A 72,089-nucleotide genomic window follows, 5' to 3' on the forward strand; every position below is an offset into this window, starting at 1 on the left:
CGCTTTTATACCGCATCAGTACCGACTCCGTGTACACCCCAGCTTGGTTATTCAAGACTGGGCTTCGCGCTTCCCCATTCTGTGGTGAAATTGAACATTTCATTTGGAAATGCCCGCAGTTTGACGCAGAAAGAAAAGCGATGGTCGATAGCCTACAAAAGCGCGGTCTTACGCACCGGACCTTTGAAGACGTCATTTTCCCCGGAGGGCCCGGGGCAATCAGGAAGAGAGCGCAACGATTGCTGATAGCCTTCCTGCGAGACACGGGGCTCATCGACACCTGGTGACCCACCCCTGATCTCAACTCGAAGGAGGATCAGGCAGAACAATTGCCGGCTTTGTATGCCAGGCTAACCCCGCCTGCTTCAACATCACCACCACCACCACAACCACCACCACTAAACATTACGGACATGTTAATAGCTCAATAAACAACAAAAGCAGGGAAAACAGAAGAACGAAGCAAGAATTTCCAAAGAACGTAAGCAGTGGTCATGTTCTTACAACAGGAACATTATCACATAGATTGCACATGGATAGTCATGAAATACACTTTATTCACGATCTTCCACCACTTGCTAATGATGCTGAGGAATAGCGCAATGTTTTGGACAGTGAGAAAGCTTGATCTGCACAAATCGGTGGCTGCATTGATGTTGAATATTTGAGCTATTCATAATTTATGACAGCAAGAAGACTACAACCATTTGGCTTCAATTATTCTGCTTGTTTACATTCTTTAAAATAATAACTTCAAAAGAATGACATCAATACACATATCTTCATCAACAATTTTTTCAGCATTTATAACAGGAAACCAACCATCATTGTATACCATGAAAATCCCCTTAACTGTGTAATCTCAGTGGAACACAGGCCTGAGATGTACTTTATTTTTAGATTGGCGGGATAGCGACTTGCTAACACACTTTGTTTATTCTACAGAGGCATGCTTATTACCCTAGAGCATGAGCACAAACAAATTTCAACAGTAAAAGGAATTGTGACACAAATTTAAACAGAAGCGTAACAAATTACATACAAGGCACCTTTGCAACAGGTGTGACAGAGTCTACAGATGAGAAATCTGAAGTCATAACCTACCTTACTTTGTAGTTTTGTGTGATTAATAAAATGAAAAGTATTATGGTTCCCATAAAGGCAAAACAACAATATGAAGTTCATTAAAACAAAAGTGATGAAGTTTCTTGAAGAACAGGCAACATTACTATGGCTGTCAAGAACATTATAGAGTCTACAAAATTGCCTTTGTGAACCCATGTAACAATACATAGAGCACAAAATTGTTATCCTTGTTCATCAAGTATGCAGATATCCTACTGCTGTGATGTCAACAAGTGCGAACATGATGAGGACCGAGCTTAAGAACTGCAATGTTACTGTGTGCCACTCAGTCTTGTGTTCATAGTATTACCTACAACGGCTGCTTACAGTAGCACCAACAGCTGTTGGTAAAACATTAATAAAACACTAGTTTTGTCTCTGGTACAATAATATAAATCATAATCACTGCACAGTCTGTCTACAGAGATTCAGCTCAAAGCTACATGGGACAGTGACAGTCACCTTGGGTCACAAGCAGTCAGATCCTTCTAGCACTCTCTTTTAAATAACAACACTAGCATAGTTGGACAACGGAGTAACGTCCACAAAGCATCATATGGGATTGTAACCCCTCCTCCGAAAGCATGAAAAGCAGTCAGTTATAATGTGTGTCCTGCTTCTCTTTGGGGACTGGTCATCCTCGAGGTATGCAGTGCTCGTGGCCGTATCACTGCATTCGAGGATGAACTTTTGCAGCTCTCCCGGCTGTGCTCCATGCTCATGTATTTCACGAATTGTTTCGTACGAGTCCATGATCACTGATAAGAACAAGCTGAGCACACAGTAGATGAAGAGGATCAAGAACAGGTAAAGGTAGAACCTGCAGAACCACCAGATGATGCCGTCACTCTCCGACAAGATGGCGAATGTGGCAAACATGTCATCTCCATTCATGAGGGCAAAGAGACACTCGGAGGTCATGCTGAGCGAGCGGAACTTGATGTGATGTGGTCCCAGGACAACCCAGCCGCAGAAACAGAAACCACAGTACAGCAGCAGTGCACAAAGCAGAAAGCGCAAGATGTTTGGGAAAGCCCGACGCATTGTTAAGATGAGGATGTTGTACTTCTTGAAGAAGCCCAGGTAGCGCAGCACCCCAGCCCAGACAAGAAGGTTTCCAGTTCCGAGTAACGCTGAGCACAAGTTGTACTGCTGACCATCTAAGACACGCTGCTCCAGTTGTATCTTAAAGCAGGAGCCCAGGATAATGAGAATGTCATTGATGGCTATCATGACATACCAAAAGTCCACAAACTCCATCTTATCGGATAGCATAAGCTTCTTTTTGTAGTACTTCGCAAAGAACCTCACTGTTTTTTTCCGCAGTGTTTGGCCACGGATAAGAGACCTGACACACAGCACTAGTGAGGAAGCACAGATAACAATCACAATTACATTGACAGCCTGAAGGCATGCATAAGCTATCTTGTTAGAGTCTGTGTACAACACATTAGTGGTGCAGTCCAGTTTCTTTGAATGTACACCAAGCGATATCAACAGCTGGCCGTCGTGGGCTTCGTTGTCGTAGTAAATAGTGATATTGTACCGGTAACAGTCTGGCAAATCAAACTTGCTGAGACTCTTAAGGTACACCGTCTTGAGGGTAAACTCTAAATTGACGTTTATGAGGCGCTCGAAGATAATGGAGAAATTATGCTCCCGGAGGTAACTCTCGGTGCTGAAGTTGAGCCAGGCGGGATTTCCTGCTTCAGGCCCTTCCACGGCCAGGCAACGCCGCACCGGGTAGTTGTCAAAAATTAGCGTATCATTAAAAGGCCATACGTAGCCCTTGCGGTAGTAGGTCTTGCAGAAAACAAGGGGAATCAGAGCACCTGTAGGGGAGTCGTAGCCGAACGAGCCGATTGCCTGACGTCGTGACGTTTGAGTATTTTCGCACAACATGGTCCACGTGCCTGTAGAACTCTGCCTTCGTGTATACCGCATAGGGCCCAGCGGCAGGCGGATAGTTCGCGATTTCACGCACACTGTCCCAATCGAAGAGAAATATGTGATGTAAGGCAACAGTCGTGTCCCTGTGCTGCTGCTGGTACGAGTAGCTGTTCGTGCCGAACAACACCAGCTGTAGGGTGACTAGGGCAATCTTCACAACTTGTAAGACTAACTTCCAAGGAATGCGCTTTTTGGCCTGGTACTTCTCTATAGGGTTCATGAAAAAGAAGCGCAACTTCCTGCGCATACGGTCGCGGACGTTCGGATGGAGATCCGAACCCGGATCGTCATTACCCTCCCAGGAACTGGTGTCGCCTTGCGTAGCATCGTCTGCTGAATCATATGTAGCAGCTTCTACGCCACTAGAAACAAGTTGCTGGATGGTTGTATTCCCAGGCTTACGCACGTACACGTCGCTGTCGTAGGGATCGCACGAGCCGCATGCTGCAGATGGATCTTGACGCACTCCCTTATCCATGTTTCCACGTAACAATGGCAACGGTCACTTAAGACACATACACTACATACACCATTACTTTCACTTACGATTATGTATGACGAATAGAGATAACGCCCGATTGAATGAGCGGGAACTAATCATCGCGCCGACGAATCGGCACAGCCCGCCTACAGAGCCCACACGCCCGCCACAGCATGCTTTGTCGCGTTTTGTGGGAACCAGCGATTCCAGGCCCACGATCTCCCGATCTCCATCAGTTCAACCTGCTGACTGCGTACAGGATATCACGTGTTTCATTTGTTTTCGTTCTGGCTGCACTTCCGGTCACATTGCAGTTGTTTCTGGTTGTCTCCGTTGTTTCCAAGCGGCGCTAGGGAAGCTAGCGCAAGCGGCGCGCAGCCAAGCGCAGCGTCGGCAGGTGTCGCCGTCTACAGAAAGATGGGAACATGGCGGCTACGCTCTCCGACGATGAGTTCCAACGCTTGCAAGTAATACTACGTTTTATTGTTGTCACGCAGTTCGTTTCATGTTTAACGCTCCGTGTTTGTATTCTTTAGATCAAACGCTGTGAGGCAGCGATTGTGTGAACTGCTGGTGTCAGCTGTGCCGCACCAGACGCGTTTTACTCGCGCACTGCTCTCGTAGTGCTCGCATTTGCATCCCTTTGCTGCAACTTCCGAAAGCAGTGCCGTTTCGATCATACCGTTGCAACAGGGCTTTTCAAAAGTGTATTGCACTATTTGTATTCATGTGTTACTCTATAACTTGCTGCGGTGTATTGTTTGTCGATATTTAATCCTTCCAAACTGTGCATGAAACCAGACGCAGTTGCTCGATCTGCGGAGTAGGAACTACAACTTGGACGAACACTGCAAGCGCCAGAGCCAAGGCAAGTGTTTCATTGTCACTTGATGGTTGCAGAAGAGACCGCTGAAACGTTTTCCTTTTGCAAGAGCTTTTTTTCTCTTTTTTTTTCTTCTCTCCTGCGTTTCCATGTGCGGAAGGCTTCTGATGGTGTCCTTGGAGGGTATAGTAAACACCTCCAGCGTGCGTAGTTTCGCCAGAACTCAATTTCATGATGCAACTCGATAATTCGTCGGTTCTAGTATTGCGCTGTCGTGGTGTTTGATGGGAAGTTTTTCGCTTCCTGGAACGTTGTACCGCTATTTCAGTTGGCTTCCGCCAGCGTGATCAAGTTGCGTTGCTTTTTGCTGTCAAAGCAGGCGGATGGCTCGCCACTTGCCAATGCGAGCGCGGTTGCGAACGTGCGAAACGCTGAATCATGCGCTGTCTAGGTTGCTTTGCTTTATTGTAGGTATTTCGTTCCGGCATATGAAGCCGTGTCAATGGCAATGAACATTATATAAGGAAAGAAATTGTGTCTCCTGCCGCACACGCCTTAGGACTGTCCTGTGACATCAGAGGATTCATTAATATTCAATGTATTATAGGGCCTCCCTCTCAAGGGCTGATCGAGCACAGTGCTTCTTACCTGTGGTTTGGAGAATGTGTGTAATCAGTATGGTCGGATTGCAAAGTGTGCCCACATTAGCAAAACACAAGCATGTAGCAGCCTATGGGCAATCATTGGAAATGTAAATGTTCGAAAACTCTTCACATCTACATGCAGCACGCGTGAAAGAAAGCTGTGGAACACCAAATGAATATTTAACCACCAGTAACCATGTGCCTATGGACGAGATTGAGTCTGACCTGTCGGTGCCTACTGTGTTGCTTTTTAATACAGTCAGTCAGTCTTGTGGCACTACTATAAGTTTGACAGAAATGAATTGACGACATTCCGCTTAAAAGACAATCTAGACATCCTTTGTTACAGTCAACCATACTGTATAACCAGCTAGTACACAGCTGTTTTATATTTCGCAAGTTCATGCTCTATTATTTTTTTATTTTCTGCAGAAATTCTAGCTCTCCGACATAGTCTCGATGAGCACAAGAAGGAGCTGTCAAAGGCTAACTCGGTAAGTACATGATTGTGGTACCAGCACATTTGTTCTCTTTAGGGGGAACAACAAAAAAAGTGCCTCGTCATTGTCCACAAACACAATAGGTGTACCATAACAGTGATCTCCCTGGAATGTGTTACCTCATAACAAAAACGACAAGCACTATTAATGGTATGCCTGTGACCTTTAAATGGAACCAAAATATACTGTGCAGATGCGGAGTAAAACGTGTAAACAGGGCCTTAGCCAAAACCATCATGCTGTTGATTTCTGGGCAGGTGTTTTTCCTGCACATTAGCTGTTTCTTGTTTTCACAGGTATTAACAAAGTATTTTGGGAGGTGTTCTGAAAAGAAACACTGTTCTCCACTTTGCCACAGACTGTGAATGTCACTGCCTTGCTATCATAGTACAATTTCTGCAGGTTTGTGCATGTGATTTAGCTATGCAATATTTGAAAATTTGCCACACATGTTCTGTTCAGGGATACGGATAATGTTCACATTGCAGTAACTATGTATTTACTATGGCCAAGCATTTGCTAGAATAAAAATTTGAATGTCACAATATAGCAGGAATTCATGTGATGTGAGGTAGTCACAATATAGCAGAAATTCATGTGATATGGGGTAGTCCAATCATGTGCTGGATATTGGTGGCTGGGGTAGCTATCCCCTCGCACTTTTACGTCGGAGCTGGCACACCGTAGCAATTCGTTCACTTTGTTCTATTCTGTTATGATTCACCACTAGCTATCCAGGTGATAATGTAGGTGAAGAATCTCAGCCAAATGGTGAAGTGTGAAAAAATAAAATTGTCACATTGTCCCTGCCTACAAACGTCATAGCATTGGGGGGATGGCTCGTTCATGATGCTGTTCTGATACAAATTTTACCTAACATGCACTAATGGCACAAGTGATAAAGCAGGGATGGAAGTGCTGCGTCAATCGAGCTGTACCCACCTGCCCCAAAACACTAATTTCAAATGAAGTTACCAAATTTAGCAGAATGTGCGGGCTCAGCGACAACCACACAGCCATAGACATGCGTTGGCTAGCGCTTAGCCCTGCAATCCAAGCCTAAGTATTCCGTAAGCCTAAGTAGCGTCGGCGTCATTGGAGTGTGGGTGTGTTTGGTGGCATAATTGTAACTAGGTCACAAGAAAATTAAAACAGTTGTATGTTATTCAATGCATTATGAGTGTTTTATGAAAGTGTTGCGCGTTTGCGCATACGCGGACCAGCTAAGGATGATTCGAACTAGCGTGCATTTTATGGTGCTGTCGGGAAGGATAGCTGCGCTGAATGAATAAGGTCGTACAGTCTGCTCATCGTGTAGCTCATCAGTTCCGTTATGCATACAGTTTTGTTGCGCCCTATTGGTACATCTCCATCAATTAATGCGCGAACGCTGTGTGTGTATGACGTTATTAATCTATTTCGCATGTGCACCACGTCCAGTTACTGGGATGATAGCGCGACACGCCGACAAACGACTTGCTTGCTTTCCTGAAACTTGTTCGTCACAAATATCCTATGGCAGCCAGAAATGCCACTCAAATTTTCACTTAGTGTGCATTATTTTCTGCCCAGCCACACCACACAACATTAGGCTTTTGCCACCGCAGAATGCTAGCCAAGGATGTAAAGTTTCATATTTAGTAAATCTTTGCGGCCAAATTGTGGTTGTAATTAAAAGTTCGGCAAAACCGCAAACCTCCGAAATTGCGTTCGTGGCAGTGATGTTCAGAACGTGACTTGTGCAGATCGAGTCAAAAAAGTTTTATAAACCATCGCTCGCCGCAGGAAATATCGGATGCTGTTTTACACTGGCTTAATGGCGCCAGTCGCGGAACCGCGAATAAGCCCGAATAATCGAGCTTATTCAAGATATTGGTCGACGAAACTGGGAAGGAAGTGAACATTTTTATCCTTTATTGTTTTAAAAAAATATCTTAAAACTATTTCTCGGCAACCGATGTGAAATACTGGCAAGTGTGCAATGACCAGTACGTCACTTGGCATTTATTCTGTGGTATTCTGCAATCTTAACTGAAGGTTGCTAAGAATTAAAAATTACCTCAGGTCACTACGCAAACGGCGTTCTCTGTAGCTTAATGGGTGTTGTTCACAGGCTTCCTCTTGTGTGTGTGGCCACTGTGACTATTTCTCGTTCATTGTGAACGAATACGTCTAATTGGCTAAATTTAGCTAATCAATGAAAACATTGTGGATGATGTTGACAAATGACTGATAATAGCATTTAGAACAGCCTAGCATTCGTCAAGACTTTTTTTAACGTGAAAGAAAGCCTATGAAATAAATTAAGTGACCGCAACAGTGCTTCTGCGCTCCAAAGATTGCATCTATCGTTATGCAGATGTCGTCAAATAGGGGCACTGGGAACGAGCGGCCGCACGTTTTTCTCGCTGCGTCACCAGTTCATGGCGCTCATCTTCGGTCCCTATCAAACGCGAAGTAGCGCAATCTCGTTACGATTTGCAAAGTTTGCGAACCGTTACAAGACCGTGACCCAGGTTTGCGTGTTCGTAATATACACAATGCACTGATGACGTTTACGTCTGAGACCCCTTATATAACTGGTGCGGGGATGCGTTGTCACATGGATTTTTAAAAAATGTTCACAGGCTTCCTCTTGTGTGTGTTTGTGTTTATTGCTAAACAAATTAATGGTGGTGCGAGGAAAAGAAGAAGGAAAACCAAGAGGAGACAGGATAGGGCGTCAAACTTTCAACTAGTTTTATTTCCAGCACATAACCCAATTTGGGTGATGTGCTTGGATCAGTGTGCTTCTTCCTACTGTTACAGTGTATATTTATTGACGCAGTTTAATACACATGCTAGCGTAAGCAGAAATCTGCTTTCGAATTTCTATAATAATTACGTACTTCCGGAAGAAGCAGACTATCGTCTCCTCACGCTCGTCCACAGCCGCCCGTGTGGGAGTAAAACTTTGGCCTGACTGCTTATTGGTGTCTTAGCCATCAGGTCTCGCTAATTTCGATTAGTTTTGAACATTCAGCTAGCCTTGAACCACACGAAACTTAAGGTCAGACCACACGCATGCTTGCCAGTGTGCGCTCACTTATGGCCAATCCTAGCTAGACGCCTTGGCAGACTTCGCTTCGTATTGAGCTATTGACAGTGCTTAAAAATGTGCAAGTTGGATGGGGCTACTATCTGTCGGTCAAACTGATGCAGGACAAAGCCAGTCCACACCATGTAGCACATCCAGACAGGAGCATATGTGGGCTAGCACGCACTGTTGTGCACAAAGCAAATGCTGAACATTCACACTACAGCTGCATGTAGCTGTGGTCTGCTATGTAGCATAGATACCGTGGGTGCCGCAACGAGTCTGTTAACTGAATGCACTGCGTCTCACTGAGGACAACTGCATTTCGCACGTTGTAGGTGCCAAAATTAGAAATAGTGGCATCTACATGAATGATGCTAACATATGGGGCAGAAACTTGGAGGTTAACAAAGAAGCTCGAGAACAAGTTAAGGACCGCACAAAAGAGTGATGGAACGAAAAATCTTAGCACTAACGTTAAGAGACGCGAAGAGAGCGGTGTGGATCAGAGAACAAACGGGGATAGCCGATATTCTAGTTGACATTAAGCGGAAGAAATGGAACTGGGCAGGCCATGTAATGTGTAGGATGGATAACCGGTGGACCATTAGGGTTACAGAATGGATACCAAGAGAAGGGAAGCGCAGTCGAGGTCAGCAGAAAACCAGATGGGGTGATGAAGTTGGAAAATTTGCAGGCGCAAGTTGGAACAAGACAGGGGTAATTGGAGATCACAGGGAGAGCCCTTCGTCCTGCAGTGGACATAAAAAAAATATAGGCTGATGATGATGATGACATGATTGTCCGAAATAAAATTTGAACTCCACGCCACGGTGACGTTCAATAGATGGAGTGTTGTGTGTGCACTCCTCTCTACCGTAGCCTTCGCAGTGCAAGGCATTGAAGAAGGAGCGGGAGCACCACGACATGGATCATAGGTGACCTACGATTGCCTATAACTCCGCTTCTGCCGAATGCATTTTAAGTACTTTTTGTGGCAAGGTATTTCTGAAATACTCTGTTTTAACTTCAAATGCGTTTCTTGACTTCATAAAAAAAAAAAAAGGTTCAGGGCCTCTTTAATGACATTCTTATTCTGCACGTAGGCTCTCAGCCGAAGCAAGAAAGCCAAGGAGGTGGAAAAGCTGATGGTGGACAATGAAGTGCTTCAGCGCAAACTACAGAGCCAGGAGGATGAGTTCAGGCTGCAGAACCAGACACTTATGCAGGAGTTGTCTGTTGTGAGTGTCGCTATTTTCAGTGTATGGGCATTACGTGCTGAAAATATATAAAAAAAAAAGATAAATTCTGTGGTCTGCTGTGCCAGAATCATGATATGGCTGCACTTCGATAAAGGTGAAATGCAAATGCACTTGTGTACTTAGATTTAGACGCGCATTAAAGAACTCCAAGTGGACAAAATTAACCCGGAGCCTCCCATTACGGCATGCCTCATAATCGAGTCATGTTTTTGGTATGTAAGTCCCGATAATTTAATTAAGATTGACTTTAAAAAATGAATGTTTGAATCTGCTAAACCCCAGAAAAAGAAAAAAGTACTGGCAAGTGTCAAAGTGCTCTAAATAATTTACGGTAACTCTTGTGTGTCTATAACCCAGTTTCGGTTTCAGTACGCAGCAAGTGCATGAGTCATGGCGTTAGGGTACACTGACCATGTACACTCTCTCGCTTTGTTCCTGCACTCACTGCAGGAACGAAGCACAGCCATAATAAACATGTTTATTTTTTATTAGCAATATCATCATACCTGGCATTATGGTCACCAGAAGTGAAATTAAGAAGGGTGTTAGTCAAACTTTAAAGCATGGTTGCCAGGTTTGTCCTTTCAAAACCAACTTTAGTATCATGCTAACATATCTCACAAGCACGTACTTCTTGACCTTGATACTTCCTAAGTGTCGTACTTTTACAAGTGAGAAGCATGTGGTAGAGCTCTTACAACTTCAAAAAGTATGGGTTAGTGCTCCTTTAACAGCCAAAGTGCAACACAACACCATCGATACTATCGCGTTCAATACGAGCTGCAACGTGTGAGCCATAGCTGAAGCAATGCTCTCGAGAAATAAGTGGAGAGGGTTTCGCCATTCCTGCAATGCGTATACCCCCATGCTTTCTGTTGTCTGCTTTCTTCATGGAGAGATAATACGGTGGCCTACCAAGCAGTGCCATCATCTTTAGCCCTTAGTGCCGCATGCTTCATCATGGTGCACCGCTGCTTCAGCTTCGTAACTATTCTTTTTTTCTTCTTTCGTTATGGAGTGATATCTGCTCGGCGGGCCAGTGTATTATCATTTTGTGATGAAAGGAGACTACAGAAAGCAGTGGGTATGCGCATTGCTGGAATGGTGAAACCCTCTCCACTTTTTTTCTCAAGAGCGCCGCTGTGGCTACGGCTCCCGGATTAGAACTTACTTGAGTGCAATAGAACATCCATAATTGTTGCAACTTTGTTGGCACTGTGTTGCACTTGCACTGTCTGGCTCACGGACTACCATTTTCCTATCTCTTATGCTTTCCTGGCACTTTCCATTATTTTTGGAAAAAACTTATTGAAAGGGTTCTACTTTGCAGACACTTCTACCATGTGTTGATAAATATCCCTGCTTTCAGGAGTGAACACTGACAGAGCAGCTGGTCGGACAGCATTTCTTCAGCCCTTAACTATTACACAGTTTCGTTTTCAGAAACATTTTAGTTTTATGAATTTGTATTGTTATCACATGCATATCAATTGCTCAAGTGTTCTTGTGTAGCCTCTTTCAAATTAAGGCATCTTTTTTTTTTTTTTTGAACCATGTGATAAGTGTTGGGGTAATACAAATTGTCAGCAGTTGCTGATGATGTCCACTTAAGTGTGTTCTTCGTTGCAAAATTCGAACGCATTGCAGTGCAGTGAATGTTTCTACATATTTTCAGTGCCGTATGGTTTGTGAGATAGGAAGCTTCAGAGTTGCTTTTAGCACCTGATCATGTAAAATTTCTCGCCGCCTATTCTCTCACTCTGTGACCCTTGCAAATTCGTTAGTTTTCCTTGCATCTGCTGCAGTGGCTCAGTGGCTACCGATCCGTGCTTTTGAGCATGGGTTTGATTGCCGGCCGCTGCGGCTGCATTTCGATGGGGGCAAAATGAAAAAATGCTCGTGTACCTAAATTTAGGTACATGTTAAAGAACCCGAGGTGGACAAAAGTAATTCGGAGCCCACTATTGTAGCGTCTCATAGCCTCTGTGTTGCTTTGGGACGTCTAACCCAATCGATCATTCAATCAATCGATCAGTCAGTCAATCAGGTTTTTTTTGCATAAGAAACACAACTGCTCATGCATCTGTGCAGACGGTCACCAATCAACCATTTAAATCGTGTACCTACCCCCTTGTGTAAAATCCCTTAATGGGGTCTTTTAGTTATTGAGAATAATTATCAATCAATCGATCGATCGGTCGAGTTTCCTTGCTCAAAGAAATAGCATTGCTCATGAATTTGCACAGACGGTCACTGCAAATGAGGCTCTGGAAAGGAAACTGGAGGAGCTGCAGGGTGTGCGGCCGCCCAAGAGAAGTCCCGAGCCATGTGACCAAAAGTCCCTCGACGAGATACGCCGCCTTCAGGCAGAAAATCTGGCCCTACAGAAGTCGCTCGCAGGTGAGAGGGCCTCCAAGGTTTCACTTTCGCTTTTCTTTCATTTTAAAGCGTTACTCTAAAAGCAGTGCCTCTCATAGAGGTATGAATTTTCATATTTTATAGGTAACCTGTGCTCTGTACCTTAAAGGGACAATAAAGAGAAAAATAATTTGAGCTATATTAGCTAATTACCCTTCTATGATACCAAAAAAAAGCCACTCTTACCGTGAGATCAGGCTTGGTAAGTCAGAAAACATGTACGAACAAAAAAATGGTGGCAACGTCACCTTGAAGCACCCGCACCATCACACCCTGACGTCACAGATTTTGACGGCGTCTGCTGTGGCATAGTTAATTGTTTACCAGTAAAAATAGACTACAGTGGGTTCTAAAGAATTCAAGGATTTTTAACATAGAAAGTTTGAGGGTATTTTACTAAGCCAATGCTGCATATATACAAAACGGGAAAACAAAAATGTTTTGAAATTTGTGACATCACATTGGTGGGCTGGTGCTAAAGTTTCGGCTTTGACCTTCATTCTCTCTTCTAATAATGAACCTGTTATGGTGAAAATAGTGACAATAGAATTTTCAAACAATACACTATCAATCTGAACTGATTTAGTGTTTCTCTAACTCTAACTTTAAGGGGTACTGACAAGACATTTCTGGCTTGTCTTTTTCTTTTTGGAGTATAATTAAGGTATAAAACCTCTACGCCCCCTGCGAGCGCTTAGCCTTATGAAATGCGTGCAGTGCTCTTGTTTACTGTTTTATAAGCAACAGCAGCATCATACCTAGCCTTATAGCTACAAAACATTGGCAAATTTTGCTCTTTGCCATGACATCACAACATTTTCAATGACAACAGGTCCGGCATTTTGAGACCAATTTTATTTTCAAATTAATATATCTTATAAGTGTTTCACACCCTTCATGCTCGATGTCACCCTTTTTTTAGAAGTGAGAACTGTGTTGAGTTTTCTACAACTTCAAGAATATAGTTGTTTAGTTATCGATAAGCATCCGTGATTGAAGTTTCTGAATATTCAATTTTCGTCAAGCCGAATGTTGACATTTGCTGCAGTAAAATTTACCAGAGCAAGTCTTGGGTAACTGCTTTGCCAGGCATTGTGTTACAGCATGTGATGTGTATGATCATATGTCGGGCACTGATGTTGAGTGGGTATTGCCCCCTTATAAATTTAATTAACATTAATGCTAACGTCCTGACTTGAAGGTAACCAAGACATCTAAGCCTGAATGTCTGTTGTCATCTGAGATAAAGAGTGTTGTTTAGTGCAGGAGCTGTAGGAGGGGGTTACAGTGCACTTTCGCAGTCCTTTCAATTTGGTCAGTTACTGTGACTTATTGGATTAATCTGGAAATTAAATACTGTCCAAGGCACGTTATGACAGTGCCTAAGAACTTCTTCAGATCGTTCTTGTGTTGTTTTTTCAGTTGCTTGACTGCCTCTGAAACCCACTTATTTTTGTATCTTTGCTCTATTGCAGAACTTCGAGGAAGCACGTGAGTGTTGTGCACTTGCCTTCTGCCAGCCTCCACAAGCTACCGGGTGACTGTGTGCTGATCCTTGTGCGTTTCAGAAATGGGCTTCTACCTGCGCCCGATCACCCGCTTATGGTTGACGGTGAAGACGGCCTGTCCGAAGAAGTCGACCAGAGGGCGCTGGGTAGGCTCCCATATGTTTATCTTTCGGTCGCCTTTTCTTTTTGTTATGAAAGGTAACTGAACATAATTGTAATAATGTCCACCCAAAAGATATAATGTGTGCAAGCACTCCTTTGTGGACACTTAGCAGCAGTTGATGTCCTGTTTCCTTAATTGATGTGTGGCGTTGAACATAATTTGTATCAGCTGCTGGCTGAAAATAAAAATAAGTCTCATTATGGGTCAGGATTGGACTCTGGGTTACCGAGCGCTAGTAAAGCATGCTGCAATAGAGCTACAACAGCTACTTCGAATGCATTGTGTATAAATGCATAGCACAACTGTATAAGTGCATAGCGCAACTGTATAAATGCATAGTGCAACTGTGTTTCCAAGCCTTGATGCATGCCTGATAAAAAAAAAAAAAAAACATTGTTGGTACCCTTAGTCAGCAAAATGCCAATGTAAAATGCATTATCTGAGAAAGACAAGACGTGGGCACACTTGCCTTGCTCTTTACACAATGCATCACTTGAGTGACTGCCACCCCTGTCTTGCCTTGGCATGCTATGTATTTCCAGCCCCTCTCAATGACCACACACAAACCGTATATGAAGGGCAGGTAATGTGGTCAAGTCGGAGCTACGAGACAAATGCTTTGTATGATAAAGCTGCGGCTATTCCTGTGAATGAGCGGTTGAATGTGTAGTACTGGTGTCTTAGCTCCTTTCCTCAGCTCGGTTACCTTTTATGACCAGCAAACCAGCCCCAACACCAAATTCATCTGAGTATTTTCTCATTTCTCTGTCCTCTTTCAGATGCTAAACTTCGACTTAACATTGAGATAGAAGAGAAGAACATGCTTAGGAAACAATTGTCCGAGATAGAGGTGGGATCACTTACCCTTCCTTTCTTTTTAATTTACATGTTTTGACTGAAAGATTTGAAAGTTGATGTTGTGGCATTACAACATTTCCTTCTTTTCATTCTTGTTTCTGGTTCTATCACAGGAAAAATTAAAGGAAGTGACCGAGAATATGGAAGACGAGAATGAAAAATTGATGGAGAAATTAAAACGGAAGCATGAAAGGTAAAAGTTGGACATCAGTAGCAATGTTTGCCGCTACTTTTGCATTGCATGTATTTGTAAATCTTGAATGAATGCCGATGCAAATTCTGGGGCACAGAAACTTCATTGTAGCTCAAGTTGTTTACAGTCAGTCAAATATGTATTCCCTGCTTTCACTGCCTGTGAGCACTCTTTTGTGACTCAGTCTAGTGGGTTAAGCTTAGTTTGTTAAACTTAAGGAAGCTCAATAGTTTGACAGTTTGACAAAGTAGCCTGCTGCACATTGATGTGTGAAATTCTAGGGAACATCTGGCAGTATATTTAGAGCACATTTTAAATATAAAAAGAGGTGCTTTCTTAGATTGTTTGAGAAAATTACAGGAAAGAGAGGCCTTGTCGTACACAGGTGCACATACAGTAAGCATGTTTTTATGAGTGCCATTGCATAATATGTACAATCGTGGTAGATGTTGTTTCTGGTACTTCCAAGAGTTAAAATTTTGTGATCTGTGCCTAAGACTCACACTTTGTTTGTCTCTCTCCTTAGCTTCCTTCAGATCCAGCAAGAAAAGGACAAGGTGTTTGCAGACAGCAAGTGAGTGTTTTTGTCCATTCTTTTATTCGTTGGTGCAGCTTGTTTTTTAGCCACTGACAGAATTGCTTCACGGTTCAACAGGAAGGCTTTGGAGACAATGCAGGTGACCAAGGACCGAGAGATCCAGCAGCTGAAGGAGATGACTCAGCGCCTCCAGAGCCAGCTGAACAGTGCCTTAGTCTCCCAGCAGGATCACCAGACTGTTAGCACCACGACCATTCAGCAGCTCGAGGAGACCATCACTGAACTTGAGACTAAGGTGAGTGGTACACGTCTTATGTCTACAAGGAGCTATGCTGGCATATCCAGAACCCAGCTAAGAGCACTTACTTGAAGTGTGACACTGTCACACACTGGTTTGTCATGAAGAATGCTTCAGGAGGGCCATGTCACATAATCTAGCGTGATGTGGGACTAGGCTAGTACCTAATGGGGCTGATGCTTACTCAGTAAATCTAAAAACAGCAGGCTTCTCCTGCCATACCCATTCTGTGCACATAGTAGAGGGGACACAATACTACCGTATTTATTTAAATATAGGTTGACCTCTTTTTTTTTTTTTAGGAAATGAGCTATTGACCTATATTCGTGACCAAAGAATCTCAACCTATATTCGTGAACAAAGCTAGCAAAAGTACCAAGCTAACGGAGTTCTTTCATTGTGCCCTCTGTAAAGCCAGTCTGGAGATCATCCAGACTAGTTTTATTAAATGCTGAATATCCAACACACTTGACGGCACTGAGGACGTCGTCATCTGGGGTGCCTAGGAGGACGCTTGTGTAGCATCCGACGAGGACATCTTGTATGGCAGTTCCGACAACGTTGCAGCTTCTGGAATCGACTAGTGAGATTTAGTAGCCGAGGTTACGGTAAATAAGGTTGTGTCATGTTGTAACTTTTTTCTCTTTTCAAGAAATATATGGATCGACCTATATTTGAATGATTAGTTCTTATTTCTCGGCAAGTTCTATGTATAGGGGTTGTTCTATATTCGTGTTTGATCCATTTTCATGTAAGTACGGTAATCCATCAGGCACAGGTGCTTACACTCCCCAACAATGCCATACCGCACCATATCGAGGATAGACCAAAGAAACTGGCATGTCAGGTATGTAGGAAGTATTCCTATGAGCATCACACTTTCTAAAAATGCCCCGGACTGTTCTCTTCCTTCTTCATTCTTATCGAATCTAACATTCCACTTTCCTTGCTGTGGGTGAACTGAAGAGCTCCGCTGTGAGAGCTATGCCTGACACTGTGGACTTTGCTGGTGAAAACATGGAGTGCTTTAAGTCATTCAGATAACTAGACCCAGCATCACAGCTGGGAACTATATGGAATTTTGGCAATGATTACACGGTCCGGGAGTTGTATAGGAATACAGTCAAACCTTGTGGACAACCAAGATAGGTTCTTCACAAGAAAAGTAAAAAGTTACCCATCAAAAAAGGGGTCAGGCAAGGAGACGCAATCTCTCCTATGCTATTCACTGCATGCTTAGAAGTATTCGAGCTATTAGACTGGGAAGGCTTAGGAGTGAGGATCAATGGTGAATATCTCAGCAACCTTTTGTTTGCAGATGACATTGTCCTCTTCAGCAACACTGGGGACGAATTACAACAAATGATTGAGGACCTTAACCGAGAAAGTGTAAAAGTGGGTTGAAGATTAATATGCAGAAGACAAAGATAATGTTCAATAGCCTGGCAAGGGAACGAGAATTCGGGATTGCCAATCAGCCTCTTGAGTCTGTACAGAAGTACATTTATCTAGGTCAATTTCTCATAGGGGACCCTGATCACGAGAAGGAAATTTACAGAATTAAAATGTGCTGGAGTGCATATGGCAGACATTACCAAATCATAACTGGGAGCTTACCACTGTCATTGAAAAGAAAAGTGTACATTCATTGCATTCTACCGTTGCCAATATATATGGGCCAGAAACTTGGAGGTTAACAAAGAAGCTCGAGAACAAGTTATAGGGCAACTGAAGCACTTTAAAAAAGAAGTGAGCTTTCATTGAATTATTATAGTTTTCCACCTCCTGAATACGAAAATCATAGTTTACCAGGCCAGAAGTCACCACTTGTCGCTTTAATGTAGCAAAAACCAGCTGCAGCATCTGTGGGAGTTGCTGCGGGTTGGTTAACGGGCTCTGATGTCAAAGACGAGCGTGACGTCATCATAGGTTTTGGCGATGTGCGTGATTCGAATAGAGCCCTCAGGTGACCCCTCTATTGAAATCATCCACGCGCACCGACTTTCGCCACTACGCTTGGCACGCGAGGGGGGCGGAGCTTCAACGAAAATTTTAAGAGCGATTGCCGCACTGCTACGTGCATAATCAAGAAAATAACTGCAGGAGTTGAATTGTACTGTGTCAGCTTTCCAAATCCCCATAAATCTTCCAATTCTAAAACCTCTTCAGCTTTCCTTAAGGACCGTGCAAAGAGCGATGGAACGTAAATGTTGGGTGTAACATTAAGAGACAGGAAGAGAGCGATGTGGATCAGAGAGCAAATGGGGATAGTCGATATTCTAATTGACATTAAGAGAAAAAAATGGAGCTGGGAAGGAAGGGAAGGCAAGGGAAGCGCAGGCAAGGAGGGCAGAAAACTAGGTGAGGTGATGAAATTAGGAAATTTGCAGGCGCAAGTTAAAATCAGCTAGCACAAGGCAGCAGGGTAATTGGAGATTGCAGGCAGAGGCTTTCGTCCTGCAGTGGACATAAGAATAGACATGATGATGACGACACTCAACCCTTATTATCATGAAATCAGATCCAACAGAAAAATTACCTTTGTTGTTACATCCTGTATTTATTGTAAACATACACACTGATAATAGTGAAATGAGAGTTGTTGGTTCTGTGCATGACCTGTGTCCGTTATAATGAACATCAACCAACCCGCCCAATTGTGCACCCTAGACTAAAAATAAACTTGTCATCGGGTCAATGTAAAAGAAGCGAAAGCGGGATGCCATATGTCGGCTTTGCAAGCCACTGATGATCGTGCAAAAGTGTCTTCTGTTTGCCCACTGATTAGCCAATGGCGGCAAGCTAGCTGCATGGTTTCTCAATTGCTTTTGTTTTTTCACAGTTGAACAATGCATCCCCGGAACGCCTGCAACAAGCCCTTGCTGAGAAGGCGTCCTTGGAGATGCTCCTTCGAGAAACCACCGAGAAGTGCGAACAGGCCGAAGCACAGGTTCAGAGCCTTCTTAAAATGAATGAGGTAATCTATTTCACGCATTGCTTTTGTTGTTGGAGACCTTTGAATCTATATCATAGTCATTAGAAGAATAGGAACACTCATAGTAAATTTGGTATTCAACTTTCCACTTAGGTTAGCAGAGAAGCGAGTTAGGGGAGGACTGTTATGCTTCCTGGTCTAGTGACAGTGCACTTTCTGAGCCGTAAAGGTGCTCTTGCTAAATATGGCTGTCACGATTCGACATCTTTTCCGTTCTTTCTTTTTTTTAAAATACCAGCAGCCTTTTTGGGTGCCGTGCATGCTGACGGCACTTATTAAAGTACACATGACACTTGCAACTGCTGTACAAATCTAGCCCTACTTGTAAAAACTGCAGCTAAGATGGTAGCTGGGATCTACAATAACTTGACATTTCCATTTCAGAAGATCTTGTGCATAAGTGTCTTTTGTGCAGCCAAGTTACATTATTCCTTAGGTGTCAATGCCTGTGCTAGTGCTACGATTCCCTTATGTAATGCTTATGGCTGCTTGAATCGAGCATTTGATAAATTTAATACTGTTTCCAGGAGATGGGGTCCAAGATAACTGCCATGCAAAATACTATTGATGGTTTGGAGGATGCGTCGCGGAGCAGTGCCATGGCAGCCTCAGAGGCCAACAAGGTAAATCAGTGGCTAAGAGGGTTTCTTTTGTGCATGTTATGCATCCTCTTTTTAATACTTTTTCCTGTTTTGTCTTTTGTACAAGGCAGTGACAAACACCTTTTCCTCTAGATTTAAGGAACGGTTCTGCTGACATGACCAAGCAGCAGACCAAGCAGCTACTCTGAATTGTTAGTACAGTCAGACCTCGATATAATGAACTTGATTTAATGAAATTCGTGATGTAACAAACAATTTTTATTTCCCCATCTTAGTTCTATTGAATTAACAAAACCTCGATATAACGTAATTCTCGATATAACGAAGCTTTTGCTGCAAGTACAACTTCGTTATATTGAGGTTTGACTGTATTAATAATTATTAGGTAACGCCAGACTCGAAACAGCGTAAAAGTGCGAGACAGAGCAAGGAAACTAACTACAGACGAACCCGTTTATAACAAATTCGGTAGTTTCGCAAAAAGTGGTCATTATATCAGAAGTTCGTCATATATCGACTCGACTTTAAAAAAAGCTGAAAAAATAACTGCACTGTAGCTGCCAAGCTGGCACCGGGAGTTGCAATTCGGGAGCACTTCGGTCTGAAAACCAGATTTTCAGTGTCATTTTTGTTCCTGCTGCAAACTTCCACTAGAAACGCCCACCTAAAGAACGACATGCGGCGTCATGTAGCTCTTGCAAAATGCGTGCAGTTCTGATCACCTGTCGTTTCAAAACTGCTAGCGCTGCCGCCATTTTTAATCGGGAGCTTGTGATATATTTTGGTACCATCGGGACATGACTGTAGTCTGCACACGAGAGCGAAGCATTCTAGTTAGACGGAAGCGTAAACTTCGCAAGATACTGCGGCATGCCACCATCCAGCGAACGTCTTGGACATCATGGTCTCGGCATTATGACTGCGCGTCAGCCACGCAAGAGGCGTAAAATTAAAATATCTATGTTGCTTAGGAAGAAAAAAAAGAAATTTGCAATATTTGAAAAGTAAAACGTCACTGCGAACCTCTATCGGCAATCGGCAATGCGTAAACGAAACGCCGCCGAACAACGATCTCCTGCTAATGGCATAGTAACTGCCGACCCTTTGCAACATTGCGTCTTGGCAACGCGTGGTGCAGCGTTCTCACCGACTCTGGCCACGTTGACAGGAACGCTTCAGCTGCTGCTGTTCCCATGGTGAAAAGACAGATGGTTGTTCCAAATCGTTGAAATAGGCGTAATGCACATGGTGCCGCACGGACAATTGCGCAAATACTTTAGTGACGCCGTCATGGCATCCGATGTCGCACATGCCAGTGCACTACACGCGCCATGCTGTTTATGCTGTACGTGGCATGCCTCCGCCCTAGAGGCGTGCCTTGAAAATGCGTGACCACGCGTGACCTACTTCGCGGCTTCCAAAATTCACGCAAGGCGGTCGCTCACTCATCTCGAAGGCCGTATCATTGTCGCAGTTCGACTGGAGCAGGGCACGTGCTGCCGTGCACCCAGTTTGGTGACACTTCCGTACTTTGGCACTTCACTTGTGCCCTCTTTTTTCTGTGACTGGGTTCGAAGTGTTCGTTGTAGCAGTAAAGCGATTTAAAAAACGTTCGTTAATCTGGAGTCATTTTCCATAGGGAGGGTCGAAAAATCGTAAATCTGCTGAAATGTGGTCGTTATAACCGATAGATTGTTATATCTGGGATCGTTATAAGTGGGGTTCGACTGTACTTACCTTGTCCTGTGCTTTAGCACTGTTTATACTCTGCCACGAACCAGCTAGCCCCTGTCAGTGCCCTTGCCTTTTTAAAAACAGATGCATTATGTGTGTTTAAACAAAAGACATCTCTTCATGAATCTTTACTAACAACCTCCACATTTTCATGAGGACGAGCCTGAAGACTCTGTTTCCCACTTTGTACTTAATTCCCAAGTTCTTGGTGCACGCTGTGCGTGCAAATGTATAGTAGTATATTTTCTTAGTGCACAGTAATTATTTTGGGACAGTGTTCAGGTTCTGAGTATCTGCTGCAGGGTGTGCTCACAGGACGTCCTGACAAAAAGGGGAAAAATAGGACAGGGAATGGGCAGTGTAGCTTCAGCTCAGATGGCAGGCATCTGGCTGAGGTGCTGCCGCTGTTGCATCCGGATCACATGGTGTGTGACTGGAAGTGGGGCTGCACGTGCATGCAGGTTGCTGAGAAACGCAAGGCCCTGGTGGAGGAGATGGGCGCCCACCTGCTTGAAGAGGAGGCCAAGCACCGACAGGCCGTGCAGGAACTGGAGCTCCACTTCCAGGAGAAGCTCAACCAGCTCAACGAGGCCTTGCTAGTTGAACAGGTAGGAGAACGGGAACCACGTTGTTGTTAGCGCTGTGTACCTCAATCCAGCATGAAATGTACAATTGACCTTAACAGTGTAGAGAAAAAAAAATTGATGAAAAATAAAAACATCCTCAAATATGTAGATGTGTTAATGCTGTCGGAGTTATACACAGCAAATAGCTGTTTTACTTCTCAACTTGGTGCAACCGTGAGCAATCTTGTGCAAAGCCCTAGCCAGTCCTGTGCAATTATGTGGCGAGCCAAAGGCGTAGTACTTGGGCTTGTCATAATGTAAAACCAGCATTGCCAATGAGTCTTGCTGTGAACCTTTGTCAAAATATTTTTGAGTATTTACAACCAGCTCAGAGGAGAAAAGGTTCGGCATTGAATTCTGCTTGAAGCACACACAAGCCTCCCACAGGCTTGTAGCATTTCCACTGGACCAGTGCCAAAGTTGGAGATATTCATTATGCAAGTACGTATACCTGAAAAGTGCACAATGAATTCTGTGCTCACGAGGGTTTTGACGGGAATTCAAAGCGCAAGCTCCTTTCCCAAGCGTATCACCTCTGAAGGAAGCCGAACGCCAGGCCGGGGTGTGCTTGTGCCCATTTGGCCCAGTAGGTGCCCGGTGGCGGTGGGAATCGAACACACAACCTCCCGCAGCCGAGGCAGGCGCTCTACCACTAGGCCACGGCATTAAAGTAATTCACTGTAGAAATCCTGCAAAACTCTTTAATTATGAAAGCAAAGAACATTGCAGAAACTGCAATGCCTTTGTCCTAAAGCAGGGCAGGAGCCTCTTCTGCTTCTGGAAGTGCTGTGGCTTTTCTTGACGGGAACTCTTGTCCCAAAAGCTGTGCCTGCATCTTGCAGGCCCCATGTACTTCCAAAGTACCGATGCTGGACTACATTCTTGTGAATGCCTAGTACGTTTTTTTAGGACTGTACCATTGTACCTGTGTGCATTACTTGCAGGAACGCTCAGCAAAGGCAGCTGAGAATGAGGCAGCCCTGGCAATGTACAAACGGTTGCTGCCTTCGCTCAAGGAAGAGGTTGTACAGCTGCGGGCTGAGGCACAGGCACGCGTGGATGAGCTGCAGGCGGCCATTGAGACGTCTCGGCAAGAGCTAGACGAGTGCCGAGCACGCCTGTCCCAGGACTACAGCAAGCTCAAGGAGCAGTTGGACGATGCGATCAGGGTGGGAATTTGCCTCACTATGCCCGCATGCTGCTGTCTTTTTTTTTTTTGCTACATGTAGTCAAACTTCATTATAACGAAGTTGTATCTGACATGAAAATACCTTTGCATTATATATCTGATATTTGTTATATAAGCATAAACAGGGATATCAGCAGAAAAAAATTTTGTGATCATGTCTATGCAGAAGAAACACGAGCATGATTTTCCAACTGGCCAGCAAAGGGTCTCCTTTGAATTTTGATAACTGATCAGCAACCTACCATAATAATACATGAAATGAGAACAATAATAAACTGCATATACCGTATTTATTCGAATATAAGGCGGTCACGATTATAAGGCGAGGGGGGAGTTGAAGGACCGCAAAAAAGGAAAAAAGTTTGCACACTAATATAAGGCGAGAAATCCCGCCAGAAACTTGATTTAAATTCCCACCTTTGAAGTTCGCGAAATTCAGCCGTGATACCACATAATCACGAGCTGTCATCATCTGAAGCATCACTGCTTTCCTTGTTGCTGGTGCACTCCCAAACTTCGCTGTCGTCAGTGCCGTCCAGCGAGTTGGAAATGCAGCACTTCTTGAAAGAAGCTGCCACCATAGCGTCGGGTATAGCTGCCCAAGCGTCGGCTATCCAGCGAGCCACTACCGATGGAGATGCCCGCTTCAAACGGCCCGACGGTGTCAAGGCCGTTTCGTCGGAAGCCATCCATTCGTTGTAGAGGCGTCTTACATGGTCCTTAAAAGGCTTGTTAAGACACACGTCCAGTGGCTGCAGCTGGCTCGTCATGCCACCGGAGATGACAACCAGATCGGTGGCTTCTTCCTGTAGCTTTTTCTTGACCCCCTCGCTCAGATGTCCCCGAAAAGCGTCAAGGACGAGCATCGATTGGCGAGCCAACAGTGCCCCGGGGCGCCGGCACCACACAGTTTTAATCCAGTCCATGATGAGTGCCTCAGTCATCCAGCCTTTTTCTTGGCAGCGGATGTGCACACCCTTAGGAAAATTTTCATTTTTAGGCATCGTTTTCCTCTTCAGCACCACGTAAGGCGGCAGCTTGTGCCCGTCGGCGGTGCACGCTAGCATAACGGTGATCCGCGCTTTTTCGCACCCTGCGGTACGTATGTGCACTTGGCGATCACCTTTCGTGTGTACCGTTTGCGCCGATGGCATGTAAAAAAAAATCGGGGTCTCGTCCGCGTTCCCGATCTGGCTGAGGAGGAAGTTGCGCTCTCTTCGCAGTCCTATGACATAACGTTGAAAAGACAGCAGCTTTTCTTCGTAGTCACGGGGAAGCTTTTGCGTAATGGAAGTCCGTCTTCTAAGTGAGAACCCGGCTCTCTTTATGTATTTCTGCACCCAGCCTCGGCTGGCCTTGAACTGCGACCCGGAGATGCCGCGATCTTTTGCGAACTCTCGGGCCTTCAGCTGTAGCATTTCCGTTGTCACAGTCAAGGCGCGGCTCCTGGTTTGTCTGACGAATTCAGTCAGACTTGCCTCCACTTCGGGAAACACACCCTTGCGTGGTCCCCGGAAAGCTTTCCGCGTCGCAGCACAGGCAAAGAGGGCCTCCTTCTCTTTTCTCCAACGACGCACGTTGTTTTCTGGGACGCCGTGCTTTCAACCTGCAGCGCAGTTGCCCAAAGCTTCGGCATCGGTTATCACGTTTCTCTTGAATGCCGCATCGTAATGACAACGACGACTTGCCATGATCACTAGTCGCAACGGAAAGGTTCCCGTAGGTAATCCAGTCAAATGCCACGCCGAACGAAGCTGCACCAGCGAGGGAACACAAAAGACAAGCGCGTGCAAACGCACATGGAAAAGTGGCCGAATAGCTGGCTGCGGTTTTGAACTCGGCTTGTGGATTAAAACATACTGGATTTTCGCTGGCTGTTTCTGACTTTTTATGACTTCCCGCGACGCGCCGTTGCTGATCTCGGAGCCCGCGACATTCTCGGCCGTTGCCTTTGCGAAGGCAACTGCCGTCAGATCGTTTTCTTTTTTTCCCCCGTTCTCACTGACGATGACCCATTTGATTGCAGCACAAACATGTAATAGGGTTATAATGTTAAATATTCAGAATTATTTACATTTTCATGCAAAGAAAATATTAGTGTGCCTTTCCCGACTGTGAAGCAATGATTGATGTTTACCTCGAATATAAGGCGGGGGTAGACTTTGAGGCCGCGGTTTTCGGAAAAAAACCTCGCCTTATATTCGAATAAATACGGTATGTGTATTGCACCGTCGCTAATTGCCACCGTGTGGTCTTACAGACCACATGGTGTTGACATGTTGGCTTGCCGGCTGTGGTCTAAGCTTTAGTCAAGCCAAAGCTGCTGGCCAATATGCAGATGAGTGTCCAGAATGCTTCAAGTTGCTTTTGCTGAGTTATTTGGCATTTTTTTATATTAAAATACATATTTTGAGCCGCTTGCAAACAAAAAGTTTTTTTGCTCTATCCGTGTCAGATCCCCAAAAATAGGGCACGTGCATCATCGCCGGGCACAGATGTCCTTTTTTTTTCTTTTTCCCTTCTTTTAGTGCGTCAAGAAATACGTGTATGGGTTATGGGTGATGTGTGTATACATGTACACAGCGAGCGCATCGCGACGGTCGCATCAGGGAGCGGGCGCTCCGAGCATTTTTGGTTTCTGTATAACAGAGGAGTACTTATTGAAATGAAGCATGTCCAACCAAATTTTATATTTGCTTCGGCCTATCTGATGTTGCACCCAAATGTTGCACCCAAAGGCGAAGTGGCTTTTTTACGTATCTGGAAGCCACTGAGGGTGCATTGTTGTGGTTTGTTAACAGTGCAGTATGGCTTCTGCAGTTGTACAAAAGCATTAAGCTTCTGCTATGTTTAATTTTGTGAAGGTGTTGACATAGTTTACTTAAACCATTACTTACAAAACATTACTTACAGCTGCCTCCAGAGGGATAAAGTTTTACAACAATTCTGCATCACTAACTGTGTAGCCTTTGTGAAATTGAAAAATAAATAAATAAATAAACAAAAGTAGTGATTTGTGTAAAAGCAACAGTGATGGGCAAATTTGGTGCTATCCTAACTTTGCAGAAGTTTGCAGAACACAGAAAGCATGCAAAACACACAAACTTTCCATTCATTTTGCATGTAGTGTCCTGTTGCACTGTTAAAATAAATATAATAATAATTTGAAATTGTGATATTAAATATTTCTTATATCGTCCCAGGCTTTCATACAAGCTGCGGTGCATTGTGGTATTTCAGGACTTGACCATCCAGCTGGAGATCTCAAACAGCCAAAAGTGTGAGTTTGAGGAAGAAGTGAAAAGGCTGAAGCAAGAAATAAGGGATAGCGTGGAGGAGCGCAAAATTCAAGACAAGAAGGGCCTGTCAATGGTGAGCATGTTGTAGCTGCAATTCTGTAATTCTTACTAAGCTCATTGCTGTTTCATCAATCTCAGGTGAAGGAGCTGAAGAGGCAGCTTCAAACAGAGCGGAAGCGAGCTGACAAACTGCAAGAGAGGCTACAGGAAATTCTCAACGATTCCAGCCTGGGACGATCTGGTTAGTTCTGTGCTGGCTCCTGTTGGGACGACAAGCGTCCATACATCTTAAGGGACACTAAAGGGAAATGTTAAGCCAAGTTAGATTGATAGATTATTCCTCTAATAATCGATCACTGTTTTCTGTGTGCCAGTATATGACCTTGTTTTGTATAAAATAACCACTGAAAGCATGGCTGCTGCTCCTCAATTTGAATCGCCTGTGCCAAGATGGACGAGTTGGTGTAACCATCCATGTGACTGACATCCCTCTCTGCTGCTCTCTGTGAATCAGCCAGTGCTGACATCACATGAAATGTATCGTAGTTCCGAAATAGGTGGTGTCACTTTGATTTTTAATTTTCGTCATTTTCTCACATGAATGGCAAATCCGCCATTACTGAAGCGTAATCTTTCAATCTAGCTGGACTTAATATTTGTCTTTAGTGATCCCTTAAGTTGTTCTTGAGGAATTATCTTTTTCATATGGTTAGGGATTGGTGTTAGCCCCCATTGCTTGTTGTGTCATTGATGTTGGTAGCTGTTCGTTGATTGATTGATTGATTGATTCATTCATTCATTCATATATGAGGTTTAATGCCCTGTAGCAACAACTGGGCTATAAGAGATACCATAGTGGAGGGTTCCGTAATAATCTTTACTGCCTGGGATTCTTAACCTGCACCTATATCTTGGTATGAGAGCTCTTTTGCATTTTGCTCCGATCAGAATGTGGCTGCTGTAGCCAGGAACCAAACACGCTCAGCAGCAGAATGCCACAGCCACTTAGCCACTGTGGCAAGCTATGGTAACTGCGGGGGTCAACAAATTGTACTGTCGTAAATGAAAAGCAGCTATCACCAAGACATCGTAGATGTTGCGGTGCCTGAAACCTCAGGAGAAATGACGTCATCCTAGCTGGCTGAGAGCCTTTACGAAGGGCTCTCTTGTGTGCTCCTGTGTGTCCAGATGACCTGTTCCAGCCAATCAGCTGTGAGGAGCGACAGCGAGGGGACTCGAGCAGCATTGGCTCCTGGAGCTACGTGTCTGCCAACAATGAGAACTCCAAGGACAGCACCAACAACAATAGCAACGGAGCATTGTCTTTGAATGGAGAGCAGGTGGGTCACACTGCGAAATCAGAATTTTATACCATAGCCTTTGCTAGGATAAATGAATTCAATAGTTAAATGAGTGTACCTTAGTCGTGGCTGCATTGTGTGGTGCCCACGTAACTTCTGGCACAATTAAACTCTTGAAGGTGAGGACAAGAATTCACTTTTGAGTAGCGTGGATGCAATGGCAGGCCAACTTGGCATATTGTAGTCATGTATGGACGTGTACAGTTGCTTCGTTTCTTTCGACACGGCCTGTAATTAGCTGGAGTGCCAAGTTCTTGTTCATGTGAGTAGTGGAATAATTTGGCATGTGAAACGAAACCAGCTTTCTGTGTGGACACTCCTTTAGAAATGTCTTGTGGGAAGTTCTTGAATAGTATTGTCTCTGAACACACTCTGAAGGTGTTTGTTGGCCTCGAAAACACTAAGGATGGCAATGTTCAATGCTCCTCCACTCATGTTGATTACGGTAGCACAGGTGCAACTAATGTGTAAGATGGATAGGCCTGTCTTTAAGGCACTGCTGTGCTTAGTGTAGTTAAGAGGCACCAACAATAGAGAGAGCTAGAAACAGGAAAGACAGGGAGGTTAACGAGAAAACAAATTCTGTAGTGATTTTAGATGCGAGAAATGTCTTAGCATTACGTCGCACCTCTTTGAGGTCAATGATTTAAACCACGTTCACCACATTTCAAAGTGATGGTCAGGAGCACACAAAGTGAAGGGGCCTCTTTGAGGAGCGAAGTGAAACTGGCGGTGGTCTGGAGCAGACCACTGTCTCTCCCATTCCCTCTCTACCTCTACCATGTGACCAGCTTCCCACACTTAACACATGCACTTTTTTCCACTTTGGCACTCCTAATGCTAACACATTGAAGGGTCCAACTCCGGTTTGCTACTATGTATGGCAGAAAGGGGAAGAGGGATTTAAAGAGATGGGAAGGGCAAAAAAAGGTTCAGGGGAATGGAATTCAGTGCACAAAAGTCTGAGGCGGCACATGTCGCTATCAAGTCTATCTAACAGGCCTGCAGGAAGCTGGTGTCTTTAGCGCTTAAGCCGGTATTCACCCCTCTATCATTCCAGGCTCCGCCGCCTCCCAACAAGGCGTCACCTGGCCTCCTGGAGCAGGAGAACAATGACTTGGTCAGCCGGCTGGCGGCCCTGCAGGAGGAGAAGTGGATCTTGGAGGAAAAGGTTTGTGCATGCTCACGCTTCTGTGGCAGTACCTTAGTGGGTTGTTTTTGGGAGTGTCAGCCTAATTTGTAGGGCCTTATTCTTCTGCATCATTAGTGTATCAAGAACGTGAGCTAAGGACACCATTTTACTACGTAGCATTGTATGGTGGGTTGGTAGAAAAATTTCATCTGAAGCCAGAAAACCTCTTTCCGAATACAGGGTGAGAGTGCGCAGTTTAAGCCCATTGTGTGTGCATTTGACAGCTGCCATCCGAATACAGTGACAAACAACCCATTGTCTGCGATAACAATAGGCATGCTGGCACAAAACATTCTACGAACCTGTCTGCTTTCGCCATTCCACATATGCCGTACATTGGAAGGAAGCATTAAACCTAGGCCAGAAATGCTTAATCCTGTACTAAATGAGGGCATTCCCACATTCCCAACAGCCTACTGTCAGAGTTAGCGTCTTTGCAATTGTCATCACAGGATGGCTACAGAACAAGTTTTTGGTTCTTTGGTTATATAAGTTAATTCAAAAGAATGTTACATGCTAAGCTAGTGGCAGCAAAGTCGCGTCACATGTCGTCAGTGTTCCGGAGAATCACTTGAATCACAGGACGAACTAGCACGGGCCACCATCCCCTTTGCATTTGTTGCAGAGACGTTCAATAAATGCATCCTGTGTAACGCACAATGGACTGCACGAAGGACAACATGTTGTGGTCCATAAACAGCAATGAAGGGCTGTCTGAGAGTGACGTCGATAGACAGACACTAAATGCAAATAAATTTATATTCTATGAAGATAAACTTGGCTGGTTACAGCTTCTTCTGATTGCCAGAATTGGAGGCATGTTACACTTATTTTGTTAAAAGATTTGGTGTGCCCTAGATCTGGATGCGCATTGTTTTCTACTTTGAACCCATAAAGACTGGGTACTTGATAGATTCAGGTAGAATGGTGTAAGTACTGCCAATTGAAGCAGCCGTGTGTTTGAGCATTTTTTTCTGCCTCTTGTTTATCAACCTGCCAGATAACTTGATCAATTTTGCCTATCGTGTCAAAGTTGAATTAACTGAAGTTGACTGTGCAAACATTCTAAAAATTTTGGCTTCAAAAGCAAATCGAATATCAAGCATTTCCTTAAAAATTCAACAAAAGAACACACAACTTCATTGCAAGAACATCATAGTTCTCTAACTAAATATTTAGCTTAAATTGTTGTAACAAACCTCCAGATATACTAAGGCAGAAACATGTTTGATCAAGTAACTAAAATATTCAGAAAAAAAAAATGCTGTTCTATGTGTTACCTCTGAAAATGATGCCTCCTAGATTAGATCAGTATGGTATTTCACCCATGGAGATGGGTAAACAACAAACATTTGAGGTTGCCTTACAGTGTGCTTCTTCCAAACCGATAGATACTGCCAATTGGGCTCATGTTGTATACTATTTGGTCACAGACGAATATTGTGCCATTTTGACCATCGAATTCTCTAATACGACTCAAGTAACAAAGACCATTCAATTCATATTCAAAATTTTGAATGTGTGCACAGCCCTAATTATATATTTGGGCTTGCACCTTCTCCTAGCTGTTCCCCTGAGACTTTGGAGACCTTTTGTGAATTCAGGACTAGCAAAGAGAGAGAGAATGCTACAGTTTAAATCTGTTTGAGAGTGCCATTGCTTAAATAGCTGCCATTGTTTTTGCCTTTGTCGTGGAATTGGCAGCAGTAACTCTCCTCTCCCTGAGGGTAGAGTGCCCAAGTGTACCGATTCCCGCCTTTCACATTGTTTCTGTGGCTTGGGGCTCTGCTTCTGAGCATGAGCTCATTCGGTTAAATTGCCGACTGCGGTGGCTGCATTCTGATGGAGGTGGAATGCGAAAGCATTCAAGCCCTTAGATTTAAGTGCATGTTAAAGATTCCCAGGTGGTCAGAATTAAGCTGGAGTCCCTCGCTTCAACATCTCTCATAACCTTCGTGTTGCTTTGGGATATTAAATGCTACAATTTCATTTGAGTTTTAAAACTTTAATTTTGCACATGCAGCTGTTAGCTTCACCTTAAGGTTGTTTTGAAGGTGCTTTTGGCAGCTCTTATGCCTGGAGAAGTGTGAGGCTACACGTATATTGAAAAGCATTTTTTTTTTTTTTTTTGGTTTTCACCAAAAGTCAACATTTAGTCAAGTTGGAGAGATAAGTTACTGCTCCAATATGTCAAAATCAGAAATTTCATGAAAAACTGACAAACATGGTACAGGGTTGGTGCCACCTTTGTAAAATATGCATGAAGCTCCCTGGGATGCCTTATGTTGTGTTTATAATTTTCTAACAGTAGTAGTCAACCATTCGGAATAGCAAAAAAATTACATTGCATTAAAGCTTGCAAGAAAATGTGGCCTGGCCAGTTTTATAGCACTTTCATTCAGAATAACTGTCTGATGCTTTCTCTTCACTCTGCTGTGCTAGCACTACTTTTTTGCGCAATAGTAGCGCCATATATGTGTGGCCTTCCAACTAGTGTAAGCCGGTAGCACCCTTCAGAGCATGACCTCCGAGATTGCTGAAAACAGGCAGGGTTCCTGCATTACACCCACGTTCAAGTGACGTGTCTCCAGCCGTTTTCTCAAGCACTTTATATTGAGAGGCAGGCTTGCTGGTCTCTTGGCACAAAACAGTTGCTGGAAGATTTTTGCCATTTTAAAGGGACCCTAAAGAGGCGAATAACTTGAGCTGTAATAAATTACCTTTCTACGATATTGTTCGATTGTATGGGCTTATTTATACAAGGAAAAAGATATGCGGAAAGCAACTGCAGTGCACAGCTGAGCTCACACACTCCCTCTACTTGTTCTTTCTCTGGCTCTGCCGCGCACTGATGCGACAATATCAGAAAGATCACTCTTACCATGAGAAAAGGTCTTCGTAAGCAAGAAAAGATTCAGAAACAAAAGATGGGCGGCGACGCCTGCTTGAAGTTTCTGCATCAGCTCGCTGTGACACCATAGATTTTGACGGTCTCTGCTCGGTCCAAGTTTAGTTTTTATTGGTAAAGATTGACTACATTGTATTTTAAAGAAGTTTTAAGAACTGAACCACAGCGGCCTATATATGAAAAAAATATTTCGAAATCTGAGACTGATGCACTGGCCCTGTGTTTTTGGTGCAAAAATTCAAAAATGCCACTTTTTACCTTTATTTTCTCTTCTAATAATCAACTTATTACTATGAATCTAAAGAAAAGGAGTTATGAAAAAAGACTTTATCAGTCTAATCAGATTTAGGGTTTTTTTCTTTTTTTTTAGATAAACCACCTTGAAGTGAGCAATTCCTCCATGGCTGATGATTTGGTCAACAAGACAGCCATCATCCAGTACTACTGCATGGACAGCAAATATGGTGAGTACCCGCTAGCAACCCTAATTGGCAGCCCAAACCACCGCTAGTACATTGAGCTGCAGAATGCCATGACATTACCGCTTAAACCTCTGGCTGTTATGAAGTTTGTTATGGAGTTTATGTCATCTAATGTGTAATATAGAGGAGGAAGTCCCGAAATTAAAAAATTTGGTCGCAATACTTATGCTTGTGTTGGTGTCCATTGATTATTTATTTATTTATTTATTTATTTACAAATACCTCACAGGCTCCACATAGGAGTATTATGTGAGGGGGACAGATGAGGGGAGATGTCCTTACTTTTCAAATAATTGAAAATTGATATTTTTCTGGACAGGCAGAAATAAAAAAAAAACATGTTCTGTACTTAAGGAATGAAACGTACCAGGGATGTATAACACCTCTTAAATGTAATTACACGAGAGGATGATGTCACACCACTATGCATCTTGTCGCTAATGCTGGTATGGACTTTTATCGAAGCATAGGAGGCAATGTTATGATGATGTAATAAGAACAGAAGATGGCAGAAACAAAAGTATATCTATTAGTTAGCCCTAAATTGACGTGTTTCAGTCCCTGCATATACTACAGTGCAGCATATGTCTTGTGTACTGAGGCTTGTTCAAGTGGCAAAATTTGTTTTTTTGCTCGTGTCATCACTTATGGGCCAACCATGTTGACCCAAAGAACTGATCTTGCTCTTTGCTGGAACAAAGCAACTGTTATTTTCTATCAAAACTGTCCATATTGACCGCCACTGCTTCGTGCCATAGGTGTTTGTGTCATGATGGCACTCGATTCTGTTTGGAAAGTCCTGTTGCCAGATGCAGTATTATGCTAAGTAGATTGCCTTACAAAACACTCATGAGGCATAGGAGGCATCATTCTGCCTACTGCACTATACTGTTACACAAAGGACAAAATAAATGAAACTGACACACGTGTGCAACATGTGGGTCAGGAGGCAACTGAGCGAGCCAGAGTGAGTGATGTCCTACTCTATGTCCTGTTGTGATGTCCTGCTCCCATGTGACCACCTTCTGCATCAGAATGTCAGGATGCTGTCAAAACAAAAGCAAAACTGACTAGACTATAAAAAACCTATTACAGTAGAACCCCCTTGATACGTTTTTCACGGGACCGTAAAAAAAACCGTAAGAGGCGGGAAACGCAAGAGCCAAGAATAGGAAAAATAGAGAAATGAGGGTAGTGTTGAACTGCACACAATGTTATTTTAATTCTTACGTGTGAAAAAAAGTCGTAGTTTCGCCCGAAAGCCGAAGCATCGATTGCAATAGCAAATTAGTAGACAGCTATACAATGTAAGGATAGTAGTTTTATTGTCCGTATAAACTTGTAAACATTTGCTTATTAACTATGTATATTAACAAGCATGGTGTCAGCGCCGACAGACAAACATCACACTCGATGAGCGCGGACACATGCTGTCAAACGCTGGCGTGAGGAAGTGCCGCTGCTGCAGCGAGCGAAGTGACCTTCATGCTCTTTATTGCTTCAACGCAAACTGAGCGCCGATAACACACAACACGCACAAAGCTACGAGCCGCTGACGCACCTACACTGCCTAGACTCTGCCCCCAACACAGATCGTTTTCAAGATACGGCCCGTGCGCCGCCGCACAGTACGCAGTTGATGCTAGAGTACAACGCCGCTCGCTATCCCTCCCTCCCCCTCCCCCCTCGCTCCCTCGCCGGCGCCTCAAGCGCAACGGAAAAAGGCGCGCTCCCTCCCTGCTTTTCTTTCTTGCGCGCGCAAGATTTAGACGCGGTCATCGGCTCCCCTCGCACGCTTTCACTCGCACATACAGCATGCGGCGCACAGTGACTGCGTTATTGCCCTTGGACTTTATACAGAGCATCTATGTGTCAAAACCGATTTTACAGCCACAACGCGTCATAGAAACCATCTTTAGATAGCGAACGGATGTCAAAGGCCATGCTTTTGCTGGCGGAAAACGAAAATACGTCATAGGTGTCGCACCCGGCACTTTGGGCAGCCAATGCCATCGTTAAGCCACCAAGCCAAGCGACATGAAAAGTCAAAATGGCCGCTCGGGCCGGCGCGGGGCGGCAGTTCGCAATGTATGATGCGGGAACGGTCCCACAGTTGCGACGCAACAGCGGGGTTACCAATGCATATGGTTCTATGGGAGATGTGCCGGGACCGACCTAAAACGACGTAATAGCCGGGAAAACGCAGTGCCCGGGAACGTAACAGCGGGGTTCTACTGTATATTAAATAATCCGGCGCTCTGAGGCATGCCAATATTTTCCCTAGTACTTTAAGGTCCGGGCCTCCATTAAAATGCAAGTAATGAAGAGTCGAAAGTATCATGTCAGTATCCTTTAACCAATGTAGACATTACAATGCGTTCCTCTCCTTGCACATTGTCAAAGAGCCAACCTCCGGTAGCCACCACCCGTCGTCCACAGAGAAGCTGACCGTCAAGCGACTAGTGGACTTCATCAAAGACAAAGGGGATGAGAACCTCAAAGAGATAAACCGGCGCATGCAGCGAATGCTTGAGGAGACGCTGACCAAGAACATGCATTTGCAGAAGGTGGGTTTGTAGCATGTCGCCACTTGGCACCAGGCCTGGTGCAATCCTTGCACAAACTGCAGTCTAGCTATTTATTTATTAATTTTCCCTCTGGGTCTGCAAATTACAGAGCACAGTGGCATATTACAAAGCGAGAATTGTGAAAAAGCAATTTCTAGAAAAAAAAAAACAGGGAACAATCAACACACTCGTACAATAAAGTGCAGCTGGAATGAAGTAATTAAGAAATTATGCCAGTTCCACGCTTGTCAAATCTGGTAAAACGGCGGAGCTCTGCAAGCGTGGATGTATAGTGTAGTGGGTATGACGCTTGCCTTCGGACTGTGAGTACCAGGATGAAATCCCGCCTCTCTCTCTCTCTATGTATATGTATGTATATATATATATATATATATATATATATATATATATATATATATATATATATATATCTGTGTTTCTCTATTTTTCTCTATCTTTATTTCTTTCTCTCTGTGTCTGTCTCTTTCTCTCGCCCATAGCAAGTTGTGTTACAATAATCGGTACAATGCAATCATATGGTTTCCATAAATGTCATGTTCCGCAAGCGTGGGTGTATAGCCTAGTGGTTATGACGCTCGCCTTCAGACCGTGGGTACCCGGGTTCGAATCCCGCCTCGCCAAGAAAGTTTATTATATTTATTTATTTATTTCTCTCGCTCTCTGTTTGTCTCGCTTTCTTTCTCTGCACCTCCTTTCCTCATTTCACACTCTCTCCACTTCGCTTGAAACTGCGACCACCATCGCTCTGTAGGGATCAACCTCGACCTTAAAAAACACAAGCATATCAGTACCATATGCAAAATCCAGAAGAAAACAAGCAAGCAATCTGTCATTGCAGGTTTTTGCAGCAATGTAGGTTATTAAAAAATAAAATTTGTGTGTCCATGATAAGAGCAGCTGCATCTGGAAGCTGATCCCTCTCAGAGCTAATTCTAGGTTAAAAACATAATTGACAGGTTCACCTCAATGCAACGTGTTGTGCAATGACTTGACTCATATTTTATGCGTCTGCAAGCGCTATGCTGCCTCAAGAGCTACTCTGAAATCTGCTTCAAATATACGTGGCAGCTCCTTTCAGTTGCGCAGTGTACTTGGAACTTGGAGCAGTGCTGGTTGTGCTTTCTGCACAACAAAGGCACTCTTGGCTTTTCTGACCAGACACTCTGGTTTCTTGTAATTCTGTGTTAGGCATGTGTATGTTGTGTGTGTGTGTGTGTGTAGTATGTATGAATGCATCATTTCATTTGTCATCCTCTTCATCTGGAGTGGTATGCCAGGCTTGTGGCCAGGCAAACGTCTCCAGGATCCATTAAAGGATGTTTATCTCTCTTTCTCTGCAGTATTTATCTTTTGCCTTGCCAACTATGTGATCCTTTTATTAACAGCGAAGCTGTTTAAGCCAGCCGTAACTTGTGGTTCGTATCAAGAAACTATCATCATCAGCAATGAAGAAAGAAATAGGAAGATAAACTTTCTTGCCGTGGCGGGATTCGAACCCGTGTACCCAAGGTCCCAAGGCGAGCGTCGTAACCACTAAGCTATACAGCCACGCTTGCAGAACATGCATTTATGCGAACCATATGACTGCGTTCGAGCGTCGTCGTCTTCGTCCACAGCTGGCGCGTTCGCATGCGCTCGTGTCTGCGAGGTGAAGAAGAGGTTTTACGCGCTATGCTCGGGAGAGAGATAAAGAAAATGAGAGCGAGAGAGAGAGAGAGACGCATTCACGGAGCGAGTCTGCTGGAACGGGTTGTTGGCATTGCAACGCGGTGGAATGCGGTGTCGGTGTTGCAAGCTGCGCTATGCAACGTGCAGTGATGGCCATAAGTCCGAGAGAGATAGAGACACGCATTCACGGAGCGGGTCTGCTGGAACGCGTTGTCGGCATTGGAGCGCGGTGTCGATGTTGGAAGCTTCGCTATGCAACGCGCAGTGAGCCTACTGCATGCATGAAGAGGATGCTGGTGCGCAGATTCTACAGAGCTTGATGAAGTAGGACTGTGAAGAACTTGCCGTGAGTCCGTCTTGCGAGGCCAGGAAATATCTCGTGACAGTGGTGTTGCGCATGCGCCAACGTGCTATGTAAGCCATCAAGATGCAATCAATCGGCCAGTTTCGCTGTGTCTTGAGCTTTGCTTGGCGTAGTGCAAGCTTTCGCCTTTTTAATGTAGGCCAGACATAGCTCAAGGCAGTGATGACAAACAATAAGGATTAGTACATGTTAGACTTCAACTCCTTTCATGCCATGCCATTAGTACCAGAATTGTGACCCAAATTGACCAGATTTTTTCACTGCAGAACCTTTTATGAAAAACAATTTTGAGAATATTCTAGGGATTTGTTTATACAAAATCTCAACCATTTATTGAAAAGTGAAGCTTAACAGCACTGCACAAGAAAGTGAAAAAAAAAAAAAAATAAAACAATAAATACTGTCTGCATAGAAGTGAAAATTGCAAAAAAAAAAAAAAATGAAAAGTATCGTTGGTGAGCTGAGCTCGTCCTTGGACATTTTAACCAGAAGTGCAGACAGACCCGGCTTGTCCATGGCCTGAAAGGGGTTAAAATGGGATTTCTTGCAGCATGTTACATGACTTGGGCTATGGGCTGCAATGTTTACAATATTTGAACACTGCATCGTCGGGCTGTTTCATTTCACTAGCCTCGCTAACCGTTCTGTGTCTATCAAGAGACTGGTGGAGGTGAGGGTAAAGGAGGGAGACAAGGATGACTGCTTGAAAGAGGATGGTAGCAATAAATTTAACTTAATTTTGAATCAAGACTTGCCCAGCACGGTGGCTCAGTGGCTATGGGAATTTGCTGCTGAGCACAAGGTCATGAGTCTAGTTCCCATTCTGCTGCAGCCACATTCAAAGGGTGGTGGAATTCAATGCACCAGTGTGCCAAGAATGAGATGTCAGAACATTGGACATTCAAAATTAATCCGGAGTCCTCCACTGCGGCGTCTCTCATAATCGACACTTGCGACAAAACATAAAAATCCATTCAATCATCCATTCAGTGAATGAATGAATGAATGAATCAATCAATCCCATTCTTTTACTGTGCCTTCCTTGAAAGCTGCTGGAAAAAGATAATATGTGGGCAGTGGCGCACCGACAGGGGGGGGGGGGGGTTCGGGGGTTGTAACCCCCCCCCTGAGGCTGACTTAACCCCCCCCCCCCCCTTTTGTTTAACCCCTTTTCTTTCCTTGCGCATTTGAGTACTGCAACTAAGATATAAGACGCGCAATCGTCTGCACACTCGTAAAAAGCGCATTTTTTGACAATTTCCCGTGAAGAAATTGAAATTAGTGCTGTTTAGATGGTGTTGGCAAACTGTCAACCCCCCCTGGCAGAGATTCTGGGTGCGCTACTGTATGTGGCGCACCAATGTATTTTGTTGCCAATTTTGGGGACAAAATACCTTGAAACTGGTTCTAGTCTCACAGTTAATAAGCGGACATGCCTTAACCACTGAACATCTTCAATTTCGCAATTGCTGTATGTGCTCTAATGTAACAAATAAAAGGCCAATTAGCTTTGCTAAATTAGCTTATTGGCCATTATCCCACTGTTGCTGATGTATACCACAGCCATGAATTTTGGCCAGCAGAAATGACAGTTTTATCTTGAACACCCATTTTCTCACAACTAGAGACATTTGTTTCTGAAACATATGCGTTTGCTTGATTAAGTGGACTTGCTTTTGCACTTGTGTCAGTCTGTAGTCCCAAGTTGTGGGCAGCCAGTAGAATTGCACCAGGGCATGCTTGCCTATGCAATAAACAATAATTCTGCACTGTTAGGCTGTTGACACAACTTATTTCTGGGTGGTGTCACTAGGACATTTGATTGAGCAGGTTTGAGGGAACACCTTGTTAATTTCTCCTTCTCTCCCCATCGCAGGACTTGGAGGTCATTTCTCAAGAGTTGCACAAGCTGAGGCAAGCCGGCGGGCTGGCGGAGGCCACCCTCTGAACTTTTATTCAAGCCCCTGTTTTGAAGGCCATAATCAAAACAGTGACCTTATACATAGTGTTAATGGTTTTTGTAAATAAGCTTTGTAAACATGTCAGCTCTTTAATAACTGATGCAGGAATAGAATCCCTCTCCCTTCCCTTTTTTTTTTAATAAGGCGAAGAGGTGTGAAGATCGCAAGAGTCAGGTAAAGAGACCCTGGAGGTAGCACATGCAGTTGATAATGATAATACTGCACATTTCAAAGCAGGCCCCTTCTTGTTGGCAGTGTGATTTCTGTATCTGTTTTTAATTTAGCAAGGTTCTTACATGCATTCTTATGCTTTTTCCAGGCACCTAGAAGGCTTCCATGACAGAAATAACATGTATAGTCGGCCAAGAAAGGTTACGGGACACAGGTTCCATGACAAATGCGAATTTTTGCTCTGCTAGGGCATGGCCTTTGTAATTTAATGGATGACTGTGGAGATCACAAACCATACTACAGAATGAAATTTTGAAGTTATGGTTATGTGCCCAAGATTAGTGGGAATTCTGATTTTTCGCAAATCCCATGCCCTGTAAATGTTTGTGGCCTACTGTACTTCCTGTGTATTGTAAAAGTATCTTTTGCCTGGATCCTGCTGAAGGAACTTGTTATAGAAGAACATGGTGCATTCTTTGTAGCTTGTGTCAGAGATATCGTGGTTTTTAAGTTTGTGTCTTTTCTCTGATTTGGACCTTGATGGCCAAACGTAGAAGAAAGCAAAAGTGCTGGATGTTGCGATATGTATAATATTGTAGTAATTCTTTGGTGTGGGAGCTTTTGAAACTGTTGCACAGTACAGTCCTTGTTAATTGCTGAATGACGTTGCACAACCTGGTCTTGCATTTGATAGTATGAGCTTATCTCGGGCTATCAGCATGCAAAATATTTTGCTTCTTCAGGCACCTGGGCTTAAGTCGTGTACTAGTAGCACTTAAATTTGGCACATTGTCTTCCATACACACAGCTTCTGTAATCTTGCTGCTTATAGCCATGGTTCATTTATTCCAATGCCGATTCCTGGGCTTTTGCTTGAAACAGGCTGTGCACATTTCAAGCTTTAGTCCAAAGCATGAGAGCCCTACTAGGTCTGGATGGCTGCAAGGGTTTGATGATCTAGCTCCACTGCAACACTGTAAGTGCTTCCGGTGACCAGCAAATGAGTACGCCTTCAGCAGTTGAAGGTTCACTATCTCACTGTTGACTCTTTTAATCAAGCATGGACTTACTAGGGCATTTAGTAGAGGCATATACAGCATATTTCTGTTCATTCGACTCCGTTTTATTTGATTTTTTGGTTCATTTGATCCCTATTGAAGGTCCCGGCCGGTGCCCATGCATTTATATGGGGTCAAACTTTATTTATTTCGATCCAAATATTTGCCTTTGCCGGATAATTTGAACTTGACCAGTCATCATTCACCTGCCTGACACCTGTGTTGACCCCAGTGGCAACCCCTTTCCTGGCAGTATCTGTCTTGGCAGAGTTTAGGGGACAGTGAATGCATTGAACGTACATCTTCCATCGAAAACGTCAATTTTCCGGCCTGCCATGGAAAGATTTTCAAGCAATAACAGTAGCTCACAATGCCTAATTACGGTATTTACCGGATTCCAACGCGCGCCTATTTTTTCCCCCCAAGAAAACCAAGCCAAAAACCACAATTGTGGCGTTCCGATGCTTTGCCGCTTAACACGGCTATAGTGCGGCAAAACTAACTTTAAAAACTGTGCGGCGAAGCTGATTTTAAGAAATCGGCCGCTACTGTACAACACATCTTAGACCCTTGCCCCCCCTTTTTTTTTGTTTCTAAAAAATCGGGTACGCGTTAGGTTTATGCTTTGTTTATGAGCTTCATTGTTATCTTTACGTTGCTTTAGACGCATAGAAAGCGGCCATGCGTTTGATACAGAGGCGTTTTAGAATCGGGCAAATACTGCCAACTGAATCAATGGTGTGTTTTGAAATTTTTTCTGCATCCTGTGTAATTCGACCAACCAGATGATTCGATTTGTCTCGTTGGTCCCGTCAGGGTCAAATTAATGGTAGTCGACTGTATAGTTAAACCTCATTATAATGAAGATGCATTGGACACGAAAATATCATATTTGATATTCACTATAATATATTCGTTACACATTTATATTGGCAAGAAACATGTTATATTTGTTATATCGTGTTTGTTGTACATCATATTCAGCACCTGAAACAGAAGATGATTTCACCTTGAAGGAATGCAACATTTCCTGTGCATAGTGCGGTTCATTCAAGTTTGGCAGATGCTTTTCTTGCTGTACGGTTGACTAAAAAGAGAATATATGGAGAGATGCCAAGCATCAGCTTTTGGCAGCATTCTTTAGCAGTATTGTTGACTGCATATAGTGTTGGATGTACTAATGCTTTTCTGGTCCTGTGCTTGACTAGCAAGTGAAGTGGTCATATCTGAAAGATTTGTTTCAAGGATGCTCTATTTAATTAGCTGCAATGAACCTCGGGTTTTTTTTTTTTTGTTTTTTTTTTAAAAGATTGGTGTGGTGAAGATGTTTCTATATCTTAGCGCGATGAGTATTAGGGAGCTTCACTCAATCATATTTGAAATTGGTACTGCAAGCATGCCTCTGCACTCTTTGTTTCTTCCTATGCACATTTTGTACAGTGAACTATTTCTTTTTGTCTTTGTGGCTATCATGTTTCAGGGTTTACACCCATAACATGCAGCTATATTTTGTACATAATTGTCTTCTGCGCAGGCGTCGAAACCTCAAAACATATAAATGGTGACTTTATTTTGTGCGATATTTGGTGCACTTCTTGTGCGGGGAAGTTTTTTGTACGTATGTGTACACTACCTAGCAAGTGCAACAGTCGCTGCTATCCCTTCTGTAAATATGCGGCTGTGCTCCAGCCTTTCGCAACATTCAGTGCTGGTCACAGTTGTATGGCGTGCGCAGTCTCTGTGCATAGATTGTGTATGACAAGAAAAATAAACTAATCTATTTCAAAGAAATGCACCTGAGGCTTGTGTGTAAATGTGTCCTGGTTTGGCTGACACAGATTGGTGGCCAGGGTAGTTGCTTTATCATTATATTGTGGCATTTATTATAAATTATACAGACACTCGAGATCCATTTACTCTGTTGGTGCGGTTGCTGTGCTGTCACAGGGTGCACCAGGTGCTTGTGCAGTCCATGCACCCGCTGTTGGAGGTCACGTGGTCTGTTTTAGACAAGTATGCGAAGTAAGACTTGTAGTTTTATTGGCCGTGTTAATTGCAGTAAACATTCGCTTACGAATTAAATTAACCATGTTGTAATGTGCGCACAGACAAACGTGAACAGATCTGACTTGATGACCGCGGACACTCCCTGTCATAACGCTGGTGTGGTGAAGAACGACAGCAGCCGCGAGCGAATTCCCCTTCATGTTGCCTCTCGCTTCAATGCGTCTCCAAAACTTGAGGTTACGTGACCTTCAACACTAGGCGTGCGTGAACACTGTGCACATGAAGCCACCAGTCATGTGGGCTCGCATTACTTTCAAGATTGGGCTAGTGCTGCCACGCTCAGCCACGCCTTGGCCAGCCACGGCAGGGCTAGAAGAAGAAATTCACACTCCCCTGCCCCTCCCTACCCACACGCTGCTCGTTTTTTGCATGTGCGAGAAGACGGTGCGCATCAAGCCGCCATCCTTCGTGACTTACCCTCGCACCCACAGCATAGGGCGCGCGGGTGCGATCTTATCGCACTTGGACTTCACACGAAGCCTCACAGTGACGAATACGGCGAAAATTCGTCCGGAGTGTGTATAAAAATGCTATTTCAAAGAAAAGTTACCGTGAAAAGAGGCTTGCCAAGCCAGGAAAGACTCGAAAACGAAAGACGGATGGTGACTGGCGACGCTACCTTGAAGTCCCTGCACTGGCTTAGTGTGACGCCATGGATTTCGAAGGTGTTTTAATTCCCGGGCCTGGTTAATTTTCTCTCTGTAAAGATCGACTGCATTGTATTTTGAGAGAGCCAAACAGTGAGCTTGGCAAGTTTTAACCTTCGCTGAGTCACAAGGGCCCAAATACGGGGGTAGGAAAACACTAAATTGTGACGTCGCACTGACACAGCGGCGCTCTGATTCGGCGCGAAACTTGAAATTTTACCTCCATTTTGGCTTCTAATAAGCTAATACTAAGCTATATGACTGAACTAGCGTAGTAGCAGCTCACGCATGCAATAACGCCAGATCTCCTTCCAGTAGGCATCGCACAGAACGCTGGGTCGTACGTGGCATACTTCGCGATCGCCCGCTTCACCGTCGCGTAGCGGATGGGCTGAGAGTAAAATGGGCGTCTTGCGCGAGGAGCCGACCAGGGAATGACGGCAAGTTCAAAAACTGCGCTCGTTATACCCGACGACTGGCCTGCTGCCCTTCTCCAGCTATTATTATCCTTTCTTACTCGGGACGCTGCTCAAAGGCAACTCGTTTTCGCTGTTTTGAGAGCGCCCGTGGGTGCAAAATTACCCAGATCCGGCGCGGCCTGCAAAAAAAAAAAAAAAAAAAAAAAGAACCACACGCGCGCGCACGCACGCACGCACGCACACACACACACACACACACACACACACACACACACACACACACACACACACACACACACACACACACACACACACACACACACACCACACACACACACACACACACACACACACACACACACACACGCACGCACGCACGCACGCACGCACACACGAAAGGTCGCTTTGCTTGGAGAAACTGCCGTTTGGAGTGGGAGGCCTCATAACAAAGCACTTTGCGCATCGCACACGCCCCGTTATCTGCGAAACGCGGGCGCACCTACTTATTGTTTTCGAGTTTGGGCCAAGCGCTGACTGCTTAAGATTCCGGCATTTGCATAATTGCGGCTAAGAGTTCATTATAACCTAGCGGTGGCAAACTTTGACGTTTGCAGAGAAGGCAAAAATGAAGTTGCTTGCCGGCACAGTCGCACTTATATACGTACACATACGCGCGCGCAGTATACGCGCAAGAACGTCCATGCCCCAACTGTGGACATTGACTTTTCTCTGGCCGCATGCAGGCGTGCCCGCCTTGCCAAACGAGCGCCGCAGCTGACAGTTCTATTCTTTGGATGGAGAGCAAACAAATAAACAGTGCCCTTAGCGCGAAACGCATCGCATACAAGCGCGTGCAAAATGCAAATACACAGAACAGGGCAGCGACGCTAAGAGTCCATCGTTATGCACACATACAAGACTCCAAGAGGTAGCAGCGCAGTCTGTACGTACGGAGCGGCTGTGCTGTTCAGTACCATAGCGAAAGATTAATAACCGAAGTGGTCGTAAGGATATTTTGCATTTCTGCTAGGAATACATTGCAGCTGGGGGCCGCGCCGGCGCTGCGTATGCCATACCGGTAGCCGAATTTGTGGCCCTTCGTTGGCAGAATATGCACCAAATTGACCCTTTTCGCGGAGCAGTTTCTTCTCGACAAAAGAGATGGCACTTTCGGCGGCGCGCCGCACGTTGCCCCAGCGACAGCGCACGAATACGAAACCATTAATTACCGCTTCTGCCCTGTTTCTGTGCAATCAGCTGTCGGAAATGCAACTGGGTTTTCGCTCAAGCACTGTGCTCCATTAATGCTGCAAAATGTGTAGTGGTGGATTGAAGACGTGTGCAGCAGTCGACTGAGAAAATAGTGACTGGCATATTAGGCAGTTTAATTAGCAGAGAGCCGCTCCGCTCAGATTTCACGCTCGGAGATACTGCAGGGAACTGCGTAGATTTCGCATTTGATAAGCGCGTCTTGCCGAGACGCGAGCGACGCGCTATCATCTCGGCTGCAAAACGACGAAGAGGCCAAGTAGACACGCTGTCACGCTCCGCTCAGTCGGCTTTGTAGCGGAGCGAGGGATGCGGTCTTCGTTCCGCTGCCGCTATGAGCGTTGTGCGCAAGCGCAATAGCGTTTCCGCTAAGCGGTTGTGTGGCATTTGCTAGCACATGCCGGTCTGAGCGGAGCGGACAGCAAGCGCTCAGCTAAAATACTATTAAGGAATGGAATGAATAATATGTGTGGCCAAGTTCACGGACCGTTGCTACATGTCCAGAACCGGCCGGCCCTTCTCGAAGCACAACTTTTCTCGTGAAAAAAAAAAAAAAAAAAAAAAAAGAAAAGAAAAAAAAATTACTCATCCGCCAGCGTTGTATCGCTAAATTAACTCCAAAGAAAGGAGTTCAACCCCGGAACGCAGGCAAGAGTGAGTACCGCTCGTTAAAGAATGACAAAGGAAGTAGCGTCGCTTCCTGGCATAGTAAGCATCGCTCACGTTATCTGCACACATCTACCCCAACTCGCACGTAAACTTACGCTCACTTTATCGCCAACGTATTAAGAATATATTATATGAATGGGCACACACCTGAATCAATGCGCCAAAGCATGGGTGACAGTGACTACAACGACAGCACACGAATGGTCGAAGCTGAATGTTTCGTGACGGTCCAAAGGAGTAAGCGAGTTACTAGCGATAATAAATTACAAAGTACAGAACAGCTACGTTTCAATTGCATCATGTGCACTAAGAACAAATGTATTACAACTGAGCTCTCCCGCGAGCAATTAGGCAGAAAATAACACCACGTGATCAAACATGGCGGCGCCAACATCGCGCTCCCTCAACTCAGGTCCGCGGCTCTTCGGGGAAGCTTTGCCTGGGCTTCGGAAGCCCTCACGCTAGAATCAGCACGTCGACGACGAGCCCCTTCCCGAGCGCGTTCATTCTGGATGGAGTTCCATGAAATTGCTTCAAAATTAAATCTGTCCGTTACGCAAGACAATGCATGGCTCATACCCCCGTAGACGTGGCCTCTCCATTACGACGACAGAAGAGAACTGAAATTCTACGTTGGAATGATTAGCGGCAACGCAGCCAGCTGTGGATGCAGACGATGACGACGAACGCTTGAGCAGTGGCACGAGCGCGTGGCGAACACGAGCACGAGCGCAAACCGAGGGGCGCCAACGTGCAAGCTGCGGAAGAAGACGACGACGCTCGAGCCAATGCTGATGATGATAATTTTGTGCGTACATGGACGCCACCGAAATCTGTTTCGCTTGAAAAAGGGAAGAGATTGATACGACCGGATCCGTTCCAGGCATAGGTAGCGGTGCAAGGTAGTTAGAGACGTTTTGAAGAGAGAGAGAGAGAGAGAGAGAGAGAGAGATGCTAGAATGAAATGCTAGAATGAAGAGCGTGCATAGCATGCCTGTGATTAACTCAAGCAGGCTATATCGGTGACTATTTGTCACTGCTTCGTTTCAAAAGTGATGCCAATAAATCATCATCATCGGAGCGTGAGAGAGGAGCCTGTCTGCAGTCCACGCCTTATACATGATGTTTTTCGGCTGTGGCAATACAGTGTATCGGCACATTTTTGCTTCACTGCTAATCGCATTTATATCGACATCACCCTGAGATGGTTTCTGCCAGAATATTTTTGTTTAACGCGTGAAATGTTTCTTTCGTGATTATGTCTTCGGTTCCAGCGAACACATTTCGTATAACATATATGAATGTGTGTGTGCGTATATATATATATATATATATATATATATATATATATATATACATTCCGAGACAGCTGTTCAACCTCGACGGTTTATTATGCAGGCCGCGCGCAGACGAAGAATGACGCTGGCCATGATGATGAGTATATACAGATGAAGCAGATGAAGGGGTAATATAATGCTCACACAATTACCCCCGCGCATGGAAGCGGCCAACCTGGCCGCTGGCTATGGCGGCGAACGCCGTATGAAAGGCTTTAAACGTGAAACATGCACAATCTCTGTGGTACGGCAGCGGCCGTCCAAAGGCGTAATACGGGCGTGACACGATAGTTAACTGGCGAAGTCTGTTCCTGAACAGTGTAGGGCCCGACAAAACGGGACTGAAATTTCTCGCATAAGCCAGGAACGCGAACTGGAGTCCACAGCAACACTTCGTCTCCAGGCTGGAAGGAAACGACACGGTGGGATGCATCATAGCGAGTTTTGCGGTCTTGTTGACTGGCGTCGGTGTTGAGGCGGGCGTGTTGGCGACACTGGGCAATGCGCGAAACAAATTGCTCACACATTGATGTGGACGAGGGCACGGGGACGCCAAAGAAAGAGACGTCGAGGACAGTGATAGGTTGACGACCATACACAAGGAAAACGGGCGAGTACCCCGTTGTGCGTTGGACGGCCGTGTTGTAAGCGAAGGTGACGAATGGGAGAATAACATCCCAATTGGTGTGGCCAGGGTTGATGTACATTGAAATCATGTCGGACAGCGTACGATGAAAGCGCTCTGTGAGGCCATTAGTTTGAGGGTGGTAGCTGGAAGTCGTTTTACGGATAGTATTGGACGCACGGAGAACATCGTCGAGAAGTTTAGACAGAAAGGTCCTGCCGCGGTCACTCAAAAGGATACGGGCTCCGTGTCGCAAAAAGATGGCTTCCAAGAAAAAAGTTGTCGCAGTTTCACCTGAACGGTGAAGCATCAATTGCGATAGCAAATTTGTAGAGAGCTATACGGAGTAATGATATTAGCTTTATCAGCTGTATAAACTTGGACATGCAGCAGCACCGGCAACGCGCAGAACTGTTGTCGACGCCGTCGGCGTTTTGCCCGCGTTCGCTCAAAATGCGTGCGGCGTTGGTGACTGTTGCCGGACCCTCTGATACAAATAGGCACTTGGTGCCGCAGCTAAACGTCGCCTCCCTTCCCTCCCCCCCCTCCCCCACGGCCTCTCGCGCTTCGGAAGAAGGTGCGTTTGCTATACATATATGGTGATTGTAAAGGAGGAAAGAGACGCCTACTTCTGCAGCCCTTAAGGAAGCACGGCGCAGAACGCGCGTTTGTTCTCCGCCGTGCGTTCACTCCCCGTGAAAGAGCGCGTCCCTCGCGCCCTTTCACTCGCACATACAGCGTTCGGAGGCGACGATTTCATCTCCATTGACGTCATACGGAACCTCACGGCGACGGCGACGGCAACGGCGACGGCAGAAATCTGCTTTTGAGTGTCCATATAATTGCTATCGCAATAAAAGGATGCAACCTCCGCTGCGGAACCGGAAGGTAGTGCGGCTGTTTCAGCGTACCGTGTCAAGTGGTCTACAGCTGTGACAATCCATCGTTTACCGCCAGCCTATAAGGGTAGTGGTCCACACAAGTCAATACCAACGACTGCGAAAGGAGCTTCAGGACACGGGACAGGTTGTAGCAGTCCAGCCGGAGGTGAGGTCAGTCGTTTGCGGTGTTGGCAGATCGAACAGGAAGCCACGTATTTTGCTACGCTTGTTGCAAGTCCAGGCCAATTGAAGCGGCTGCGAATTCGCTCATAGGTTTTATGGAAACCAAATTGACCGGCAGTGGGATCGTCATGAAAGGTCTCCAGTATCTGGGTCCGAAGTGATCGGGGAACTACAGGAACCCAACGGTGTCCTTCGGGATGAAACACGTACCGGTATAGCACTGAATTTTCGATCTTGAAGTTCTTCAACTGCCGACGGAGTCGAGCGTTAGGTGTGCGAGAGGATCCCCGAATACGTTCCATAACGGAGTGGCAGTAGGAGTCACTACGTTGGCAAGTTGCAAACGTATGAGAATGGCTAGGTGGGAGCCGGTCGAGAGCTGCGAGTGAAGGAAATGCAGGAGACACGTCCGGCGGGTTGCTCATGGAAGGTGGTAAGCAGGCAGTGTTTGAAGACGGTGGTAGGGGACAACGAGAGAGAGCATCGGCATCCTGGTGTTTCTTTCCAGACTTGTAGGTGACATCGAAGTCGTATTCTTGTAAACGAAGTATCCAACGGCCGAGACGTGCCGTTAAATTTTTTAGCGTCGCCAACCAGCACAAGGCGTGGTGATCAGTAATTACCGTAAAGTGGCGGCCGTGCAGATAAGGCCGGAATTTTTGGACGGACCAAACAACGGCAAGACACTCCTGCTCGGTAATCGTATAATTTTTCTCTGCAGTTGTTAGCGTGCGACTTGCGTATGCGACCACACGTTCTTCGGAAGTTTGCTGACGTTGCAGAAGAACAGCGCCGATACCATGGCCGCTGGCGTCAGTATGTAGAAGAGTGGGTGCGGTGTTGTCGAAATGACAAAGCACAGGTTCGGACGTGAGGGCACGCTTGAAGTAGGTCACCACCTTCGAGAAAAATTCTCACAGTAACGGTCCGAAAGTTACAACTGCACTTTTGGTGTGTAAAGCTTAGTTATTTTGAATGTTTAAAATCAGAAAATTGCAGAAATTTAAAATTCTTTTTTTATAAAGATCAAAATGTGCCGAAATATGCATGTTGCGCCAACAGTCATAAGTGAAATATGGTCGATGCGATTCAAATGTGACTTGGCAGGTATGTAGTGAGGACAACAGTCTGTGCATCTAAGCACCATCATCACCGTATCTCAAAGCTGAGGCGCGTTATCATTAAAAAAAACTAAAAAAAAAACTAATAAAGATGATATCCGGCAGGTTTTTTTTACGCAATTGGCCATAGTATAAAAAGTTACTGCTCGTTTTCATTAATTCTGTTTGAATGCACAGCTCTATGTATAACAAAACAGCACACAAAATTTTACGCGAAAATATTTATTACACGGAGAGTTATCACTGTTCGCGCAACTGCACAAAGCAAAACAACATGTTTTGAGAAAAAAGGGTTTAAAGATTTCAAATGAATGTTTATGTAATAAATAACATCAGACATGCCTAAAATCCACCAGACTCATAGCTTGGGCCCTCCTTGGAAGCGGCACGGTCTCCTTTTGAGCGAGCTGATGCACGGACTTTTTTTCTTGCCTGCTTTGCGTCTCCACCTGAGTTGCGCGCGGCCTTCCTCACACAGCAGCAGACACTGGTCAGGCATGCCATCGTCGTGTAGTGGCCGTGTTTTTCATATTTCATAGAGTACACAGACTTTCTTCTTGAGTGGATAGCGCTAAATCCACGATGTTCAAAAAGCGCACGAAAAAGCACACGCGACACAGACGCAAACGCCACGCGAACGCGCGCAAGGTAAACAGTGTGCTGTATCGCCCCGTAGCCCTCAGTGGAATTTTTTAATGAACTCAGAAAATGACTTGCTCTTGAAAATGAACTAAAGCATACTAAAATGATGTAATATGCATTCTGAGAGACATTTATGATGAGGTAACAGACTCCGTGGTATCAGAAACCTTCAGTTTCGGTTTCGGACGCATCTAGGAGGGGTTGGAAAAATCGCCAGAACATTTTAACCGCTTGATCTATCAAAATAATTCTTTTTGATAAACATTCTTCAATAGACAGGGAATCTAAAAATATTAATTTTAAAAAATCCATATTTTTTTCAAAAAATCGGTTTTCGAAGGTGGTGACCTACCTTGAGGGCGTCAAGCAGTTTGGCATTTGTCCGACCATACGTAGGGAGCTCCAGAAGGAAGTAGTTGATGGAGCGGCGCCGCAATGGTCGCAAAGTTACGTATGAAGCGCCGGAAATACGAAGCTAGGCCAAGGAAGCTACGCAAGTCTTTGGCGCGTCGAGGCCTGGGGAAGCGCAGGACAGCGGTAATCTTATAGGGGTCAGGTCGAATGCCCTCCTTGCTGACAAGGTGTCCGAGTACTTTAATGGTTTTGCTGGCGAAGTGGCACTTTTTTGTATTCAGCTGAAGGCCAGCAGCAGAGAGGCATGTCAAGACTTCGGCGAGGCGCTGCAAGTGCTCATGGAAGATCGACGAAAATATGACGATGTCGTCAAGCTAGCATAAGCAAGTCTTCCACTTTAGGCCCCATAGTACAGTGTCAATCATCCGCTCAAATGTGGCGGGCGCATTACACAGACCTAAAGGCATTACTTTAAATTCGTAAAGTCCATCGGGTGTGGCAAAAGCAGTCTTTTCCTTGTCTGCTTCGTGCATGGGGATCTGCCAGTATCCGGAGCGTAGATCAAGGCTGGTGAAATACTTCGCGCCTTGTAATGAATCTAACGCATCATCGATTCGGGGCAGTGGATATACATCTTTGCGGGTTATTTTGTTCAAGGCACGGTAGTCTACGCAAAATCGCACTGAGCCGTCTTTCTTACCCACCAAAACGACAGGTGACGACCAAGGGCTTGAAGAAGGGCGGATGATGCTTCGTTTCAGCATGTCGGAAATGTGGGTATCGATGATCTGGCGTTCGGCGGAAGAAACGCGATATGGCCGCCGGCGCACGATGGAAGTTCCATCTGTGTGTATACGATGAGCCGTTGCAGAAGTCTGTGCCAGAAGAGGAGAGTGCACGTCGAAGTCTTTATGCTTGGATAACAACGCCAGTAACTCTTCCGGCTGCTGTGGCGTTAGATCAGTGCTGATTGCACTAGCGAGAACAGAAGCAGGGACCGTATCTATAGCTGTAGGTGCTTGTGAAACAGCAGTAGTCGAGGTTAACACAGAGACAGGCTGAGTGTCCGAGACGCAAATTACAACAGCGCCTTTAGGAAGAAGTACTGGCTCAGTGGTTGTGTTGACTACAGCCAAAGTGGTCGTGCCGTTGGTGAAGCGAACAAGGCTAGGTGCCAGAGCAATCCCTTGGATAGGCAACGAGCTGATGGTACAACTAAAACGTCACCATCGGCGATGTCAGAGTTCACTACAAGAAGTTGTTCGCGGCCAGGAGGCACCATACAATCGTCAGCAGTTCGTAAGCGAAGGCGCGGTTCGGGCACGTCGTCGGAATTATCGGTCTCGGTCAAGTTAACGAGGCGTTGACGGCACGAAATGAAAGCAGACGCCGAAGAGAGAAAGTCCCACCCTAGTATAAGCATGTGAGCACAGGAAGTCAATACTGCGAACTGGATATGGTGGCGAATCCCGTCAATTGACACTCGAACGGTGCATTGCGCCGATGGCCGAATCGCAACATTATTTGCGCCACGTAGAATAGCTCCATTGTAAGGTGTAGTAACCTTGCGTAGACGAGAGCACAAGTCAGCGTGAATGATAGAAATAGCTGCGCCCGTATCAATCAATGCAGGAACTGGTACACCTTCTACACACACTAATAAAGTATTGGCCGGGCACAGCCAATAAAGTATTGGCTGTGCGGGCCATGCAGCTTTCCCTCCAAAAACTGCATCATCTAGTTTTCCGATCGGTAGTCAGGAGTGCGGGAGGCCGGTGGCAGAGGAGATGTCGAGCGTCGGAGAGGGGAAGGCGAGCGGCGGCGCCCTGGACGGTAGTTGCGAGGTTCTTCGGGATTTGGAGGCGGAGTAAGGGAGTGTTGGGAAGGCCGGCATTGGTAGGGACTCGGAATAAGCAGCGGGTCTCTCTCGTAAACATCGTAACCACGGCGTTCGTCCTGTTGTCGTCTTCGACAAAAGCGCGATATGTGCCCGCGAATACCGCAATAATAACAAATGGGGCGGGGCGTAGGCCGGGTAGGATAAAATGCTGTGGCAGGTGCACGAGGTGCCAGAGTCGCCAGATGGTTGGGAGTAGCAGGAGCAGGAGGCGTTGTCTGAACGAGCGCTGGTTGCATAGCCTCAACCTGAGCATACGAGGGCGACGGCGAAGGAGGGGCACAGCCCACAGTGCAGGTCATGGAGGACAGCTCCTCTTTGATGATGTCGCGCAGGCCAGGAACCGAAGGTCGCGACTGAAGAACGGGAGGACTGCGCAGGCCGTACACTTGGAGCTCTTCGCGTATGAGAGTCCGAATCAGGACACGCAGGTCCGTATCCGAGGAAGGAGGCGTGTCACAGGCGACAGGTTGTAAACGGATGGCCTGCAGGGCGTCCAGATGCTGGCAAGTCGCGATAACATCGTTAACGGCATTGGGATTCTTGATGGCCAGTGCGTTGAACGCGACGTGGGCAATGCCCTTGAGGATATGACGAACACGATCAGATTCAGTCATGGCTGCGTCAAACCGGCGACAAAGGGCGAGGACGTCCTCGATATAAGAGGTGTATGTTTCCCCGGGAAGTTGCATGCGTGCATCAAGCTTTTTCTTGGCTACCTCAGAGCGGACATTTGGGGCGCCAAAAATTTGCCGAAGCTGGTGTCTGAAAGCCGCCTAGTCAGGCAAGGAGCTCTCATGGTTAGGAAACCACGTCCTGGCAACGTCAGTGAGGTAGAATGCGACGCTCCGAAGCTTGTGAAAATCATCCCACCAGTTAGACTCACTCACTCGGTCGTAATTGTCCAGCCAGTCGTCAACGTCTTCACTAGGAAGGCCAGCGAACATGGTGGGATCGTGCTGCCGCGTGCTGACGGTCCATGAAGGAACGGCCGGTGGGGCAGAGACGGTGACGCTGGGGGCTCCTGGTGGATCTTCTTGGGGCATGGTGGCGGAAAGGCGGGGCAAGCGGTGACCTGAACGAAGCTCCAGGGAAACTCGAAGTCGTAGAGGACCAAGGGATCGAGAGCAGCCTCCACCACTTGCGAGACAGCTCTTCAGCCTCGACGGTTTATTATGCAGGCCGCGCGCAGACGAAGAATGACGCTGGCCATGATGATGAGTATATACAGATGAAGAAGATGAAGGGGTAATATAATGCTCACAATATATATATATATATATATATATATATATATATATATATATATATATATATATATTGTAAAGGAAGTTGGTTGAGGGGTGCGATCACAGTAGCGAAATTGCAAACGAATCGTCGAAAATAGGAGCATAGTCCAATGAAGCTGCGTAGTGCTTTCAAGTTAGTGGGCTTCGGGAATTCGGATACGGCACGAAGTTTAGCAGGGTCGGGAAGAATGCCTTCTTTGGAGACAACGTGGCCTAGTATATATAGTCAGTTTTCTAGCTGCAAATAGGCACTTCTTCAAGTTAAGCTGGAGACCAGCATTCCGGAGACAGGTCAAAACTTGATGTAAACGGCGAAGATGGGTCGGAAAATCTGGAGAAAACACGACAACGTCATCGAGGTAGCAGAGACAAGTATGCCACTTCAGGCCGCGCAGGATGCCGTCCATCATGCGTTCAAAGGTGGCGAGTGCGTTGCAGAGACCAAACGGCATGACAGTGAACTAGTACAAGCCATCTGGTGTTACAAACGCGGTTTTTGGACAGTCAGCGTCAGCCATGGGCACCTGCCAGTAGCCAGAGCGGAGATCTAAGGAAGAAAAGAACTCCGCTCCTTGTAAACAGTCAAGTGCGTCGTCTATACGTGGCAACGGGTAAACATCCTTTCGAGTAATCTTGTTAAGCCTTCGATAATCAACGCAAAATCGTATGGTGCCATCTTTTTTCTCAACCAGGGCGACTGGTGATGCCCAGGGACTACTAGAAGGCTGGATGACACCGCGTTTGAGCATATCGTTCACCTGGTCATCGATAACGCGTCTTTCGCTCGCCGATACTCGGTATGGACGCTGCCGAATGGGTGCATGGCTTCCGGTGTCGATAGTGTGCGAAACAGTCGCTGTGCGGCCAAGTGACGTTGCTTGACAGTCAAAAGAGGAAGAGAAGCCTTGGAGCAAGTGAAGAAGTTCGGCTCGCTGCGTCGTCGTAAGGTCACTGGCAATAGACGGCGTAAAAGAACGCGGTAGCGACTGAGGAGGCGATTCTTCGAGTGCGGCAAGATAAGCGGAGTCATCCATTGTGCCAAAGATTGAAGGTGAAGCCACTGACTCTGCTCTCCCAAGGCTTTCACGGCGGCGTAAAGTAATTGGTTCAGCCGACGGGTTTGACACCCACATCAGAGAGACGCCACTGATGAACTCGAGAACAGTGAACGGCAGTGGTAGTGATTGGCGGCGAACTAGAAGTTCAGAGGGCGTGAAGAGTACTGTGCCGGCATCTACAGAGGCACAAGATACACTGACAAGAGCAGAAGACCAGGCAGGTATAATGGTATCTTCTGAAACGGTGATTTTGCGACAAGAGTCCTCGTTGGCATGGATAATATCTGTCGAAAACGGAAACAGCTCAATTTCGGCGCAGGCGCAGTCGATGATCGCATGATGTGTGGAGAGAAAGTCCCATCCTAATATGACGTCGTGAGAACATGATGGCAACACGATGAATTCGATGACATAGAGAACCTCCTGAATGACGACACGAGCGGTGCAGGCACCGGATGGCTCGACGTGCTGCGCGTTGGCCGTCGAAAGGGATAATCCAGAAAGCGGTGTCGTCACTTTTCCAATTTTGCGGCAAATACGGGCATCTATCGCTGAAAGTGCAGCGCCGGTGTCGACAAGGGCTAGCGTCAATATTCCTTCTATTGCGATTTCAATAACGTTTTTCGGTGAACTATGAGGACTTATACATTTTGCTGACACCGCAGTTCTTGCCTCCTGAACTGCGATATTCAGTTTTCCTGGCGCAGAGAGCTCATGGGCGAAACGGAGCGCCGGCGAGGAGATGGTGAACGGCGAGCGGAGGAGGCGGTCTCAGCGGCAGGAGGAGAATCGTAGCTGTCCGAATAATTGCGCCGTTGTTGGAAACGTGGCGCAAATGGAGGCACATTGTTGGAGACGTTCGGTGCAAGTAGGCGACAGTGACGTACCACGTGTCCAGCACAGCCACAATAAAAACAAATCGGACGGTTGTCTTCCGTGCGCCAATGGTCTTGAGGTCGTGCACGCTGTACCACTGGTCGAGCGGGAGGGAATACAGGCGGGCGCAAAAACGGGCGAAGTGGACCATAGGTCTGCAGTCCAGGTCTCGCAGTGACTTCGGCGTACGTCAGGGGAGCGGCAGTCGGAGCCTGATGGACCGAAGGCGGGACGTGGTCGGCTACCTGCTCCTTGATGACATATTGCAGAGCGGGCGCCAATGGAGAACTCGACGGGCTGTGTGTAAGCGGCATGAGCGAATGCTGACGGGCTACTTCTTCACGGACGAAGTCCTTGATCTGTGCTAACAGCGAAGTGTTATCCGGGGCAACAGCCAAGCTCGACATTGAAGTGGCCTGTGGAAGAGATTGGCGGGTGGCTACGCGTTGTTTGCGTAGTTCATCGAAGCTTTGGCAGAGGCTGACGAGTTCTGACACTGTTGCCCGGTTCTTATAGCCAGCAGCATCGGGAAGGCGTCGTCTTCAATGCCCTTTAAGATGTGCCTGATCTTCTCGGCATCAGCCATTGCGGCGTCAACGCGGTCACAGAGGTCGACAACATCTTCTATGTAGCTGGTAAACGTCTCCCCGCTCTGTTGTGCACTACCACGCAAACGTTGCTCGGCGCGAAGCTTGCGAACGGCGGGGCGCCCGAATACCTCCGTTACGCTAGCTTTGAAGGCCGCCCAAGTCGTGAGATCACGTTCGTGATTTCGGTGCCACACGCTGGCGACACCGCTCAAGTAAAACGACACGTAATTCCGCTTTTGGGTGTCGTCCCATTGGTTGTGGTTGCTCACCCGGTCGTACCCAGCCAGCCAGTCTTCTACGTCATGATCTACTGTACCACTGAAGATGGGTGGGTCGCGTTGACGTAACGGGTCAGGGCAGACCAAGGTAGGCACCGAGGCTGCGGGTTGTGGTTGTGGTGGTCCTTCTTCCGGCATAATGAAGACAGGCTGTAGTGTCCGGTTGCGAAGTTCCAGATTTCCGGTCGTACCCCGCACCTCCACCACAAACGCAGCACCAGCAGGTAGGGCGTAGCCAGAGAGCGAACTGGGTACGAGCCACCCGATGGCAACGGGGCTGTTCAGCGTGCCGATCTTCTTCCTCACAACACACACACACACACACACACACACACACACACACACACACACACACACACACACACACACACACACACACACACACACACACACACACACACACACACACACACACACACACACACACACACACACACACACACACACACACACACACACACACACACACACACACGCACGCACGCACGCACGCACGCACGCACGCACGCACGCACGCACACACGCACGCACGCACGCGCACGCACGCACGCACGCACACACACACACACACACACACACACACACACACGCACGCACGCACGCACGCACACGCACACGCACACGCACACACACACACACGCACGCACGCACGCACGCACGCACGCACGCGCGCACACACGCACACACACACCGGGTGTTCCACATTAAGCTTTACGGAATTTTTTAAAATCTCCTGTGGCAGGTGGCACAATTCTTATCGTTGAGCTGTATTATTCGAAGAGGCGGACATTAATAACACTAGAAATCGGAACACGTATTCAACTAATTAACAACAATTGACTAATGAACTTCTTAGTTAATTACTTTACCACACATATTGCAATGTACGAATTGTAGCCGGTGAGTTTGCAAGACGCATCCACTTGAAATGAAATGAAGCTGCAACTGCCGTTTCGCCCGCGGCCGCGGTGCTCCGAAGACAGGCCGCCAGCTTCTCAACCCCCCCCCCCCCTCCCCCCCTTCCCTCCTCGCTCCTGCTCTTCCGAGTGCGTAGGAGATCCGTAATTGGACGGAAGCCGAGAGAAAAATTTTGACGGGAGGCGCCGCTTGTTACGTATGCAAAGAGAGCGCCGGGCAACGGGCTACCCGCGCATTGTGCGCGCCTTCTGCGTTATAACACCACATCCGGGCCAAAGCGCGCGGAGGCGGCGTCTTCGCGCTGTGTGACATTTTCGCGCTCATTTTGGTGACTGGGTTTTAAGCCGCTTTCCTCCGTTTTCTCTTTGTTTGCTTTTTCTCCCGTATATACTTTTTTTTTCTTATTCCCTTGTCTCTTTTTCTTTCTTTCTTTCCTTTTTTTCTGAGGACTTGGTTTGGCGCGTAGTAGTGAGAATGCAATTATGAACGGCGAGAATTTCCGCCACCCGCCAGAGTCTCGACGCGCCTTTGGTAGGAAACGAAGCCGGCCTCCTTTCTCTGCCGGTCGCTATGCGGACGATGTGTAAAACGCCGGCACAAGTATAACCAGCCATTTAGACTGGAATGAGGAGAGAGAGAGAGAGGGGGAAAAGAATCGATGAGTGAGAATTTCATTCAAAGAGTGAGGCAGTCACTTAGCTGGTGAAGTTATTTGTTAATAACTTTGGCTAAGTTTATTCAGTGTATGTCAAGATCATTAACTTCTGAATCGCACGGTCGGACTTTCGTATAGTATAGTGACGGTGCTTTAAAAATCGTCACCCCCTTGTCGTCACGCTGTCGTCATTCCATCGTCGTCATGCTCCTTTAGTCGTCATCATTCTGTCGTAGTTATTATGGTGTCATCATGCCGTTGTACAGTGACGCCGTCGTCGCCATTTTACGGATAAACTAGTAAGTATTCACAAGAGTAGGCTGTAAAAATACATGCTTTGACATCTTTTGTTTATTTGCGTAATTTATGTTTACTTAATTTTTTAAAAGTTTTTAATGCGAAAACATTATATGCCTCATTACGCGAAAATCCGGCGTCGTCGGCGTAGCCGAGCGATGGTATCAAAAATGGCAAACGACGCTCGTCACAAATGCTCGGATTGACGTCACACTTCTCAGGGAGGTTCCTCTAAATGAATAAATCGATCGCTTTGAAAAGAAAATTTGGTAAATTTTGGTCAGGGTGGGAATCGAACCCGCGCCTCCGGGGTGCGGGATGAGCCAATGCCTCCTAAAATTTTTAGGAGGCACTTGATGAGCACGTTTTCCCTACGCCACGGCGGCTTCAGGGCTGTGGCGTACTCAAGGTGTGCCTAGTGTGCGCGTGATTGCACACGCCACGTCGCAGCCATGTGGCTGACTAAAGGTGTGGACTAATGCGCGCGTCATTGGGCATGTGACAGCGCAGACAGTGGTGAGGAGGTGGCGCCACGACATGAGTGCACAAAATGAGCGTGTTCATGACGTTCCGATGTCTACAAACGGTAGAATGCTTTCGCATTCCCGCACGTAAGCATTCATACGTGTCTCTGCAGATTTTTATCAGCGAAGCTGTTTAAGCTGGAAGTAGTCCGGTGGTGTACGCCATAGAGTTTCACACCATAGTGAGAAACTCTATGGTGTACGCAGAAAACTCCTCGGCCTGGCGATGACGTCACGGGCGTCGTCTAGCAACGGAGCGCCACCTCACATACTACTACTTCGCCGAACCGGGGGAGAGAGAGCTGAGAGTGAAATCAGAGTATAAAAATAGCATCGCGCAGCATAGCGGATGCGAGGTGGAGAGGAGGAGTGAGGCATGTGGTAGTGGGACGCGTAGAACTGCTGCCGACGCCAAACGCGTTTCCCCGCGTTGGCGCCGAACGCGCCCGGTGTCCATGACCGCAGCCGATGCCCCTGGCGACGGCTCGGCAGGTTTCGACCAGAGAACTGGACACTCGTCGCTTCCGAAAGACTAAAGGGAGAGCTAGGGAAGCTAAAACCAAGCGTCTTGCCTAACCTCCGCCGTAGCTCTGCCTATAGCTCCTCCCCACAGCCGCGAGGGCGCGAAGCTAGGCAATGACATCACTCCAGTGTATATAGCTCCGCGTCGCCGAGGCGCGGATACAGTGTACTAGAAGGGGTCTTCTAGTACACTGTAGCGCGGAGACACACTTTGCCTCTTCACGCCCGAAGAAGAGGTGGAGCGGCGCGAAACACGCCGCGCTGCCACTCGAGAGCGACTCCGAAGACTTCGCACCGATCCAGAGTTTCCCCAGCACCGCCACGTAAAGCCTAGAAAAGCCAAGCTAATAGAAAGGTCAAGTTAAAGCTAGCAGAGAACAGAGTTAAAACTAATGAAAAGGCAAGGGCCACTGGCTTCGCTGTTCGCTCAGACTGCGCACCACGAGTGTGAAGCTGCCCCCGTTTTTTTTTTTCATGTTTCATATCGCCTCATGCCATCCTTTGATCATCGAACAATATATAGTTTGTGGAGAACCCGCGGCTACACCCCCCTCCCCCCCTCTAATAGTTGCTAACATTTCGAACTTCATCCAAACATACCACACACTGACTTTTGCATAAGTTTTGGTGCCTCCGCTCACGGTAAGAGGGGCCATTGTACTATTGCGCAAACGAAATTTAAAACAAATTGGGTCTTTTTACTCGAGAAATCCACGATCGGATTATGAGGCACGTCTTAGGGCAAAGGGAGCGGAGGGGGGGGGGGGGGGGGGGGGCTCAGGATTAATTTGAGCTCCTGGAGTTTTTTAACGTGCACCCAATGCACGGCATACGAGTGCTTTTGCATTGCGCCCCCATCACAATGCGGCCTCCGCGGCATGGATCGAGCCCGCGTCCTCGAGGTCGGCAGCGCGACATCATATAGCCACTGGGTTATGCCATGGTGGGTCACACACAATTTACGACTGTGCAGCTTAGCTTAATATTCCTCTAGCCTCCATTCAGAGAAAGCTTGCGCTGTTTTCGATACTTACGCAATTTTGTATACCATTTATAGTTATGTGGGAGTGTATAGAATAATTTCCGAATTGTAAAGCTCCCGGATGTCCGTTCAGATGAAAGTCAAACGCACGTCTCGATTAACAGTGCATGGTGCCGAGTTTCAAACTCTGCGCATGCGCAGAATGCACATAGGCGACGTTCTGTGCAAGCGCTGTATAGCGGGGACCTTAACGGTCGCCTGGCACCGAACGACCGACCGGATTGTTGTCGTCGACAGCTCGAGCAGTGTTTGCGGTCTTTGTATTTATCCACCGATTTGTTCCGCTTATCTCCTTTATCCTGCTCCCCGCTTCCTCTATGTCTCTTATTCTTTAAAACATACATTTAGAAAGTTAGGGAAAGCCGCTTAGGACGGTCGTAACGTTGGAACATCCGAGATTCGGAGACCGCAACACAGTATTCATTCGGAGCGATACGATTCAAACCGCTCCCTGCAAACGCCGAATCCACCTGCGTACGGGGGTCCCTTTGAGCTTTTCGCTTATCGACGCCGTCAGGTCGTTTCTCCTGCTGCCCCGGGAATTTGACGCCAAACTTGTGTTCGCAAAAAAAAAAAGGAGTAATAAAAGAAAAAGACATACACAAGAGAGAAAAAGAGACATTTTCATTCTTCAATAACTATTTTTTTTCTTACGTCACAGTTTTGGGTATTATATGTCTTGTTTCCTGGCGAACGCGTGCCTCGCCTCTTGTTTATCGGAGTCGTTCGACCGGCTTGTTTGGCCTAAGGCTTTTCTTCTTCGTTGGCTGGCTCGGGATTCTCGCCTTCTCGCTCCCCACGTGTATGCCGTGGATTAGCTTCGTTCTCCGAAGACTTTGCGTGATCGAACGACGCGGTTCAAGAGAGGAAGAGACAGCCGCTGTACGTCTTCTGTACCCCCCTGCTCCCTTTCCCCTCGGACCCCCTTCCCCTCTCGGCTCCATCACCGGAGGATGGGGATGAAAAAAAATTCTAAAAAGAAAAAGAAAGGAACGAAAAAAAAAAAAAGATGTAAACGGCGCGTTAAAGTCGTCGGTGAGCAGGTGACGACTTTTGTGTTTACTGGGATCTCGCGCTGAACGGCTGCTCACGTCTTCACAGGTAGGGGGGGGGGGGGGGGGGGGGAGAGAAAAAAAAGAAAGAAACAACAGAGGAGAAAGCTCCCTTTCGACGCGCACGTTTTAACTCCGTGTTCGCTTCCCCTTTCCACATTTTCTTTTTTTTTTATAGCTCTGAAATGCCAACCTTCAAGGCGGAGGCCGCCTCTACGCCATTTCTTCCTTTTTGTGCACAATGCGCCGTTCGCCGCTATTCGCCGCATCCCCCAGTTGGGTTTAAACGACGTGTGCTCACTATCGTTTCTGTATTTGCCTAACGTGTACCGTCCTCTTAGAGAGGGCGGTAATCTTGCGAGATGGAGGCGTCAGTGGAAAAAAGAAAAGAGAAACCGAAGCTTGGACGTACGCGTTATTAAATATTAAAACGGACGCGCGCACGCCTATAGCGAAATATGAGTGCTTTTTATGTTTATTTTTCTACTTGGCTTACTCGTAAATGTTTCAATACATGGCGTCTTTGTAGATAGACGGTCTTAACGAACTACGTGGACGTCTATGAAATAACTATTCGAGGCAATGCCAGAATGCAATGATAACTTTCAGCCTCCTTTATTCATGTCTAGCGCTAGTATTGGCGCGAATTTGCTCTTACGAACAATTCTGGCGTAAGAGCTTTTTGAGAATACGGGCCCTGACTCCCTTCCCAGGATTTATTTGGATTGGCCCGTGCGCGTAGGTTGCGGATTCGAACGGTTCAGTGTAAGGGATGGTGATGGGTACGTGGGATTCGTAGAACGAAGGTGCAGCTGTTACGAGCCAAGAAGTTCGTTCCTACGAAAAATGTTTATTCGAATAGAGAAGAATTTCCTGTGATCATATCAGTTTGTGCTTACGAAGGGGTTTGTTCGAACGATTTCTCGAACGAAGAGACTTGTTCACATGAAAGCACAGTTCGTAACAGAGGAGGAGTAACAGAGAATGCCTCTAAAGTGGGTGAAGTGCGCCTGTAATGCTACACAGAAACACGTGACTGATGGTGGGATTGAACTTCTGTCTTGCAGCACAGGTCTAACCATTAGGCCCAGATCGCACGTATGTTTCTCTCGTGCCAAAAGTTTTGAAACCTCTGGCGCGGGCGTCACGTTCCAGTTTATCGCATTCTTGCCTCGTGACAGCTAGCGCTTTGAGACGCTGTGTTGTACCGCACGGCCTTCGGGATCTGGCCTCCGGGATCGGCCCACGTTTTTCACAAGACGGTTATCTACAAAGTGCGCGAGGTACGCCTATAATGCTGTCGCATTAAAAGAAGCCGACCTGGCGCGCTAATTTGATTCGGGACCGCGATCAGGGCAAGATGAGGGGCAAAGGGAAAAGGCCCGGCACCGTTCACGTTTACAACGCGTTCGTAATGCCTCGTAATGGCGTAGCCTTTTAAGCAACAGCCCCACGCCGGCGTCAGTTGAATCCTAAAGTAGCGCTTAAAACTAATGTAGATGGATTCACAAATGAAGCCCGGAAATTGCACTCTCTGAATTTTTTTCCACATCCGCCGTCTCGGCTATATAGCCCTGCAAACGTCGTGCAAGACAAATCGTCCCGTTGGCACAACTCGGCACGGACGCCGCCGCCAGAAAAGAGGGCAATCCAATCGACCTCGAAAACTTCGCCTGGCGTGCTCTTTCGGGCATTCCGCGTGCGACGAGTAGAAGAAGCAGCTGGAGGCGTCCACTGCGGTGACAAAATAACCTCGACACTTGCCTCGCGTCTTCTATATAGAAGCTGCGTTCTGTGTTTTTCTGAACACTTCATAAAGGTTAGAGAAAAGTCCGGGCCAAACGGAATCTAAGTAAATGTAGAAATAAATAAGGGGGGTGGTAGGTGGGTGTGGACGGAGAATGGGAAAGGTAAATAATCTCCCAGAATGGGGCGCCGAGCACTTGGGGAAGTTCTTCCGGGGCCGGAGTGGCCGCCGCCGCCGCCGCCGCTGGGCCGCCACTCTCAAGTGATGGCTGGCCGTTCTTTTGTCCACCTCGTGACAATCGCTCCCCGCTGTTCTCTAGCCACTTTCGTAGTTCCGAGAGAGAGAGGAATGCTTCGTCCAGCGAAAGGTAAAAACGGAGGAGTGAAATAAACGGCGCGTTGGGTTAAATAATAATAAAAAAAAAGAATGAAAATGTGGCCGCGTCTTCAGCGCGGCTGTTTGCGAGCCTTTTCTTCCCCTTTGGTAAGCTCCGCCTGGTTTCCGTCAAGTTAAGTAAAAGCAAGAGATAGGGAGAGAAAAAAAGTGGTGGACGGAGACGGGAGCACACCACGGGACCAGAAAGAATGAGATGGTACGATGGAGACGAGAGAATGCGAGACGCGACGAAGAGGAAAACGCAGTCTGAACGTGACGTAATGAAAACGGCGTGAGAAGAAAGAGTACACACAAGTGAATTAATCCGGAGGAATGGTGATAAGAAAAGAAGGAAGATGGAAACGAAGTGGGCATGAATGGAACCAGCTTGCAAAACGGAGGGAACAGTTAGCCAACCGATAAAAAAAGGAAAAAAAAAAGTTTAAGTAAGAGACACTTCGTTGCCTCTGGAGTTGTTATTACGTAGCGCACTCCCCTTCCCCACTTTTCTTCTTTTTTTTCTTTTCTATGCACAGAGTGGCGTCCAAGAAAGAAAGGAAGACGGTAGTGAGAAGGAAAGAAAGAAGTGACACACGCACTGTGGCCTTCGATCGTTCCCGCGAGTGGTTGGCTTCCTCGTACGCATCGCAGTTGTGCGTGGATAGCACGCTTTTCAGGACTGCGGTGTCTAGGGGGGGCGAGTTACGTGCGCGGACCGCGCAAGCGGTCGTGGGCGCACGTATTTCACCACATTTGTTTCACGAACGCTTACTCATATCGTATGGTAATGGCCGAGAGCCGATGTGCAAATCCTGTAAATGCGAGGAAACCATTGAGCACCTATCGTGTACCTGTCCTCGCTACGACGTACAACGCCTCTCTCTCAGGACAACTTTAAACCGACTGGACTCGAGACCGTTCTCTGAGGCAAAGATACTCGGACCATGGCTACACCCGTCACTGGCACAAAAAGCGATTCGTGCATTAGTACAGTATTTGAAGTGCACCGGTTTAAGAGACCGCTTATAGTATCCCTGTACATCGTCCCACGTGTACTCAGTGCCCACTCTCTCCCTCTTTTCCTCTTTCTATTCCCCCTTTACCTTACCCCAAGTGTAGGGTAGCAAACCGGAAGCTCGTCTGGCTGACCTCCCTGCCTTTCCTCTCCTCGCTCTCCCTCTTTCTTTGAGAAGGCAACCAAATGAAATTAGCTGGCGAGCTAATAACACGCAGTATGCGATGTGTACAGTGAAGAAGTTAGAAGACCGTAGGTCGATCTCGCTACACTTCAGCGCGTTCGCATGGGTTTGGTAGGTGGCCATGATGCTTGATTCTTGCCTCTACTGCTTTTCTTTGAGACAACCTAACGTAAAGGACTGAGTTTAATGACACTGACGGCTAACAGTACAACGCATAGTCCGAGATATTCTAGTTGAGATTTAGAGAAAAGGGTGGATTTGAGAGGCATTGTAATGCTTTGGACATATGAACGGTGGTCAATTATAGTGAAAAAATGTGTTCTAAAAGAAGGAGAACTGAGGGTACCAAAGAACTGCATTGCCGAATGTGCAGGCATTGGTGGGATTTGGTCGAACTCAAGACGGGATACACAGTGGTAATCTGATATCCCTGGGAGAGGTCTTTCTCCTGCAATGTACATAAAACAACATCAAGATGATGATGATAGATTGCGGTGAATTCTTAGTCGAATTATCGAACAATACTGTAGGATTGAAAGTGCGCATTTATTCGGCGCAAGCGCAAACTCCGCCAAATCATTCGCGTTGCTAGTCTGCCAAAACGGAGTGGCGACGGTAACCCCCAACTGACCTCCGGAAAAGCCACGGTTCTCCAACAAGCTAAGCTGCCCGGAGAGTTGTTCGAGTGACGCCCGGCGGCGTTCTCGCCAATCCCAGAGGCGCGAAAATCCCAGCGGCGGTGTAATTCCGGCAGTGCGTCTCTCACTCACAACCTTCCAACGCAGCCACCGCTTTCACGGCCCCTCCCCCGGCCACGATATTCTTGCCCTTCTCTGGACAGTCGCGGCTGCGCGGCGGACCTTAAGATAACATTGCGCAGGGAGAAGACGCGCGGGGTAGAGAATAACAAATCGGACTCCGACGACGACGAAGCGCGCGTGGTCGTACACTGCGCATTCGATTCGGTGCGTGACCGATGAGAAATGGAAGTGGCGCGGCTGAAAAGCCGGGCCTGGCTTCTCCAAAGAAAAAAAAAAGGGATAGAGAAAGAAGGTAGGCGGGGCAACCCGCGGGACGATCGAACGGTGACCGAAAGGTTCGCGGAGACGACGACGACGGAACACACATGGCCCGGCAGTGGAGAAGACAGTGGTTGAAAGAGAAGAAGGAAGTGGCGAGGAGGGGAGGGGCGCACGAAACGGTCTGTGCGAAAGACAGCGCGCATGTCGGGAGCAATAAATGTCCGGCGCGTGCGGCCCGCCAACTGGCGAACGCCAAAATATTGCCGTGCACCGGAATACGTTTCTTCGTCTGCCCGTCAGCCCGCGACCGCTGCGCGGGCTCTCGAAAGGCTGATTTCTTTCTTTCTTTCTTTCTTTCTTTCTTTCTTTCTTTCTTTCTTTCTTTCTTTCTTTCTTTCTTTCTTTCTTTCTTTCTTTCTTTCTTTCTTTCTTTCTTTCTTTCTTTCTTTCTTTCTTTCTTTCTTTCTCCTCCATCTTATCCCGCTGTCGCTCCACAGTTTGTTTCTCGATTCCACGCACCGTTGCGCGATGCAAAGCACACGGCAGCGCGTTGGGCCCTGTCGCTTCGACGAGTGTCTCCTGGTCGGGCACGGAACTCACGACGATGGTGGCTCGAGGGTTTTTTAGAGTCTGGAGTTTTACGGCGCTAAGTTGTCACCGAGCGCGCTGTGCCCCGCAGCTTTCCGCACATCTTGCTCAAGAAGCGCGCGCTCCAAACGTGAGGCAGAGGAGGCTGTGACGCTTTAACTTGGGGCGCTCGATCGTTTGTTCGGCGTATTATACGACGAGACACAGCAGGCGGCGGCGTTACGTAACCTCGGGAGCAGACTGTGACACGCAAGGAGAAAATGTGAAATACGTACGTTTCGTCGATGTTCCCGGTGAACAATCTACCGCTTGTGCACTGGGTGTCTCTGTTAAAAAAAAAAATATTGTACTGCGTCGGCGAGATCTGCCGCGTGCTTCTTGCGCAGATTGTGATGACTTCTTACGACACCTGTAGCCTGCGCGCCAGGTGTCACTAAGGTCATTGTTGTTTGGTTCGAGAGCTGTTGGCGTCGAGAGAGCGTGTGACAGACCTCTCTTTCAATGCGTAGAGGGTTAATATAGAGTTTTAGATTAGAGAGCGCAAGCTGCACCCAAGCGTTAGGGGGATGCAAACCGCCGTGCGTATAAAAGAACCCGAGGCAAGCACCAGAGAGTGCGAAGGGCGCACAATGGAGTTTGCGTCCCCCAACGCCTGGGTGCGGCTTACGTGCCCTAATCTAGAACTATGTAATCCTGTTACTGACGACTTCGTTTAATGTTACCTCTATAACTTCCCGCCAGTTGTAGTTTCAGCAGGTTTTAGACTAGCTACAGCGGAATATTTGTCGCAGCGACATACTTAATTGATTCACCAAATATTTAACAGATTCTAGTGGATTTGGGCGTTGTTCTTGCGGACTTATGCAAGAAGAAATAGTAACACTGCCAGCCGCGGTGGATCAGTTTCCATGGCGGTCTGTAAAACGAAATGTCACAGGACCAAGAGCTTGCACAACACGGAAAGGTCCAAAAAACCGGAGTAAGAATTTTTCGCAGCGCCGCGGTAAACGCAGTGCCCGATACACTAAGGAAGATGTGAAGCACAATCCAAGGAGCGTTTTACCGGAAGTATTTTTCAAATCGGTTAGACACATGAGCTTCTTGGTACCACGCCGCCATGAGGCGAGCGTTACTGTAAACATAGACACCTTCACTCTTTGCTTCGACTAGCGCCCGCAAAAGGCGTTCCTTCCCTGCTTTCTCCCATGCTGGACCCTAGGAGCCGCGTCGGGGTCATGTGACGAGTCCCGCTTCTTCTTTTTTTCTTTTACTTAAAAAAAAATTCTCCTGCATCTTTTGCTTCGCCGTGCATTAACAGCGACGGCGTTGCGCCTTCCGCATTGGACGATTAACCGAAATCACATGTCATGGTGAGTGACGTAACTAGCAGTGCCTTTTACGTAGAGGCATTTGTGCGTGTGACATTGAAACTGTGACTGGGAGAGAAGCTTCCTCGAAGGGGAGGGCACGCGGCGTTCGGTTTGACATTTCAGCTGTTTTCGGCGGGCGCACAACGCTGTAATACTTCGCAGACACCATCGTCAGCGAGTGATGTATGCGCTGCGTTTTAAATATGACCAAACCTGGTGAAGGGTCCTTTAATCAGGAATTCTCCACAGCGACCTTCCTTATAATCCGCAAGACAGTGCTAGATTGTTTAAAATATCCATTAATAATTACGTTAACGTGATGAAATCGAAAACTGTTCGGTGTGTGCGAGTGACTGAGCAGAGTTCTGTGTCCCTTTCGCCGTGGTCCACCTTTCAGTGACGGTGATATCGACGGCAAGCTCGCATGACCCTTAAAGGAGTACCTTTTGAATTTCATGCATGCACGATTACATATACGCCAGTGATACGCTGCTTTTACATTTATTTATTAAAAAGTCGCCACAAGTAATTTTTCAAAGCATTCTGTATTCATCAGTGCCTACTTTAATGGACATATTTGAAAGGATATTGACAGCTCATTTAGAATAAAGGCTTGAAATTAAGTCTCATGAATGAGTGATAAAACAGCACGTAATATGTAATTGCTGCTTGTTTGTACGCACACGCAAACACACACATACAAACGCATACACGCACAAACATAGAAAAACAGGCAGGTAGATAGATGAATATATATATATATATATATATATGACTAGATATATAGATATAAATATGGATAGATAGATACATAGATAGATAAACAGATAGATAGATGGACATGTAGATAGAGATAGATAAAATTTAAATCAATGTTCGCATGTTACGCCCTCTTAATGGTCTCCGTTTTTCGATGTCCGTCTCAGTCTCTGGCCAACCATACACATTAACGGTGTGACGTCACCAAGCGCTCGAGAATTCGGCCAGAAGTCTCCTCCTGGGAGACCGACAGAGAGTGTGACAGAGGGAAATGGGCGAACTTCCTGGACAATTTGGGAAGGTTGTGCCTGCCGCCTGGCACAGCAATATTTGGCCGAGAGGCCAGCGCGCACTTACGGGAGCTCGCTCGGCGTGTTTGTTCGGGACGCTGGAGTGGTGTTGCAGGGCTCTCCTTCCCAAAGAGAGGTCCGCTACCGCTTCTTTCCGCCTGGGTCAACTGGCGAAATTGGCCGACGCCCCGCGCGCCTTGTCTGAAGCGAAGAGCCGGTGTTCCAGCTTTGGTTCCTCCGGACGACTCCTTTACGAAGTGACTCTATATTTGGCTCGTATAGCAGTGTGTTTTATCCGGTTTCTTCTATTGCGGCCTCTTTGTGTTGTACTTTCCTGCGGATTAGAGATTCCTTGTTCTTTGAAGTTTCAAGAACCACTTTTTGCTGGGCGCACGCCCAGTTTGGGCTTTTTTTTTTTTTGACGGCGTAATCGTCTCCTACAAGAAGTCGCGGAAGAGAAGATAAGCCTCTTCTTACTGCGATAGAGTGGTACGTGTAAGTGCTCCGAAAGTCTCAATCGATGACTTCAGGCACTGGGAGTGCTCGGTTAGTCAGGATGAGTGCAACGCGTGTGCTTCGATCTCACGTGAATTAACGTGTCTTGAGATAGAGGTTCTGTATTGTCGCTTGATTATTTATTATTACCATTATTTGGTTTGCAAACATTAAAAGTTACTGCAGAAACTCCACTGCAGTTGTCTAAGTATGCGTAAGCATTGTGCCACTTGCTCATCTCCACGCAGTCCGGTGTCATTATCAATCTTATCAAACTTGATCCGACCAGTATAAACCCTTATCAACCATTATTTGTTGTTGTAAACCTTATCGGACTCGCTCAGACTATTATAATCCATTTTCAATACTAATTAATCAACCTTATCGCAATCGATCCGATTCTTATCAACCCTGATCTGTCCTTATCAACCTTATCGGACATGATACCACCTTTATCAACTCTTATCGGTCCTTACCAACCATCTCGAACTTGATTCGACTCTTATCAACCATTATCGGTCCTTATGAATCTTATCAGAATTGCTCCGAGCATCATAAGCCCTTATTGCTCTTTCGCACCTTATTCATCCGCGTCGAACCATTATCAACCGTGATGAGACCCATATAACCCCTCATCACTTTTTGTCATCTTTATCAACTCACTGACTGCTTATCTGGCTCTGTTGCGCGATGCGAAGCGCATGCGCCCTCGGAGATGGGTGGCATTTCGGTCGGTGAAGGAACGACCCAACGGAAGGCGCATACCGCTACCACCGAAATGCATTGGGGATGTTGCGTGTTTGGCATTAAATTTTCGCAAGATCGGAATTTCCCTAATGTCTACAATGCTCCAAGTCGGTAGTGCATGTGGTCCTAGAGGTGGCTTTTACTCCACCATCACCAAATCTGTCAAGAAAGCCTTCATAGAAACGGTTATCCTTTGAAATTTGTTCTGTACCGCCGGTACAACACATTAATATGGTTCAGATATATGCAGCTTATGCAAGCGGGGGTGTTAAGCCTAGCGGGTAAGACCATTGAGAGTCATACATATGAAACTCGACCGGTAAGACACTCGGTTTGAATTGAATTATGGGGTTTTACGTGCCAAAACCACGATCTGATTATGAGGCACGCCGTAGTGGGGGACTCCGGAAATTTGGACTCTGAGCGTGGGGTCATATATTCGAAACTCATTACAGCCAACGTTTTTTCTTTCGAATTTATTCGGTTTTTTACACGTAAATTTCTTTACAGCGATTCATTTTACGCGACGAACGGGTTTCCTCGTCGGGTAGGCATGGGAAGCTTACCCATTTAAAACAATCATAGAGATGAGAGAGAGAGAGATAAACGGGGTGGGAAAGGCAGGGAGGTTAACCTGAAAATATTCTGGTTTGCTACTCTGCACTGGGGGAAGGGGAAATGAAAGACGGAAAGATTAGCGGAGAGAAAAATCAAAGCCACAAAAAAAATAATAAAAAGAGTACTAAAAAAATTGAGGAGGTTGGAAACGTCCGTGAGAGCTGTAGTCTGTCAGGTATTCCACTCGAACGCGAAAAAGAGAGCTTGCTCGCAGCTGCCATCAGGAGAGTCACAGCGCTTGCCGGCTTTAGAAGAGAAAAAGTACGTAGAAAAAGAATGGTGAGTTAGGAACCGGACAGAGATTAAGAAGGAGAGAGCGCAAAAAAAAGAAAGCTATGTGGGGGGATGAAGAGCAACGCAAGAATAAAATATGCATGTGCGTCAAACATCTATTTGGTGGCACTTAACGTCCGGCAAATGGTCCACAAGTTAGCACTAAAACTGGAGCAATATGGTGACATATAGTATAGTGTCAGTGAAGAATCAAACACTGCCAAAACTGTTAGTTTAGGATCTAACTCTTTATTGGCCGAACTTCTGCCCAGAAAAACAAGCAACGCTCAAACTACAACGATAGCGACGAGAACAGTCGTCCGTCGTCGAAACTGATCACATGGGTCAAGCACGCCCGCTGTTTATACACATCGTACATTTCAGCGTAATTGCTGGTGCCCACGTAAAGACAAAGCTCTTTCGCTTTGAATCGGCAATATTCAGGAAATTTCTGATACAGTAGGTGCGTCTTGCGCCGAGCGATAACTTTGTATCAGTTGTATGTTGGTGAAAAGCAACAGTTTGCAAAAAAGCTGAACAATGTACGCGAGACAGTATAATGGAAACGGAGACCTTAGCTTGGCTACTGCCCTACCGTGCTGCTCCAGATGTAGAGCAGATAGATTAAAAAGCAGATAGGCTTGTCGGCGTATGTTCGCCTTTATGTTTTTCCGCGTGGGGAGAGGGTAAACGAAGAAAAAAAGGAGGGGTAAAAGTCAAAACAAGACTTGCAACCTTGATAGACACAGTCATTGTAGAATGTAGATGGTCGACGCATTTGAACAACGGAAGAAGAAGGTAGAGTTTTAAAAGAAAGCCACTTGAGTCAATCAAAACAAAATGTCGAGAGCCCGACGTTGCTTTCAGTGACAGTGCAAGGTACATATCTTAAGGCCAAGGGGCGTTGATAGTGTGCTTCCCTCTGCACCGAATCTTCTTGTTATGTTTTGCATTGAAGTAGTAGGTTTCCGCAGGTTACGAGCTTGTCGCCGCAGGGGTTATGGCGTCTGGCCGAGGCGGGGAAAATGACTGTTGGAGTACACGACGTTTAGTCGAAGCCGATGCCACAAAGTCTTCGATTGCTGAGGTCGACGTACTGAGTACCTTGAGCGAAGATTCGGGTCAACGGAGTAGAGAAAACGACGGCGTTTCATCGGTTATGGACCAGTCTATACAGCTTCTTAAGAATCTGCTGCATTACCACAGTCTTATCAGTCAATTTTAGTTAAGTGGAACGTTTTTGTCAAGTTAATGTTATGACGACCTTTACGTGCAGTCTGATTTACTTTTTTCCTCGTCTTACATGCCACAAAGCCCAAGAAACCACTTTTTTATTTTCAAAAACACTTCATTTTTGTT

The 72,089-nt window shown here is 46.3% G+C and overlaps 2 protein-coding genes across 2 annotated transcripts; one reads left to right on the plus strand and one right to left on the minus strand.

The window, feature by feature from the left end:
• Positions 1–535: 535 nt before the first annotated feature.
• LOC119460666 (mucolipin-3-like) lies at positions 536–3,780 on the minus strand. The gene is given in 2 exon segments (XM_037721704.2): positions 536–2,994; positions 2,996–3,780. Coding segments are annotated over 2 exon segments (1,875 nt in total). The 5' UTR covers positions 3,554–3,780; the 3' UTR covers positions 536–1,677.
• A 95-nt stretch (positions 3,781–3,875) lies between these two features.
• On the plus strand, positions 3,876–41,830 carry LOC119460665 (GRIP1-associated protein 1). The gene is made up of 22 exons (XM_037721703.2): positions 3,876–4,023; positions 4,358–4,424; positions 5,456–5,517; positions 9,706–9,840; positions 12,108–12,261; positions 13,755–13,770; positions 13,848–13,933; positions 14,730–14,800; positions 14,922–15,001; positions 15,528–15,575; positions 15,657–15,834; positions 18,680–18,814; positions 19,360–19,455; positions 21,630–21,776; positions 22,739–22,963; positions 26,224–26,355; positions 26,421–26,523; positions 27,471–27,622; positions 28,704–28,814; positions 32,114–32,207; positions 34,629–34,792; positions 38,722–41,830. Exons 1-22 carry the CDS (start codon positions 3,982–3,984, stop codon positions 38,791–38,793), a joined length of 2,370 nt encoding a protein of 789 aa, XP_037577631.1. The 5' UTR covers positions 3,876–3,981; the 3' UTR covers positions 38,794–41,830.
• The last annotated feature ends 30,259 nt before the right edge of the window (positions 41,831–72,089 follow it).

The sequence above is a fragment of the Dermacentor silvarum genome, chromosome 8 (genome assembly GCF_013339745.2).
Source record: "Dermacentor silvarum isolate Dsil-2018 chromosome 8, BIME_Dsil_1.4, whole genome shotgun sequence".
Taxonomy (NCBI): domain Eukaryota; kingdom Metazoa; phylum Arthropoda; class Arachnida; order Ixodida; family Ixodidae; genus Dermacentor; species Dermacentor silvarum.

What these genes read in the sequence shown, in the direction of transcription:
- LOC119460665 (XM_037721703.2), top strand. Translation starts at nt 3,982, where the DNA reads ATGGCGGCTACGCTCTCCGACGATGAGTTCCAACGCTTGCAA. An exon ending in ACAAGAAGGGCCTGTCAATG is followed by an intron (nt 26,356 to 26,420) that starts GTGAGCATGTTG and finishes CATCAATCTCAG; the next exon opens with GTGAAGGAGCTGAAGAGGCA. An exon ending in AGTGGATCTTGGAGGAAAAG is followed by an intron (nt 28,815 to 32,113) that starts GTTTGTGCATGC and finishes CTTTTTTTTTAG; the next exon opens with ATAAACCACCTTGAAGTGAG.